We start from the raw sequence: 72,089 nt of genomic DNA, 5'->3' as shown, positions 1-72,089 counted from the left end.
ACTTTATATCAGCAGTTTAAGAAACTTTCAAAAACAATGGTGTCAAGCTCTATTCATAAACCCTTAATAAAATCGACAACAGAAGCTCAAAACTTAGTAAGCCGCCTATCCATACAGGATATATTTGCGTTCTGAATCAGTTCACGCATTTATGATGCCCCAGAAACGCAATCTAGGTAGGCAGCTCATTTGAGACACAGCCCACGAGACTCAATAGCCTACAGTTTCATTAGTTCCCGTTCCTCCTCACGCCTACCGTTTCCAGATACGTGGTTGTCCACCGCCAAATTCGCGCTGATTTGGGCATAAATTCCCACCGAGTGTAAAATCCACAGCATCTCCCCAAACGAGCCCATGTCTGCTCTATGCACTCATCAGATCTTGCAGTGAACCGCGGCAGCTGAGCGCGCGTGTCGGTCGAGTGGGCGTCGGTGTCCCCGAGCGCGGAGGAACACACGCGGAGGGGCGCGTGTATGTGATGAGGTCGGGTGAATTATCAATTAGGCGGAGGGATATAAACTTCTCGCACTATCAGGTATGAGACCGGTGCGTGCATTAAGTCACTTTCTGTGTATGCAAACAAAACATTTCTACAATAATTGCCCAGTATTAAGAAGACTTATCATTTAATAGTGCATGTTGGATTAGGTGTCATTTGCACTTGCATGTCAGACTGGCCTTCTGTTAATCTCATATTAACAAAACAACCTGTGCTTTCCAGTCATAGAGATTGCTAATGTGACGTCATCGTGACGTATTACCAGTGGTGAACGCAAAGCATTTTGGGAATCCGCGGCACAAACAGAAGGCGCCAGACTTGATTGCATGGAGGGAAGAACGCAGTGTTCAAGATGCCCTCTAGCTGCTGTGTTTTAAACTGCAATAGTCCTTCTTGCACAGTTTTGAAAACGAACATTACGGGTTGTTTTAAGGACATGTTTGTGTATGCTCGTAGACACTCACTCTGAAGCGGTCAGAGGCGATTCTAAAAGATTCAAAAAGTCGAGACAGGACCATCGTCAAAATTCTACCCACTACTTTAACTTAGTTCATCCAAAACAAACTAGAAAATAGACTCAAAGTGCTAAATACCTGAATTATCCTTTAAGAACGGATCAATATATTTGTTTTCCTTAATTTTAATGAACCCTAACTTTATTCTCATCTGAATGGTAAATAATTGATTTTCGTATAAAATTATACTACCATTAAAAACACATCTGATTTTTTTTAATCAATGTAGAATATGTAACTGCTCTGAAGAAAAGAAATGAAAACCAATGCGATATGATTAATGTCCAAAAGATGTAACCCACAGACTGTTTTGAAATGGGGTTGGATGTTGCTTTTAAAACTGTGTGTGTTTGGTTGGGTGACAGTTGTATGTTACAGCTTGACAAGAGTTTAGAGTGTGACAAAAGCACAATGTTGTGTTTTATTGCGAGTGTAAGTTACACAAATATAAGTAAACACTTTGCAGTTTGAATGATAACCTCTATGAACAAAATGAGGGAGTATGTTTTATGTTTCCACTGTTCGATCGCGCCTCTCTCTCTCTCTCTCTCTCTCTCTCTCTCTCACACACACACACACACACACACAGTTCGATCGCGCCCGCGCCTCTCTCTCTAGCGGGCGCACAAACACACACGCACACACTCCAGCATTGCAATCTTGACATGAATTGCGATTGCATGCAGATAGATGAGAGAGAGCGAGGAGTGTGGTGCTTAAAACTTTAGCATACTTTTGAACGGACGACAGTTTTCTGGTATGGTCCGACAATGTTTTCTTTAGCCCGTTGCATTTTGTAGGATTATATTCTGTTTTTCACGCTATTTTTATTTATTTTTTCATGCCAGAACACTAGCCTGCTATGCCAGCCCATGTAAACCGATGTAAACGGGCCAAACATAGCCTACCCATAATTCTTTGCGTTCTGATGACGTTGCCGCCCAGTTGGTCACATGTCTTAGCGATCTCTATTTTGGAAAGAGCTGAACGCACACTAATACCACAACAAACTAAGTGGGGAAACTCAAATTTCTTTAGGTACCGTGTTTCTGAGTAGTTGGCATGTCAGTGAGACTATACGGAGGATGCAATAGATGCAGCAAGGCTACTAGTAAATTTGTTGAAATTAATTATATCTTTTTTTCCATTTAGGCTACAATACATGTGTTGCATGTACACAGTAGTTACAATTGCGATACATATAGCGATTCAATTTAAAGCACCATCATACGTTGAATAAACCTTTACAAAAACACACCTGTTGGGCAGTCTTTATTCATCATGTTATAGGAGTAAAAAACCCTTGCTGAAGATATTGACTTAAATAGGAATGGAAAGATCTAATTCACATTAGGTTAAAAACTGTTGAAAATGTTTTTTGAGAACAGTAAGTCATCGTCTCCATGTAAACTACAAAAATGTAAATGTGTGAAAACTGTTTCTTTACAAAGTGACATCGCCATCTACTGGCCTGGCAGCAGAATACAGCGACTAGTCGGCTTCGCAGATCCGTGTGAACAAGATCATTTTGACAACGTTGTCATCTGTATGTGAAAAACGCAAAGGAAAAACTTTTTCGATTTTGTACATTGTTGTCGTGTATATCGTACGGAAACCTCGTATGTCCAAATTTGGTCAATTTCATATTTTTTCACAAATCGATGGTCTCCACGTGGGTCTGTTATTTTTACAAATTATTAACCAATCGAAAGTGTTGAAAATAGCTTGTGAGCAAACCTCTTAACTCCATTGGACACTTCAACTGTCTGAGAAACCGCGTAAAGACACCCCTTCTTTACTTGGCGCCGCCACACAGGGAGCTTCGCAGCATTTTTTCTCCTCAGGATTGGAAGTCGCAGTCTTCGTCGAGCAACACGTCCTCTGAGGTAAATGTCCTTATTCATGATTCAGTTATATAAATTAAATAATAACAGTTTATATATTATATATAACAGTTTTATCTCGATCGAAGTAATGGTAGTGCTAGTATAGTGTAATGTATTGTTTCTGAGGATGGGTGGATTTTTCTTTCTGCTAGGACTTGCATTGGACGGTAAGTTAGCTAAGTTAACTTATCTTGTTGATTGAAATCTTCCATGGTTTTGTCTCTGACGAGGAAATTTAATTTAAACCGCAAAAATTGCCTGTCGTTGACTTAGGTAGCCGCTATGTATTGGTTTTGTCGTCATGTTAGGTGAGATAGCTAATGTGATTTTCGTGGGGCTTATATATTTTATTTTATTGTTAAACTATGATATCAGTTATTGATTTAAATGTCTACTTATTGCTAGGCTTATTATAAATGTGCATTGAAGATTTAAAATGCACATAATATAATACTTGAATTGAATGTTTTGGATACCACCATTCAATTATTGTTTTTATTATTATTTTACTGACTCGAAGTTCCCTCTCTTGGCACTGTGCATGTAAAACACCCCAACTAGTGTTCTTATGGGAGAAAAAAAACGTCTGTCTACTGGCGTCAAGTAAGCCTATCTTTGGATAACTCTGTCTGTTTAGGCAATAACGAGAGAAAATAGTTAGGTTAGATACATTTGAGAAAGCCTGTTTTGTTAAAAATCGAAAGCTGTAATACTTAGGTGCAGAAGGAAGCCTGTGAGCCACAAAGGTAAGTTTGTGTGCAGATTAGGCTAATTTCCGCCTATTAGACAGCCTAGTCAGCTCGTTTTTTTGGTATTGCATCAAGTATAGCTCATAAACTTTTAAAATAGAGCTGAGTAAGATATATGTAACCACAATCATAAGCTTTGATTAGCTCTTAATGCCTTGTCTCGTCAAAAGGCTCAACGCGACCGTGGACTTTAATGAACACTGCTGGCAGCAGCGAAGTCTGCATCCGTTCCATTCTTATCAATGACAGCGTAAACTCGTATCTCCCTGCTCCCCAGTCATAAACCTCGTATCGCCGATTAAACATGATTTTGGGGAAATGTTGTGTTAATGTTGGTACACAACAGTATATAATAGCAATATAAGGTATAATACCAACTTTAACGATACAATGTTTAATAACTCAAAATATATGCAGTTTTTTTTTATTTCCTGAAAAATAATGGTTTTGGAGATACGAGGATTCCGCCCGACAGCGACGATATGTGCCCTAAGAAAGTCTTACTTTTTTTAAAAGATGCATAAAATGTTCACCGTAAGGAATCATTTACAGTTTTTGAGCAGCCTTCACATTGACACATTGGTCTTTGCCTCCATTTCTTTGAGCTAGACTGCAGTGTTTTATAATCTTACAGACTGTCCAACCATATCTAGCAGGTTCATAAATATTGAAGATAGCTGTGAGGTTGGAGGAAATGGAATAACCTGTGCTGAAATAGCTGAATATGCCTCACAAATTATTATCTGCCTGGTTCTCAAACCCACTGACAGACATCAGGATCCGGTGCTGAGCCCAAGGGAGTTTAACCCCGGACAGATCTTGAGTATGTTTGCTTTTGCCAACATGGAGAAGATGTTTAACATGTAAATGAAGAGGGTAAGATCACTACTTGATGGTGTATTGTAACGGCAGATCCCAAACTCTAAACAAAAACCATAGAAATGAAAGGAAGTCCACAGAAAGGCGAAAAGTCTTGTTTTATGCATCAAACCATACGAGAAGGAGCAGAGGGGAGGGGGGACACATTTCAAAATCTAAGTTTTGAAATCCAATCCAATCAATCCAAATGAATCCATTCTGCAACTGTTAAATACATAATTCAATTTTTAAAAACGAAATTATAGGCTTAAGTGCAGGGTCCGACTGGAGCAGGCATGGCCATCAAACTATATGATTTATCCCTGCACAGATGCACTCTCAATAGTAATAATAATTCATAACATCATTCACACAGTAGTTGTCTGTTGAATGTGTTTTTCACAAGTTTTTAGTTGCTTTAAAGGTCACTAGAAAATTGCATGCTGTCTCTCTGAACTTTTCAATCAGCGATGTTTGCTTTTAAAAGCAGAGTTTTATTGCCGATACAGTCTGGTGGATTTAAATGTCTCTCTTGCTGTGAAGGACAAGGCCAACACTTTAGCAGCTGCTAACCGTGAAGGTGTCATTAAATGAGCTTAAGTGTCTGTAGCAATGTTCAGGGAAGAAGGAGGCGGGAACCGGCGAACATTCAAACAAACTTTATTTATTTAAAATAAAACAAACAAACCAAAATACCGCCAGCAGCCCCTCGTGGACGATGCTGGCTAAAATAAAATACAAATACAAAAACCAAAACACAACCTAAAACCAGGCCTGTTCCTCTCTCGATCATCAACGTCGTCGCTCCCCCTTTAGGCTTCCGTGAGAGATCCGAGACCGGTGTGCTTCACTGGTGTTGCTCATTAGCAATCGCACCACCGCTCTCACGTCCCTCGGCCATCCTGTTTGCCACAGTGTCTTTATAGTAAGCTGTGGAAACATGACTTGCAGCTCAAATACAGAATATAGATTTTCTAAAAGCTAATCTTTTGACTGCTTTATTGGCCCTTGGCTTTCAAGCTGAGAACCGTGCATGAGCAGCGGGTTGCAGCGTCGACTCATTTGAGATTTTATTTTGGCTTAATTGATCTTAATTGATAGGTGTAATAGGTGTAACTGCCTCACAGTTTTAGTTAGGTTGTTACTGTTTTTTGGTTCCTACTTGAAAAATAACAGATCGTAGAAGCGGAACTAATTAGTGCCGATTTTGTGTCCGCACGTAACTAATAGGACAAAACACCTGCAAGTGAAGCGCTAAAAGTATAGCATCACAAGAGCTCTCCGGGCTAGGTTAATATTAAGAATATAAAACATATCTACCCACTGAGCAATGTGACGTCGGAGTGACGTCTTTTCTATGTAATTTTTGGACGTCCAATTTCGGTCCACTGAAGGGGTTGTTTTGTAACGCCAGGTGACGTCTTTATTCTACGTCTATTGCACGTCTAATGTTGACATCCGTGGGACCAAATCTGGTTGTTTGTGGACATCTTTTCAACATAAAATTTAGACTAAATTTAGAGATCGTTTCTGTACAACTTCTATAGCTGTAGTCCCATGTTTCAAAAGGGTGGAGGACATGTTTTCTGTAACATGTATTTGCGTTTATGCATTTGGCAGACGCTTTTATCCACAGTGAACCTACATTGCATTACACATTTACATTCCAACCAGTTCTTGCTTTCCCTGGGAATCAAACCCATGATTTTGGCATTGCAAGCACCAACGCTCTACTGTTTGAGCTACAGCATTACACCTCAATATGCGTCTCCAGTTATCACATGCTGCAGAGACGATCAAATGGAGTTTTTGGAAAATTATCTTAAATAATTATAAATAATCTGTAATCATATGTATTAATCATGTTGATAACAACAATGTTGATATTTGTAAATAAAACAAATTGCATATTAATCATTTACATCTCCTGCACCTGTAATAGACGTCCAAATGAGGTCCAAAAAAATGACCCAGTTCAATGGTCAAATGTTGAACGTCAACATGACTTCCAAGTTGGGTCATGGTTGGACGTCCAAATATTGGACCTAGTTTGGACGTCGTATAGATTTCCAGAATTGGTCATGGACCGACGGACCCAATGTAGACATGATATGCACGTCTATCCGACGTCCAGTGTTTATTGGGTAGATGCGTATTATCTGAGGCAAGGAAGACAAGAAGGAAGACGTTAAAGATTTAGCCCCTCTTAATAGAAAGCAGCCTACGAGTTATGTTCTTTTGTATCCGGTTTTCCGTAATGTTTCGTGTGAATGCTTGTGTTATCTAGTGTGTAACAATAACGTCACAATTTGTATTCAAGACATACATACATGCATTGTATTTATTATCCTTTTATTTTTTCTCTCTTTCAACCGAGTTCTCACGGGTTGAGGATTGACATATGTTGGAGAAATAAACCCTGTATTTTAAACAAGACCTCGTGTTTCGTGTTGAATACTGAGGGAGCTACAGTGAGAACTCGACTGCTCCGCATGAGTAGGCGAGGAAGTCGGCATCGGAGAGCGCGGATCGTGGTTGGGCCGAGACATCTCCACATCGCAGCGTGCGCCTTCACAGACGGCATCGGAGAGTGCGAATCGTGGTTGGGCCGAGACATCTCCACATCGCAGCGCGCGCCTTCACAGACAGCAACGGAGGGACATCTCCACATTGCAACATGCGCGCCTTCATTCCAGCGCGAGAAGACGCAGTGCCCACTGAAGAATCAGGTTTCATAACGCAAATTAAGCTGTAATTCAGAGACATTAAGCGTTCTGCACAAGAGAATGAGACATTTCTTTGCATTTCACATAATTCCTAGTTCACACTACATGATTTTAAAACGTGGGGCTGAACTGTGGGGTTCACACTACATGACTTGCTCTCTGTGAAATCAGGAGTGTTCAAGTTGTTGAGCTGTTCACACCATACGACACAACGTGATTGATCCGCAACAGGAGGTAACGCACTACACGAGTTGACAACAACTCTGTCAACCAACGATTCTATCTTGTCTACAAACCACGTTTTGTCACGAAAAATCACGCGAACCGGACATGAGGCGAAAATGCACGCGCGCCGAAGAAGAACACAAACACGGCCGCGAATATGGACAGAAACTAGTGCTGCAAACTGTTTGCGCGATGATTTGCTCTGAGAAAAAAACGCAAAAAAAGAAAAAATAAGAGAGTATGGGCGAGTGGATCCGCATACGCGAACAGCAGGGATTGTCTGTGCTACAGAGAGAGTTGGAGGTGAGTACAGCATGTTAATATCGGAGATGTAGCTGCATGTTTATGTTTGGATGATGGCAAAAATCGTGTATTTACCCGCGTATTTACCCGGTGACCTCAACCCATGCCTTGCTCTGATTGGCTGTTGCTCATGAAAACAGTGAGGTTGAGTCGTGCGACAGCGCTGGATATCTAGCATGCTAGATATTTTTCTAGGCTCGGCGACGCGTCTGCGAGCGTCTTTGATGCGTTGTTGGCTCTTTCATACTAACAGATTGGCGAGCGTTCATCCCCCGCTAATCCCCCGCGATTTGCACGCGATAACAACCTGACCTGTCGGCGAGCTCAACGATTTGCCTATCGGGCTTAAATCGGGCTTAAAATCATGTAGTGTGAACTAGGCTTAAGTTAATGTTGTTTTGCTTACTTACCCTTTCAGAAATTGAAGTTCATAGATATTGCTACTGTGTTGATATTGTGTCTACTGATGAGTATGATGTAAATATTAGTAAGAACTATTAGTACTAAGAATAAAGCAGAATTGGTAATATTTAGACATCGAAAAGTGAATGGTTATTAATAATGTGGTATATGTACAAGTTTAACTAAGAGTTAATCTTTTGTTTTGTTTTAAATTTAATTTAAATTCAATTTAATTAACAAAGGTAATTTAAGTTTTAAATCCGGCCATATATAACTATAACAAGTTATCAGGCAATACCATAGCTCCATAGATTGCAAAGTGTTAGCTAACCGTTATACTAGTCTTTGAATACAGTTAAAGTTTTCATTTTGGATAATCAAGTTAATTTAGCTGCAGAGAGTAATTTTTAAAGTCAGTAGCTGCAAGTAATTAAAGGCTGAGTATTCATATATCAGATTAAAATAACTACTCAATTGAGCTTAAGCTAAATTAAACCTAACTTAGATTATTGTAAACAAGGTAATTACTCAACTAAAAGCAAACTAAAGCAAAATGTCAGAGTTTGAGCTTTTCTTTGAGTGACAAAGAGGGTGCAGGTGAAGACGCGCAGCAGCACTGCACAGACATGCACCCACAAGCTGCTGAAGGCACAGGAGATAACCACACTTCCTCACAAGAGCCACAAAGAAGCCAAAGAGTCAGCAAGTTTACGGAAAAGGGCCAAGAACTGCACGATGAGCAAGTAAGAAGATTTGCACACCGTTTCAGTGTGAGCTACGAGAAGTGGAAAGCTATCGCTAAGGATGCCAAACAAGCGCTGAGTGGACATTGCTCAAACAACCTGCTCCGCAACCACATCACTAAAATAAGCAACGCCTCAGATAATCTGAACGTTGTTTATGAAGATTTAAGGCACATTGACATTCCTGACCAAGACACACGTCGCAGAGCAGACACCTGCGAAACAGTAACAATCATCCAGACTCCAAAGGCTCTTCTAGAGACAAGAGGGGGTGAAGAACAAGTGGTGAAAGTAATAGAGTCTGTAATTGAAGCTGCAGCCTCAGACAAAGTAAGCATCAAGTCTCAACGCACAGAGTCATCTGCTCATTCTCGAGCTCACTCAAGAATAACATCTCGTTCAAGCCAGTCTTCTGCAAGACAAGATGCTGCTGCTGAAGTTGCTGCCAATGAAGCCACTTTAAAGGTACTGCTAGAGCAAGAACGTCACATCGCAGAACTAGAAAGACTCGAAACTGAAGCAGCCAATTTACGAGCCAAACAAGGGGCTGAAAATGCAGAAAGACAAAGGGTGCTGGAAGCCAAGCGCAGACAACTAGAAAGACTGGAGACAATTAAAAAGATAAAGGCTGCAAAGTCGAGACAGCAAGTATATGAACGAAGTGAATGCTCAGATGAAGAAATATTTGGGCTGCTCCATCAATGTAACCCTCTGAAGGAGAATGAGGAAGTCAAGCATGAAAGTAGCCTATTGCAGCATCGCTCCCCACCTCACTCTCTGACACAACCAAAACAAGAAGACAATGCTGCAGCTCTTGTTAAAGCATTCGCAGAGTCCATCAGTGAGAGTCGTCTTCCCGTACCTGAACCAACAACCTTCAACGGCGACTCACTCAGATTCAATGACTGGATAGTCTCCTTTCATACACTTATTGACAGGAAAAACATACCAGCCGAAGAGAAAATATACTATCTATGAAAGTACGTGGGTGGACCAGCCAAAAAGGCCATTGAAAGGTACTTCTTGCTACGCACAGAGTCAGCTTATTGTGCAGCGTGGACCATCCTAGAAGAGAGATACGGCAAACCATTCCTTATCGCCAAGGCCTTCAGAGATAAGCTCGACACATGGCCCAAGATAAGCTCTAAAGGGAGTGTGGAACTTCAAGAACTCGCTGACTTCTTTCGCAGCTGTGAGGCGGCCATGTCTCAGATCAGAGGTCTTGAAGTACTCAACGACTGCAACGAAAATCAGAAAATTCTCTCTAAACTTCCAGACTGGCTGACCTCAAGATGGAATAGGAAGGTAATAGAAGTGGAAGAACAAAGTCACATGTTCCCAAGCTTTAGCCAGTTCGTCAAGTTTCTCACACGTGAAGCCAAAATCGCCTGTAACCCAATGACATCCCTCCATGCTCTGAAACCAAGTGAAAGTGAGAAGATCAAGGTTTCAAAGACAAGATGTCATGGAGCAAAGGTATTGGCAACTAACTCAGATGAGAAAGCGGTTACCACAAGCTGTGTCTTCTGTGAGAAGGCAGGTCACAGTTTACACAAGTGTCGAAAATTTATGGATGAGACTATTTCAGAGCGAGTCAAGTTTGTTCAAGAGAAGAAATTGTGTTTCGGCTGTCTGAAGTTTGGCCATCGCTCAAAGGACTGTGAGAACCGAAATATCTGCGATATGTGTGAAAAGACATCCAGCTTGCCTCCATGATAATCGCACCAAGGAAGAAAGGATGTCAACACGGCCTAGTGGAGCAGGGGACAGCGGCAGGTCAAGGGAAAGGAAAATGGATCGGCCACAAGATAAAGCAGCAAGATCATCACGTGAGGCAACATCCAATAGAGTTATACAGAATGTTAAAGACACTCATACATCTACAGTCATTCCAGTGTGGTTGTCAGTCACAAGTGAGCCAGATCGCGAAGTCCTTGTGTATGCACTCCTCGATACACGAAGCGACACGACATTCATCCTGGAAGAAACGGCAAAGACTCTTCACACAAAGAAGGAACCAGTTCAGCTAAAGCTCTCCACAATGGCTTCAAGAAACACAGTTGTGTCCTGTCGGAAACTGACTGGACTACAAGTGAGAGGATTCTACTCAGACAAGATAATTCCTCTATCAGTGACCTACTCGAGAGATTTCATCCCTGCAAACAGAGATCATATTCCCACACCAGAGACTGCAAAGGCATGGCCTCATCTGGAACACATCGCAGACGAGATTGCTCCTTAACAAAGTTGTGACGTGGGCCTGCTAATTGGCTATAAATGTCCTCAAGATCTTGTCCCGAGGCAAGTAGTGCCTGGTAAAGAAAATCAGCCCTACGCTCAGAGAACAGACCTGGGCTGGAGCGTAGTCGGCTATGGCAACCCATGTCTCGACTATGGAGATGAAATTGGATTAAGTCACCAGGTCATTGTGAGCCAAGTGATGCCTGGTCTTCAGTCCTCTTCAAACCTCACAAGCGAAGTTCACTATGTCTGTAGAACTCAAGTCAAAGAGGTAGTCTCACCTGCAGACGTCATCAAGGTGCTGGAATCTGACTTTGTCGAAAGGTCTTTGGAGGACAGCCACATCTCTCAAGAGGATCTCCGATTCCAGTCAAAGATGGAAAGAGGCATCAGGCTCAAAGACAATGGTCATTATGAGATGTCACTGCCATTCAAGAACGAAAGACCCAACTTACCAGATAACATAGTGTGCGCCATCCACCGTCTCAGATGCCTAGAACGGAAGCTGAAAAGAAACAAACACTTCTACAAAGACTACAAGACCTTCATGGATGAGATCATAACACATGGAGATGCAGAAAGGGTCCCAGAAGAAGACATCAAGAAAACTCCAGCATGGTACATCCCACACCATGGGGTGTATCATCCCCAAAAGCCTGGGAAGATACATGTTGTCTTCGATTGTTCGGCGAGATTTCAAGGGACATCCATAAACGACCATCTCCTGACCGGTCCAGAGCTGACAAACACCTTGGTGGGAGTTCTGTGTCGTTTCCGGAAAGGTCCAGCGGCAATTATGTGTGATATAGAACGCATGTTCCACCAGTTCCACGTTAAAGCAGAAGACCAAGATTACCTAAGATTCCTGTGGTGGGAGAATGGAAATCTTGAAGCCAAACCATCCATCTATCCGGTGAAGGTCCACTTGTTTGGTGCTGTTTCATCACCTGGCTGCGCTAACTATGGACTCAAGAACCTCGCAGCCGAAGGACACGGACACTTCAGTGAAGCCACCATCAAGTTCATTCAGAAGAACTTCTATGTTTATGATAGCTTGTCAAGCTTAGCGTCTGAAAGCCAAGCTATCCAGTTAGTGAAGGAGGCAAGAGAGCTCTGCAGCAAAGGCAAACTCCGGCTGCACAAGTTTGTTTCCAACAGCAAGAAAGTCCTAGCCTCAATCCCCAAAGAAGAATGTGCAAAGGCCGCCCAAGACCTGGACATGGCCCTGGGAGAGCTACACGTGGAAAGAGCACTTGGCATACAGTGGTGCGTGGCTTCTGACGAGTTCCAGTTCAGAGTGATTGTGAAAGAAAATCCACTTACCCGAGGAGGAGTCTTGTCCACTGTCGCTTCAGTATACGATCCACTCGGATTTGTGGCACCGTTCATCCTGGTGGGAAAACAGATCCTGCAGCAGATGTGTCGTGACAAGCTCAGTTGGGATGACATCTTACCTGATGATCTTCGACCCATGTGGGAGTTTTGGCTCCAAGACCTGCGAAACCTGGCTGATGTGAAGATTCAGAGATGCTACATTCCATCAAACTTTAAGGTTCAGAGCTACGAGCTCCATCATTTCTCTGATGCCAGCGTGTCAGGTTATGGCGAGTGTTCGTACCTCAGAGCAGTCAGTGCATCAGGTGAAGTCCACTGCTCTTTGGTAATGGGGAAGTCAAGAGTAACCCCTGCTAAGGTTACCACCATACCAAGACTTGAGCTGTCAGCAGCAGTCGTAGCCGTCCGCACCAGTGACATGCTCAAAAGGGAACTGGAGATAGATTGCCTACAAGAATTCTTCTGGACAGATTCAAAGGTTGTCCTCGGATACATCTGTAACGAAGCCAGGAGATTTCATGTGTTCGTGGCTAACCGTGTGGAATGCATCAAGCAAAGTACGGAGTCTGCGCAATGGAGGTATTTGGCTTCTGAAGAGAATCCAGCAGATCATGCCTCAAAAGGTCTTGCAGCAGAACAACTTGTAGCTTCTAACTGGTTCACGGGTCCAGACTTTCTTTGGCAGAAAGAGCTGCCCAGCGACGTAGTCAAGGTGGGAGAGATTGCAAGTAGTGATCCAGAGATCAAGAAGGCCCAGGCTCACGAAAGGACATAAGGTCACTGTTAGATCGTCTACAAAGGTTCTCTGACAGGTCAAGAATGGTGAAAGCTATAGCCAGACTAAAGCGGCGTGCAAACGAAGCGAAAGGCCTCGAGCCAAGGTCCTGGGAAAGCACCAGTTTAGAGGAAAGGAGAGACGCAGAGCTCAGCATAATCAAGATGGTCCAACAAGCAACCCTCTCTCAAGAAATACAGGGCATCCAGTGTCGTAAGAACACACAAATCAAAGACAAGGCCAACAAATTACACAAGTGAGGTCCATTCCTGGATGACCAAGGTATCCTCAGAGTCGGAGGCCGCTTAGCTCATGCTGCTCTTCATCCACATGTGAAGCATCCAGCTGTTCTCCCTAGAGACAGTCACGTGTCGGCGATACTTGTCAAGCACCATCACGAGAGAGTGAACCATAAATGAGATCCGATCCAATGGTATATGGATCCTGGGATGCAGCAGTGCAGTGTCATCCCATATTTACAAATGCACAACGTGCAGGAAGTTCAGAAGATGCACAGAACAACAAAGGATGGCAAATCTCCCGGAAGATCGAATGGAAACAACACCTCCATTTACTTACTGTGGGATTGACTGCTTCGGGCCATTCTACATCAAGGAAGGAAGAAAAGAGTTAAAGCGTTATGGACTGTTACTTACCTGCATGTGTTCCAGAGCAGTGCATATTGAAATGCTCGATGACTTGACCACAGATGCCTTCATTAACGCTCTGCGTTCATGCATTGCTATTCGTGGAACAGTACGGCAAATAAGGTGTGATCAAGGGACAAACTTTGTCGGCGCCAGACGTGAGTTTATTGAAGCATTAAAGGAGATGGATCAAGACGAACTCAAAGAACTGAGATGTGAGTTCATCATGAACACCCCAGCTTCAAGTCATATGTGTGGCGTCTGGGAAAGACAAATTCGCACTATCAGAAGTGTCTTGACGTCCATTCTAGAACAGTCAGCCAGACAACTTGACTGCTCCTCACTACGAACGTTCTTATATGAAGTCATGGCTGTTGTGAATAGCAGACCTCTGACCACTGATCATCTGAACGATTCATCCTGTCCAGAGCCCTTGACACCAAACCACATCCTGACCATGAAATCCACGATCATCTCTCCACCTCCTGGAAAGTTTATCAGGGAAGATCTGTACCTCCGCAAGAGATGGCGCAGAGTTCAACTCTTAGCCAACAACTTTTGGACGCGGTGGAAGAAGGAATACCTCCTCAATCTCCAACACAGACAGAAGTGGACCAAAGACTGCAGAAACGCTAAGGTCAATGATATTGTCATTTTGCAAGATGATGTTACACCACGAAACCAGTGGAAGTTAGCAAAGGTTACTGAAGGATTAGTTGAAATAAAGTCGTTATTTTTGTTTGTTTTTGCACACAAAAAGTATTCTCGTCACTTGATAAACTTAAGATTGAGCCACTGTAGTCACTTGGACTATTTTAACGATGTCTTTATTAACTTTTCGGGGCCGGCAAGTTTCAATCCCTCAAGAAACCTATGGAGGAGTGATCCAGCTCTCAGATTTCATCAAAAATATCTTTATTTGTGTTCCAAAGATGAACGAAGGTCTTACAGGGTTGAACAACAGGAGGGTGAGTAAATACTGACAGAATTTTCATTTTTGGGTGAACTATCCCTTTAAGAAGGAAACAACAAAAACAAAATAGATTTTTAAAATGCCTGATTGAACAAAGAACTTTTCATAACTTTTGCACAGTTTTTTCGAAGGAGTCATTGCTAATTTTTGCATGTGTCTGAAGCAAACATATAATGTTTTAAAAATGCATAGAACAAAGAAACAACTCCACTATGGGTGTGCAATCCCGAAGGTTACACTAGACTTTTAGCATGTGAAATTACTTTAAAGCTTGCATGAATGTGGACAACAGCATTTGATGTCACTTTTGATGGCATGCTCTTTTCTTTTTAATATTTAAGTATTAAAATATAGTATGTTATATTATTATATTACAGTTTTACATTTACATTTTTCGTAATTTCGTATGTGCTTTTGTCATTTTATTCGATTTTGGGGTTTTCTTTAAATATTGCTATTTAGGTTTAGTTTATTTTTATTTCACTTTTATTTTTAATTTATTTTCAGGCTATTTAAAGGCTATTTTCAGTTAATAATTTTAGCGCCACGGCAACATTTTTTAGTTTCACTTTAGTTTTTGTTTTTCAACTAATATTTAGTTTTTATATTATTTTGGCTTTATTTAAATGAACAGAAATAGTTTTAGATTTAGTTACCAAAGATAACCCTGCTGCACACCATGCAATGTTGAGATTTGTGTTCTTTGTATCCAGACAGTCACAGGAGGTCAATTACAGGCACAAAACTTTGCTTTCTGCTTGAACATTGTCTTGAACACTGATCTTGAGTGCACGAACACACACTAAACACATGCATCATCTCTGGCTGTTTCTGGGCTGCAGTCGATGGGTTTTCAGGTTGAGTGATAGCAGAGCTGGTGTGCTGTTTTACTGGCACACGGTCCTCTTCTCTCTGATCCTGAAAGCATGTCTCTTCATAAGTGCCAGCTGTGAGATGCCAAGGCCTAGAAATGGCCAATAACAACAGATGAAAAAATGACAGAAAGAGAGAGTGAGGAGAAGTGAGGCAAGGAATGAAAAACTGAAACTGTCGTTTCTGTTCTGCAGTTCCATATAAACTCCATCTGATTAAAATGAATGTAATGTGTTGTAGAAATTTTAATAGTCATTGATCCCAAACAGGTATCATAAGAGAAAGAACCTATTCAATGTATAAAAGTATATGTGTGTACGTGCTTGTGTGTGACGTTTCAGGCACATATGGGACAGGACCTCTGACCTTATGGACGGTCAGTTTTGGCCAGTTTATTTCAGGACCAGTTTGTGTCTTTAAGTAGAAACTGAACAGCAGTAAGGACCTTATCTGGGTGGGTGAAAGGTACAGCGGGTGAGGAGGAACCTTGAAAACAGTATAAAGGCTGTCTCATATCTTCCTGTGGTGTTTCACTCTCTTGCACAGAGTAACTTCTGTGTACTAGACTGAACCTATTCTTGCAAGAATAAATACTTCTCTTTTTATTAATTTGACTCTGAGTCTCTCTTATGCAGTGATGAGGTTTAACAGGACTTTTGCCACAACAAATGTAATTTAAGGAAATATTATAAAAACTATATCAGACTTTCAGAAATCTGCTCTGGTCAGTTTCAAACACTTTACTGATGTTTATGAAGAGCTGAGGTTGAGATGTTTGTTTTGCACATTTCAACCATCTTTTGAAAAGTTGGCATTATCATACCAGTTTTTGTATTTTGATGGATGTAAAAGGATGTCATTTTAGAGCAGTACAGTGTTTTTGTAGCTCATGTAATGTTGAGATTCTGCTGTACAATTTATCCTGCAGTGTTAAAAAAAAATCCAACATCGAGATAAATTACCTTTCATTTGTAAAGCATTTAATTCATTGCAATTCAGCATTATTACCTTTTTATGTATTGCATTTTATGTAATGTATATATGTGGGTTGAATTTCCAACAAAAATAACTAGCCTATATCATGAGAGTAATGAGAAAAAAATCTGTTGAAAAAAACAAACGGAAAGAGGTACATTTAAAACACAATGCAATGACTAATTCAAAATACTGGCAAAACGCCTGTTGAAATTAGGCAGAAAACACAAACCATACTATAAACCATACAACATTTTTTTTGCTTTATTAAAATATAAGAATTACTATACAAATTAAGGCTGTAATTAATCTGAGGCTAAAGGGATCTTGCTTTGTGACTCCTGGGCTTTCCAACATTGAGTTTGAGACAAAGCAACTAAAACATCACAGAATTAATCAAATCTATTGCTAATACATGAGTCCTGCATACATGTACATGGCATGGATGCTGTACAATACAGTATGTGTGTGGTATAAGGTCGGTTTTCTAGTTGTCTCCTAATGGTGCAGCTTTTATGCCTCCATAACAGGATTCTGACAGCTGGTATTTCAGTGGCACAGTAATTGCCCTTGAGAGGCTGAGAATGACACATACATCTCGATTTCTCTTTCACATGTTACATAAAAGAGCACTTTAGTGCTGCTATTTGCAGCTCAAGTAAAACTGGATGGAAAATGCTTTCAAGAAGTCTTTGTTTGCTGGCTGTGTCCCTCATTATGACAGTCCATAACAAACCATTACAGTACAGAAATTAGATTGCAAAACATAAAGCATTTGTTAATCAATGAGAAACACACACATGCACATTCAAAACATTCTTGATGGAAAAGAGAGTCAATGGTGAATAAAATAATAAAGAGAAACGGTCTGAGGCAATGAAAGCAAACCGCGGCTTCATTAGCCAGTGTGTTTGGCAGCACTAATGGAGACAAATGTGAAAACGCTGCCAGCAGAGGCGATAGAAATAGAGACATGCTTTATTCTAATGCACATGGAAAACAAGTCCAGTCAGTTACTAAAATAAAGGAAAAAGCCATAATCCATATGCTTGTTTCAAAGCTTGAATAACGGAGATGCACTTCCGTACTGAAAATAAAGTGATTTATAGGTTTCTACAATAGGTATTTCTTTTCATAACTGCCATCAATAATTAAATAGTTGTAAGTGATAGACATTAAGTCTAATACATCTCATACTCAAACTGACCCATTTGGCCCCTCAAGTTTTAATTGTTTATTCTGAAAATCAGCCCACAAATCAGTGTATGACTTTTTTAGTTTTCTGTAAATCTGTTAAATTTATTTATTTTTCTGTATTTGTGACTTGCTTCTAGGCAATTCCCCCACTTGTATTGTATTGTCTTCTATCCGTCCGAAATAAAATGATCATGATGTTTCTGTAAATTCTTAATAAACAATATCCTCTGACATTAATGTACTGAACATGCAGAGACATTTCAAGTATACTTGAATTTTTTGTGAGCATCTCTGCTGTTTTCGAGATTTTCTTTCTTTTTCCTTTTCTTTGCTATGAACCTCTGCAGGTCATAATCCCTTCATGACATTATTGCCTCCAAATTGTGTTTCAGCCTTGGATGTGTCTGTGGGGAAATAAACACTGCTTTAACGCTTAAGAAGATGGAAAACAGAACGATGTCTTATTTGACAACTGTGAGACAAAATGTGGGTCAATAAAGAAGAAGCAGTAAACAATAACCCAGTTCTCAGATTAGCTGGCAACAATAGCATGCTGCCTCCCCAATTTAGAGAGAGAGAGAGTTCAGTTTCTTATGAAAACCCAATGGATGACATGTGTCGCATCATTTCAATCAAACAGGTTTCCTAAACAGACCAAACTCACATTGGTTGTGTGAATGTTTGGCTGGTCATGATCGACAGTGTTGCAGCATAAAGATCCACTTTTTGTAATAACAATCATTTAATAGTAATAACGTTTTTGAAATCAAATGCTTGTTGGGCTAAACGGTGGAAGAAGTGCATGACACTGTACAACACAAAATAGGTGAGAAAGGTTTTCGGTAACACTTTATTTTACAATTTCCTTGTTACATATGTTACATGTACTTAGTAATAACTGTAAATTATGCATATTTTCATGCAACTAACCCTCAACCAAATCCTAATCCTACCCTAACTCTATAGTATGTACATGTACTTGCTTAATATTATAGAAAAGTTTTAAATACGGATATTTTTTTACTGAACGCTTCGCTTCAGAAGGCCTTTAATAACCTCCAAGAGTCGCGTGGAGAACTTTTATGATGGATGGATGGATGGATATACTTTTATGATGGATGGATGCACTTTTATGATGAATGGATATACTTTTATGATGGATGGATGCACTTTTATGATGAATGGATGGACTTTTAGGGACTTTCAAAACAGAAACAACCATTCACCGCCATTATAAAGCTTGGAAGAGCCAGGACTTTTTTTAATATAACTCCAATTGTATTCGTCTGAAAGAAGAACGTCATATACACCTAGGATGTCTTGAGGGTAAGTAAATCATGGGCTTATTAAATTTTTTTTAAAGTGTGCACAGTTGTAAATGATACAAAAACATAGGCTACAAGATGAACTTGAGGATTGGGTTAGGTAAAAGAATTACAAGTGACCAACAACAACTAAAATAACAAGAAACTGCATGACTTGCAGCTGTAGCTAAACAGACTTTAAAACTTGACTTAGATGACTTGTACTGGAACCTGGCGAAGATTGGACTGAAAAAGACACGACACACAAATTACACGTATGACCAAACCTTTCAGCCACATCAGCACACAAAAGTTTTTTTAAAACTTTAAGTTAAAAACATTGTAGTAAAATGGCTAGGCCTAATACTTACAGAAAACACATTCTCAGGCTTCAAATATTAATTGGCCCACTCTGTAGATCTGTAAGAATCAATACATTTTATTCAGTTAACTGTTATGTGCTTGTTGAGGACATACAATTCATACACTCCAACAATAGGCCTACATCTAGTTTAATAAAAAATAAGCTTTTGCTTGACCTCTCTAAATATTCTAACCCTGGTCCTCTTTTGTAAGTAAACATATCTATTTTATAAAAGTTGCTTTCTGAGTAAAATGTCAGCAACATTCTAACTTGTGAATTGTGATCTGTGTGCCGCTGCAAATGTCTGATTTAAATAAAAAATGCAGCACAAAGAGGCAAAGAGGGGAACAAGATCCTGACACCGAATCACACAGAAATGTTCATCGCAGGTTGATTCTGTGCGACCCACTCTATATCCTTCCTGTGAATCATCTATTATTAATGTGCATTTCAAACCCACTCAATTATTCTAATTCACCATGGCAACAGCATCAATGAATGTCCTTCATAGAATCAAAGTGATACAAAGAATGCAAGTTGCTTATAATGGTCAGGTGTCAAAGGTACATAATGAATGCAAACAGCTTCCCTAATTCATATTTTTGCACTAGTTCTCAGCTGGTTTTGCTTATCTAGTTTAATGCATAATGCAAGTTGATAAGCCTATTTATTTTCCTGCAAGATTATATGCTTAGCTGCATTTTTTATATGCATTCAGCAATTCCCCCCTGCTTTTTGCAACCAAATCACACTTGAGAACCAGTTGAGAACCACTGATATATTGTACATTGTCAACACCTATTGAAACAATTCACATTGACAGCTCTTTAAAGTTATGTACTAAAATACCTGTATATACTGTATTTTATTGCTTAGTATCAACAAAACAGAAAATAAAAATGCAAAAAAAATCTGCTTTCAAAAACAAGATGAACCAATGCCAAAAAATGGAAATCTTCCCATCCAAATCGAGACACTAATCAAAATTGCCACATTCTACCAAAACTATTTTTGTTAGAGAAACTCAGGAACACTTTCAAACTATTCCAGTCACGAGCACACGGATATTACAGTATCTAAATCCACTGGGGAACCTGCAACATCGTGTGCTGCATGTGTACTGTCACACCAGAGATGATGATGTGCAGAAATGCTAATTTTATTCAGTGTAGGCGCCAAGAGCCACTTCTCCCTGTCTCTCATCTCAAACAGTCATGGAGCTCTGTTATGCCTCGAATGCCTTGAATATGAAAGCTTTCAAATCATCCAGAGCGAACACGATGTTCTCTGCGAGTTGCAATACAAACAAGAATTGTATACACGTGGGAAATAAGACACAATGCAGTTGTGGCATGATACATTACTCAGGGACAGAATGAGAGTTCCTTATCAGACCAATACGTTTTGGAAAATATCTTTGACTGTGTTTGGGCAGGTTTTATTATCATTTCTGCAAACATTTCCAGAAAAACTCCAAATCCTATCCTCACTGGGAAAAATGTTTAATGTCTGGATAAATATTGTTTTGGATTTTTCAGTGACTGAAAACATTGTTGCACCAGTAGGTGGCGACAAGTGGCCATCTTTATGAGTTATTAGAATGATTCATTGGTTCAAAAATATTGATTTAGGAAAGAATAAAGTGAATGGCTCTATCCGAAACCACATACTTCCCTACTATAGTAGCTGAAAAACAGTACAAAACAAAAGTATGTCCGATTTCACAGCACACATAAAAGTGTAAAGTACCCGAAACACCTACTATTTCCAATGAGAATCTGAAGTGTGTAAATTAACTATCTCAACTGTTGAATAACAGATTGGAGATAAACATTATATTTAAAGGGACATTGTGTAGGAATTTCTCCCATCTAGCGGTGAAATTGTATTTTGCATTCAAACGAATTGTGCTCTCCAGCGCCTCACTTTTTCAAATACATGTTGCATTTGCAGTAGCTGTTATGTACCAAAAAGCTATGACAGGATGTCTTCTAATAGCACTTCATCGAGTTTTACTTCGGGTGAACAGGTTTGTTATTTCAAACAAACTGCAACTTGTCACAACGAACAAATGAATGTATGAATAATAACAGTGCAATGCAGCCTTTTAAACTTGCCTGGGCCGTGAAGCGCCTCTCACTGCTCTGCTCCTCCGTTTCTGCTGCTTTCAGTTACGTGACACTGGCGCTGAACAAAAACACGTTGTGGAAACGCGTTGGTCTAGTACTTTTTGTCCCTCTCTGCTATTATAGTTTTTTGAGATGGCGGAACAACATGGAAGCCTCCATGGACCTACCCGTCACATGTATATAAAGATAATAAATTCTTCGTTTACGAGGATAAGTCAGATAATTGGCGGAGGTATTTGTACACCATTGAAGACATACAGGTCCTTCTCAAAAAATTAGCATATTGTGATAAAGTTCATTATTTTCCATAATGTAATGATAAAAATTAAACTTTCATATATTTTAGATTCATTGCACACCAACTGAAATATTTCAGGTCTTTTATTGTTTTAATACTGATGATTTTGGCACACAGGTCATGAAAACCCAAAATTCCTGTCTCAAAAAATTAGCATATTTCATCCGACCAATAAAAGAAGTGTTTTTAATTAAAAAAAAAAGAGTCAACCTTCAAATAATTATGTTCAGTTATGCACTCAATAGTCAATACTAGGTCGGGAATCCTTTTGCAGAAATGACTGCTTCAATGCGGCGTGGCATGGAGGCAATCAGCCTGTGGCACTGCTGAGGTGTTATGGAGGCCCAGGATGCTTCGATAGCGGCCTTAAGCTCATCCAGAGTGTTGGGTCTTGCGTCTCTCAACTTTCTCTTCACAATATCCCACAGATTCTCTATGGGTCAGGACAGTTGGCAGGCCAATTGAGCACAGTAATACCATGGTCAGTAAACCATTTACCAGTGGTTTTGGCACTGTGAGCAGGTGCCAGGTCGTGCTGAAAAATGAAATCTTCATCTCCATAAAGCTTTTCAGCAGATGGAAGCATGAAGTGCTCCAAAATCTCCTGATAGCTAGCTGCATTGACCCTGCCCTTGATAAAACACAGTGGACCAACACCAGCAGCTGACATGGCACCCCAGACCATCACTGACTGTGGGTACTTGACACTGGACTTCAAGCATTTTGGCATTTCCTTCTCCCCAGTCTTCCTCCAGACTCTGGCACCTTGATTTCCAAATGACATGCAAAACTAAGCAACAGTCCAGTGCTGCTTCTCTGTAGCCCAGGTCAGGCGCTTCTGCCGCTGTTTCTGGTTCAAAAGTGACTTGACCTGGGAAATGTGGCACCTGTAGCCCATTTCCTGCACACGCCTGTGCACGGTGGCTCTGGATGTTTCTACTCCAGACTCAGTCCACTGCTTCCGCAGGTCCCCAAGGTCTGGAATCGGTCCTTCTCCACAATCTTCCTCAGGGTCCGGTCACCTCTTCTCGTTGTGCAGCGTTTTTTGCCACACTTTTTCCTACCCACAGACTTCCCACTGAGGTGCCTTGATACAGCACTCTGGGAACAGCCTATTTGTTCAGAAATTTCTTTCTGTCTTACCCTCTTGCTTGAGGGTATCAATGATGGCCTTCTGGACAGCAGTCAGGTCGGCAGTCTTACCCATGATTGCGGTTTTGAGTAATGAAACAGGCTGGGAGTTTTTAAAAGCCTCAGGAATCTTTTGCAGGTGTTTAGAGTTAATTAGTTGATTCAGATGATTAGGTTAATAGCTCGTTTAGAGACCCTTTTCATGATATGCTAATTTTTTGAGACAGGAATTTTGGGTTTTCATGAGCTTTATGCCAAAATCATCAGTATTAAAACAATAAAAGACCTGAAATATTTCAGTTGGTGTGCAGTGAATTTAAAATATATGAAAGTTTAATTTTTATCCTTACATTATGGAAAATAATGAACTTTATCACAATATGCTAATTTTTTGAGAAGGACCTGTATTTATGAATACAAATATTGATTTTACATAATAAAATACATAAAAAACTACACATAGTCCCTTTAATATCTATATAAAATAATAGTATTTAAATAAACACAAAAAAAACAGAGATGAAAATTCCCATAAGTAAGAAATTGACTTTTGCTATGGTTAAATGTTCAGTGATTTCTTCCAAAGAAGTTCAGTTCTAGCCCAGCGTTCGGTTGTGCCCTGCTCACTTCTACCTCACCATGTGCCAATACTCTGCTAACACAGGGCCAGGCCACATGCATGATAATATCATATGAGCATATGTGAATAGCAATTAAAGAGATCTGTCACCATTTCCCCAGTGTGACAATTCCACGCTGAGTCCAGAACACAACTGTACCGCACAAACGGTTTGCTAACAAATTTTGCAGTATCCATGTTTTTCCAGTGTTGAGAAAAATGAAGACCGACATTTTAACTGCCTCTTCTCTACCTGCTTAACATTTTAAATTCACAATGATTGCACATATAACTCACACTGTGAGTATCACAGTATGAGAATGGATGTCACTGTGATCATCGCATGATCTCTTGTGTTGACTGGTATTGCACTGTGATTAATCAACTGGGGAAGTATGGCAATTTCTATTAGTTAAAATGTTTACCATATTCACCTGAGGTGTCTTGCCTTAAAGAAAATGCAGATATTGTATATGCCACATGCCCTGTACCAGGAATGTATAAAAAAAAAACCTAGAAGAGAAATCAAATAAATCAAAGAAAATATAGAAAAAGATGGAGCAAAGGAAACCAATTAGCCTGTGTGGCACAGCGACCCCACAACCAACTCAATTTCCCAGACCATTTTGTCCCAAGGCCACCAGAATCTTTCATCATTTGATTCGATAGCGGTGGAAATGCCACCCCAAATCATCCATCTCTCAAATGAAATGAAAGCCTTCATTTATCTCCTTCCTCTTGACTTCTTCCCAGTTTTGTTGTTCACTCATTTTGCCGCCATCGATGCAGACTTTAAAATGTCAGAAGAGGCTCTAGAATGAAAATAAGTGAACAAATACACAAAACTCATGTTCACAACTCTGCATGTGGATACGTGCATGTTTGTGAGGTGGGTGAATTGAAGGTCTGAATACTTAGCAGTGTGTCATGCTGAGGGAAATTGACTATATATTTATTCGACATAAGGGGAGTCTCTCCAAACCACATGACCATATGTGACTTGTGGTTCTATCATGACAAATCTCTGAGTGTTTAGCCTGGTAATGGGTCTTGGCACAATAGATCTTCTATGCTGCTGCTTCAGAGCAACTATGGATACTTGCTACTGCTAATACACACACAGACACGCTGCTGTGAGCAAGTAAGACATGCTGCTGCTGCTGTACTATACATTGTACATGAATAACCCGAAGCAGATCTATACAGGTGGAGCTGGGGAAGGTGGAGGGTTTCTGAAAGCGCGCTGCAACTGCTAAAGTAAACACTGACCAGGTGTTTGAATGTTGAGCATCGAGCTCATTGGCTACTGATGCAACAGGAACCAATAAGCTGTGCCCTATAGAGAATGATGTGATTACTTGCAGATTGAGTTAACAGTTTAAACATTTATTTTTCTGCACTTTTTGCCTTTTATCATGATGGGAGAGTGTGTAGACAGGAAGCAAAGTGTGAGAGATTGGGGGACAGGGTCAGAAAAAGTCCACAAGCCAGGACTTGAACTTGGGTCACCCGAAGCACAAGGGGAATTCTGTGTTAGCTCACAGACCACAAGACTATTGGCGCCAACTAGTCAGCATCCGTTTTTATCAGCAAAGATAAATGGGGGAACAGAATCCAAAGGCAAACAATCGGAATTCGTTCCCCCACTAATATGATGACAGATAATGATGTAGTGACTTAAAAGATGCCGATTCTGTGTGTGCAGAGGCGAACCAACACTGAGTGGGGGCCCCAGGCAAAATTAATCAACGAGGGCCTTTATATATATATATATATATATATATATATATATATATATATATATATATATATATACCAACACTGAGTGGGGGCCCCAGGCAAAATTAATCAACGAGGGCCTTTATATATATAATAATTATATATAATTATAATTATATATATAATATATATAATATTTATATTATATATATTTTATGTAGCTATGTTTTATAGCCTATATAATATATACAATTTTTTTTGTTAATATATCTTCATTGCCTAGAGATATTATTATAAAAAAAATCAAAAAGTAGTCAAAACACAGAACATTTAACAGAACACAAGTTGTTTATTTTTTACAACATTATGTGCTTATTTTTTAATTAACAAAATATCAATCTTCATCTTTATAACAGAAGATACAATACAACAATCTTCAAGATACAGCAAATCTTCAAATGTGTAACAGATTTAGTCACTAATCACACGTTTATATTAATTTCTGCTTAAATACTGGGTGCATGGAGAATTCAAGCGCATGCATAAATCTTGCCGCAAAAGCAGGCTAATGATAATAAATATGTCTTTAAAAAATGAAGATTTTAATTGTTTATTAATAAACTAGTTTCCTAAATTAGTGTCAGCTGCAAACATATCTTCATACATCTCCGCTGTAAAGTGGATGCGCCTTTTGAAAGAAATGCACCTTTCATACGGATTACATAATCAGATGATATTTGCTTTCGATTAGAATTTTTTTGTTTAAAAGTGGACATTTCAATCTTTATATAGATATATTGATCATGTATGAGAGGCTAGTAGGCCTATTTCTGTTTATTTTTGAGACACGCTCCAGTTCACGGAGACGATGAAAGTGCGCAAATAGTTTTTTTATTTTATTTTATTTTATTTTACAAAAGCACAACGTTTTCTTGTTATTGTGAGTTTACACACATAGAAGTAAAATTGCGACTGAAGCATTATTATTTTCCTTGTGGCCAGAAATGATAGAGTATTTTAAGTTCTTTCCACTGTTTATAGGAAAATGCAAGTAGCCTAATCGCACCGGCGCCTCCATGTCATACATTGCTCGCTCCACACTCCGCACAAACACTTTGATATGTGCCTAATAATAGCAAACATTTATCTAGGTTAACGTTAGAGCGAGCGACCATACCAGACGGATAAGTCCTTTCATGTTTAACAAATCAAATCATGCATTTTCTACATACCGCGAGTAAGCGCTGCTCCAGTTTGAAAAAGGCTGCTGAGGCGAGACGGTAAAACATAACCAGTTTAACGAGAAAGGGGCCCCACTAAGGGGAATGCAGAGATGTTGCTGCGTCTTTATATCAACATTCCTGATTGTTTGAATGATCAGCCCTCGGGGGCCCCCTTAAAATGCGGGGCCCCAGGCAATTGCCTGGCTTGCCTGTCCTATTGCGGCGCCTCTGTGTGTGTGCATGGAGATTAAACAGTATCAGTTTAAAGATTTATTTTTTGGCTTTTATTATTATAGGACAGTATGTAGACAGGAAGCGAAGTGGGAGAGAGAGAGGGAGGGAGAGAGAGAGAGAGAGAGAGAGAGAGAGAGAGAGAGAGAGAGAGAGAGAGAGAGAGAGAGAGAGAGAGAGAGAGAGAGTTAGGAAAAGTCCACAACCCAGGACTTTGACTCAGGTTACCAGAAGCACATTGGCACCATATGTCACCGCGTTGCCCACAAGGCTATCGGCACCAACTAGCTAGCTTCAGTTTTGTAAATATTAGTTCCTCATTGTGTGAGAAACATCATGTAGTGTTGATGAAGTGGCTGAAAAGATGCTGATACTATTCAGTGTGTCAATGGAGTAAGGACATATCAGCCTGCGCCATCTAGAGTTTCATGACAGAATTTTGTATTTCTGAGATTTACTGAATTATTTAAATTATTTAAAATGTCTAAAACAGAGATTTTTTTGCACATCAACTTGCACCGAGTGCAGAGAGGCTAATGGCTACATTTTTTTTTAGCTAATTGGATGTTTAGGAATATGATTAAGAGCCAGTGCAAAGTAAATGTAATTATTATATTTCAGCATTTCCAACAATCGTGTTTTTGTGGTGTATGCTATTGTGCTTTCATACGCTTGTATCTGGAGAGATGACATGAGCACTTGACATTTAGTCTCCACAGCTTGCTTTGATAATTACCACTTATAAAATGTGAGCACTTTTTAAAGCGGACCTATTATGCAGAATACACTTTTACGTGGTGATTAAACATTTTTTAGGGCAATATGTTTTTATTGATGTTTATATAATACATTTCTGAAATATACTAAAATGAGCTGCTGTAAGGCACAGGAAATTTTAGCAAGTTCTCCTGCTTTTTCTTCTTTATTCCCATATGTACAAGCCTTGTGTTGGGCAGATCACGCACGCACACACACACACACCCGCGTTGTTGGAGAGGGCTAGAGCCTGTAGAGCGATGGCCATTACCAGGCAAACAAAGGTTCATTCTCACCCCGTGTGAAACTGTCAGAGAGAACTTCAGTCAGGACCACCTTAGGGTAAAAACCACCTTGGCTTCAGGCTGTTAGCCTGCCATACTGATTACACGTGGCTAACATCTCAAATATAATGGGTAAATGGGAAGATTTTACTCTTCTGTCATCAAGAAGGTTTTGTGTTCAAAACCTGGAATTAATGTGCCACAGCTTATTGTTAAATGAGTCATACCATGAATAATTTAGTTTCTAAGGCTGGTCGCACAACCTGTTCATGTTTACATCTAAGCTTCTACCAAGTGACAGATTCATTTCTGTTGTATTGTTTGTATATCAGAGTAGTAGATAAGAGTAATGATATAAGAAAGTTAGCAGGATAAATAAAACTGTGTTATGAAGGTAATGCACTCCAGGTGCTCTCTAAATGGCCGAACTGTGCTCTACTTCCAGCAGCGTGAGAGATGGTGACTGGTGGTTTTAGTTCATGGTGTTTAAAATTAGCTGTGACATCCATCACTTGCACCTCGTCCTTCAGCCGTGTGTGTCTGTATCCTAGGCTACGTACACACTGCAGGCTGAAACGACCCAATTCCAATTTTTTTGCACCTATGTGACCTCTATCTGATCTTTTCATGACAGTCTGAACGACACAGATCCGATCTTTTCAAATGCGACCTAGGCCACTTGGGTATGTGGTCCAAATCCGATATGTATCCGATTTTTTGAAATGCGACTTCAATCTGAACGGCCAGGTCACATGTATCCGGCCCGCACGTCATTGATATGCGACAAACGTCATAATTCTGCGTTGAAGTAGGCGGGAATGAGAAGATAAACAACAACTATGGCGGACGATGCAGAGACCAGTCAATGGAAGGGAAGCAAGGTTTCTGATTTAATTAATATATGGGGGGACAGCTCTATTCAGGCCATGTTTAGCTACTTCCGCACAAAGCAAGTGTCATTGTTGACCGTTGAGTACTCTTCTGCGCATGCGGGTCACTTCTGGGTCATTTCACTTTTAACACAGGAGATCACAAAAGGTCGCATTTAATTTGAAATGTTAACAGCCTTGCAAAAAAATCGGATTTTTTCAAAAAATCGTAATTGAGCATTAAGCCCCTGCAGTGTGAACGAGGCCCTAGTGCACTACTAAAGAGCAGCCACAGAGCGGAGCAACACCTGGAGAGCTAAGAGGTCTGTGTAATACCTGGAGAGAGATACCTGTTAGCAGGCTCTTTTGTCTCAAAGTTAGTTGTCAAATTTATTGTTAAGACGAAAACCCCTTGAGATGTGACATCTCGTTTTCGAGGGGACCTCAGGAAAAACATATACAAACTAACCGAACAAAGACAAAAGCTCTCCATCAAACCAAAACCACCCATATCTTCCCAAATCCAAACATTAGATATTAGACAAACAGTTAAGGTCATTTATATATACAATAAAAAAAAATACATCAACCATGATGAAAACAGTTGCAGCTTGTATGCAAATAATTACAGTACGAAGAGACATCTTAAACTAGTGAAAAGAGGAGATAGATCTGAAAGACCTAGGTAAACCATTCCAGTCAGAAGGGGCTTTAAATTTAAAGGCTCTCCTCACAATTTCTTTGGATATATTTGGTACAGAAAAGAAAAGATGGTCAGTGTCTCTTAGGCTATAGGATGATTGATATGAAATCAAGTGTTGTTTCAAATAGGAAGGGTAGTTTGAAAAAATACATTTATGAACAAACTGCAACCAGTTAAACTGTTAAATTGCATTTAGTGAAAGAAGATTCAGTGACTGATACATTTGAAAGTGATTTGAGTTTTAAATGGGCACCTCAGAGCAAATCTACAGATACTATTATAGATCACATTCAAAGCTTTAAGATCGGTATCGGCTGTTCTGATAAACAACGTCCGCATAATCAATTATAGGCAATAATAGTTGAGTAATAATTTTTAATCTAATCTGTTTTGTAAAACAATTAATTGAGCGGTATAACATTATTAAGCTACAGTTTATGTTTTGTACAATAAAATCAATATGAGGTCTAAATGTAATTTGGGAGTCGAGCCAAAGGCTCAGATATTTAAACTCCTCAACTTTCTCCAGAGGTGTACAATCCAGGAATTTAACCTCAAGATAATTATTTTGCTTTTGAAGTGTAGATCTGGTTGCAAAAAGCATGCTATAAGACTTGTATTTATTCAATAAAAGCAGATTAGAAGAGAACCATGTTTGAATAATACTGAAATCAAATTAAAGGTAAATTTGAATCTTCAAAATATCGTGTTTAGATGTGTACATAACTGTGTCATCTGCGTATAGGTGAATCTGACAGTCTAAGCATATTTGTGGGAGATGATTTATACCCTGAGGGACACCCGTTTCCATTATTCTAGGCTGGGAGAGAGCAGCATTATAAAACACATTTTGACGTTTGTAATGAAGATATGAATTAAAGCAGAGAACAGCTGATTTGGAAAGACCAATAGCATATAATTTGTCAAGAAGAATATAATGATTGACCATGTCAAACACCTTAGTAAGGTCAGTATAAATTACACCAATAGACCTGTTATTATCTTGTGCAGAAAAAATATCATTGGTAAATGTTTTAAGGGCTGTTGTTGTAGAGTGATTAGGTCTGAATCCAGATTGATTTGGAGTCAAAAGGGAAAAGTCATTCATATATATAGACAGTTGCCTATAAATAAGTTTTTTAATTATCTTTTTGTATCACCGCCTTTGTGTAGTGGTGTTACTTTCGCAAATTTCCACATTAATAGAATTACACAGGTGGAAAGTTAAATTAAATAAATCACATAGTGGAAAAGCTAGGACTTGAGAAGAGAGTTTAATAAACTTAATGTCCAAACCATCAAGACCAGCGCCATTAGAATTCTGAAATTGCCTAATGGACATCAGAAAGAGGAATTGTTGAAATTGAGAATGAGATGTTGTTCACAGTATTTGTTATGCTAGAATAGGAGAGCTCAGATGATTGAGAACAACAAATAGTATTGGGTTGAGGGCATGGCCATTGAGATAGGATCAGTGATAATAGTATTGTTAACTCTAAGTTTGGAAGGAAGACTTTTATTGGTTTTGTTAATTTTGGAGTTAAGTCTCTTCTAGAATTGCTTAAGGTTTTTGATGTCACTGATAAGAAGGGCTTACAGTAATTTTATTTTGCATTCCTTGTTTTAGTTGTACAGGCATTTCTTAATTTCTTATATTCAGACCAATCAACAGCGTCCTTTGTTGTGTGGTATCTAACCCAGGCTTTATCTCGTTGTTTAAATAAATGTATTAAATCACCATCAATCCAAGGTAGATGACTACCCTTGACCTTAACAGATGTCCAAGGTGCATGTTTATCTATGACTTTAAGAACCTCTGAAAGAAAGATGTTCCAGGCGTCTTCAACATAAGGGGTTATTTGATATCTGGACCAGTTAATGCTTATTAAATCTGGATGAAAGCCTCTGTGTTCAGTTTAGGGTTAGGGTTAGTTTTTACACTGCCTTATCCTAATTACTTTAGGTGGATGAAAGATCCAGCCAATTACGATTGGAATAACCCAGTAAAATCAACTCGTTTGGATGGTCTAGAGAAATAATAGTAGCAAGGATACAATTTGTAGATTCAAAAGGGGAATTTGGATGTTACCTATAGCTACCTGCTTGTTTTCATGAAAATCAATATTAACAAATAAGCATTCAAAATGTACAGCTCTCTCCTTTGGCATAATACGTTAGAAGATAAATGAGAAGAGATATAAGTGGCTACTCCCCCACCACAAGTTCCCCTGTCTGCTCTAAACGGAGTGTAACCATCAAGTTTAACATCTGCATCGGATATATCACTATTCAGACATGTTTTTTGTAAGAGAGCCAAGGGGGGAGGTTGAAAGGGAGGGGAGAGCATATCACAAACATATTTACAAACATTTATTCACAAACACAAACATATAAACATGCATACCTCCATGCACACACAGACACACACAAACTGGCCAAACAAAGGCAAAGCCTAGAATTAATAAAAAAAGAAAAGGAAAAGAATGATAATGTAGTACTGCAGAGCAAGTATGGACTAGCTACTGCTTATAGTTACACAGGCACGCTGCTTTGAGCATGTAAGATATGCTGCTGCTGCATAAATAGACATACATAAATCCCGTAGCAGATCTAGGCAGGTGGAGCTGGGGGAGGTGGAGGGGCAGTTCTAGGCCTTACGTTACGCCTGTCTGTCTGTCCTCCAGAAAGTTGATTATTTTCACGTTTTAAGTCTCGTCAGTTTAAACATTCAAGTGATTTTAAGCCTTTCAAGCACAAAAGCTGCGAAAGAGAACTAATGTGGTACTCGCACGCTGTGATAGATCGTTTCTATGCCCGAACACACCTGGGGCGCGCACACAGAAAGCCAACTTATGGCAGCATGCGAGTAATGAACTGAGTTTTCTTTCTTGAGCAAATACACACAATATTATGTCAAAATTCCCGTCTTGACAGTCGGTTATGTCTTAAGGGAATGTAAACAAAAATTTAAGAATGTGTCATAATTATGAAAAAAATAAAAAAAAGTTTAAATTAAGACCAGACAAGTCAAAATTATGCCAAAAAGTCAAAATTATGTGATACGAGATACGTAGGTCAAAATTATAACACAAAATGTTTAAATTGACAAAGTCAAAACATAAAAAAGTCTTATTTATGACATAAAATTCAAAATTGCAGCACAAAGTTGAATTTACGAGATACTAAGTAATAAGTATAGAAATTATGACATTAGTTGAAAGTATGAGATAAAATGGTAAAAGATGACTGCAACACCCGTCATGAAATGATCAGAGAAGTATTGCTAAGAAATGAATGATCACAATGTCTTAGATCACAATCTTAGATGGATATTTTACCTCTAATGCATTCTGGGATTGCCGGAAATCATGCATGTGATGCTGCTTAAAGAAAGCATGTTATTACTTCTTGTTAGCGGCTGTTTTGTAACTGATCCACTGCCAACGTCAAGGTCATGAGTTGAATTTCCAGGTGACGCACTGTTAGCTGCTTTGGATAAAAGTGTCTGCCAAACATGTATATGTAAAAAAAGAAAAAGCTATTTATGATATTCTGAATGTGTTGAAGCACGTATGACAACTGTAAGACCACAGCCAAAGGCGGCCTACTGAATTCTCAAGAATTTACATATCAGCAAAGCAAGAGTTTCAGTAAAGGCAAGGGGAAAAATTAGTTCTGATCCAATGTTTTGTTGGGTAGACTGCAGTGAGTTCTGTTAGTATATCCTGTGTATTACAAGGATGGTAAATATAGCACAAAATCATGACAGCACCATTACACAGAGACAGCAGATGCATTGTTTGTGCGTGTGTGGATATGTACTCATATATTTGCATATAACTTTTCATGTCACAATGAAATCCCGCCAGCATTGGCAATGCATCATACACACAGCCACAGGAGTTTTGAGGGTGTGAAGATTAGACAGAATTATAAGTTTTTTGCAAATGATGTACTGAGGGTGCGACTCGTTTGGACTGACCAAGATAAGACATGTGAAGACGCAATTTAATCCCACACAAAAATACAACCATCAAATATACATTTTTCACCTCATTTAGTTTGAATGGGCTCGTGATTAATGCTTAACATTTGAAATCATGTTTTAACTGCAACAATGTGTCATTTAGTACTGCTTCATCTCCTATACATACACATGTTTTGGAGGGAAGAAACTGTGCAATTGTGCATGAGACTTCGTTGACTACATCCAATATTTTTGTACAACCAGCTTATATCTTCTTTTAAAAGTGACTCATATCCGATATCTGCATTTACACTATAGACTTAGTGTAACATCCCATGGTAGACGTACTGAGCCGGAAAAGCTTAGGCCGAAAAGGAAGTAAAAATGTCATGTTTTGCAATTGACGCAGATGAAATGATAAAACAAGCCTTTGCTTTCCCAGACCATCTTCAAAGGTCAGGAAAACATAGGGCTCTTAAGGTGGAGAAAAAAGATGAGAACCTTTGTTGTCATGTGATCGCGGTTGGTGTCCACCTGAGTTCACGTCATTGGTCATTGTTTTTTCAATGACGTGCGATTCGCATTGACAGGAATATCTGATCTACCTCCTTACATGGCACTCTCAAATGCACTTATACGACTTATATCAGATCTATTTACACATATGAATGTGGCCTGAAACTAATCTGAGAATATCTGAATCCATATGCTTTTTACTTGCTTATACGTTCATGGGTTATTTCTGATATGTGCAACATAAGGAAAAAATTGTAATTGAGTCACTTGAACTATGGAATGCAAATGTGGCCTTAGACTTACTACAAGAAGTAGTAAGTCTTCTTGTTGTAAGGCAAATGGATAATGGAGATATATCTGTACAATAGTTATCATGGCTGTAGTAACATTTCTCAACAAAATGCTCAAATCTGCTTCAATATATCTCTGTGTATTTGGAAACATTCATAACACCCATGCATTTCTTATGCTCCCATCATACTTGATTCATAACAGCATTTCTTCATCCGTCCTTGTATAAAATGCCACGCATTTTGTGCCAGATCATTATGGTGATATACTGGGAGTTTGTTACTGTTCTTCTCTGTTAGTGACTACTGCTTTCGGCATGAGGAGTGTTTGTCAGGCTTTCAGGGACACACAATAGAGGAGCAGCACTGAGCAGTTTTCTGTTCCTCCTTCATTAGATGGATCAATAAATGCTGCATCTGCTGTCAGAGGAGATCACAGCAACACCAACCCCCAGAGAAACACACACACACACAGCGAGAATACAACAAGAGAATCTCGCTACAGAGGAAAAATCAGTGTTTGCATCACTAACTGTTTCTCAGAACACAATCTCAAAAGGATTTGAGGGTATTTAAGATTTAGGCCAGGTTTCACAGACAGGCCTTAGATTATGGCACAGTGATGAACTCGGAAACTTAAAAATGGCACTTTATGACAAATAGGTTGCCGACCCCTGCCGTAGACGTTCCCTTTCGTTGTCACTCCGACTTACGTCGGATGACGACGAATGGGGTTACCAGTCTAATCACCCCACCTTCTCAGCTGTCTTCCAGTGCCCTGCGTAAATCGAGATCCCTGTCGAGACTGGACGAAGGACTCCATTTAACACAGGAATACCAAGGTACACCGGGAAGCATATCCCAAGCTAGGGGAAGTATGCAATTAATGCCAACCCGGAGGGGGGGGGGCTTAGAGAATACACATATGACCCGAAGGAACATATGGAGAACACTGGGGTATCCAGCCGCAGGTGGAATATTTCAACCCCAGGGGTGGCAAGGTGGCTTGCCAAGGGAAAGACACATGCTCAGAGAGGCTTACAGTGGAAATACACATGTGGGGGTCGCTCAGGGGAGGGAACTCAGGGCTTTCGGGGAAGCTCACCTGAGGAGAATATCGCACGTATCCAGTCCGTGGAGTGGAATGGCGAGCAAGCGAAGACACCTGAGCGGGTCCAGTACTAGCTGGCGAATGTGTTAGGTGTCGCCCAGCCTGCAGCTCTGCAGATGTCTGTTAGCGAGGCGCCATGCGCTAGAGCCCAAGAGGACGCCACACTCCGGGTGGAGTGGGCAGTCACACCAAGGGGGCACGGTCGACCTTGCTGCTGGTATGCCAAAGCAATTGCGTCCACTATCCAGTGAGACAACCTTTGCTTGGAGAGAGCCTTTCCCTTCAGCTTCCCACCATAACAGACAAAGAGCTGGTCTGAGGTCCTGAAACACTGCGTCCTGTCTACATAGGCGCGGAGAGCGCGTACTGGACAGAGCAGTGCCAAGGCTGGGTCTGCCTCCTCAGGGGGCAGCGCTTGCAGGTTCACCACCTGGTCCCGGAAGGGAGTGGTAGGAACCTTGGGCACATATCCAGGCCGGGGTCTCAGGATCACGTGAGAGTAAGCCGGCCCGAATTCCAGGCACGCTTCGTCAACGGAGAATGCGTGCAGGTCCCCTACCCTCTTGATGGAGGCCAGTGCAACCAGGAGCGCGGTCTTCATAGACAGGAATTTAAGCTCGACTGATTGCAGGGGCTCAAACGGAGCACTCTTCAGGGCAGTTAGAACCACTGAGAGGTCCCAAGAGGGAACGAGAGGAGGGCGAGGCGGATTTAGTTTCCTCGCTCCTCTCAGGAACCTGATGACCAGGTCGTGCTTCCCCACCGACTTACCTTCGATGAGGTCATGGTGTGCGGCAATAGCGGCAACATAGACCTTCAGGGTGGAGGGAGACAGCCTTCGCTCCAGCCCCTGTTGAAGGAAGGAAAGCACAACGCTGATCGAGCATCTCCGGGGGTCTTCTCGGTGAGAAGAGCACCAGCTGACGAAGAGGTTCCACTTCAACGCATAGACGCCCTAGCGGAAGTTATGGTAGCCACCACCGCTGGTGGTAGGGTACTCAAACCTGCCTCGTCCTGTCGAGGAGCCACACGTGGAGGTTCCAGAGATCGGGAAGAGGGTGCCATAGGGTGCCCCGTCCCTGAGAAAGAAGGTTCTACCTCAGAGGGATCGGCCAGGGAGGTGCTGTCGCGAGGAGTACTAGTTCGGGGAACCAGGTCCGGTTGGGCCAGTAAGGGGCAACCAGGATGACCTGCTCCTCGTCCTCCCTGACCTTGCGCAAGGTCTGCGCAAGAAGGCTCACTGGGGGAAACGCATACTTGCGGCCCTGCGGCCAGCTGTGCGCCAGAGCATCCGTGCCGAGCGTGCCCTTGGTCAGGGAATAAAACTGGGCGCAATGGGTCGAGTCATGGGAGGCAAACAGATCTATCTGTGCATCCCTGAACTGGTCCCAAATCAGCTGGACCGACTGGGGATGGAGTCGCCATTCTCAAGGGAGTGGCTGAAGCCGTGAGAGCTCGTCGGCTGCACAGTTCAGCGCTCCGGGAATGAAAATGGCTCGAAGCGACCTCAGATACTTCTGACTCCATAGGAGGAGGTGGCGGGCGAGTTGTGACATACGGCGGGAGCTTAGACCACCTTGATGGTTGATGTACGCTACAGTGGCGGTATTGTCTGAACGGACTAGTACGTGTTTACCCCTGAGCAACGCCCGGAAGCGGTGCAGGGCAAGGCGTACTGCCAACAACTCGAGGCAATTGACATGCCAAAGCCGCTGGGGTCCTGTCCAGGAGCCCGCAGCAGCATGTCCATTGCACATGGCGCCCCAGCCCGTGGTGGAGGCATCTGTTGAGATAACGACATGCCGGGAAGCTCGTACCAGGGGGACACATGCCCTGAGAAAACTGAGGTTCGACCATGGGGTGAAGAACTGATGGCAGGTCGGAGTAACTGGTACTCGGAGCGTGCCGTGTTGCCATGCCCACCTCGGGACTCGGTCGCGAAGCCAAAGCTGAAGCGGTCTCATATGAAGCAATCCGAGCGGTGTGACCACGGCTGCAGATGCCATATGCTCCAGGAGCCTCTGAAGGAGTTTCAGTGGAACCGCACTCCTGCCCTCGAATTGTCTCAGGCAAGTCAGCAGTGACTGCACACGCTCGCTCGTAAGCTGCGCGGACATGGCGACCGAGTCGATGTCCATACCGAGAAAAGAGATCCTCTGCACGGGGCAAAGTTTGCTCTTCTCCCAGTTGACCCGAAGGCCCAGACGAGCTAGGTGCCGAAGAACTAGGTCCCTGTGTTCGCAAACCTGATCTCGAGAGTGAGCTAGGATCAGCCAGTCGTTGATATAACTCAGGATGCGAACCCCGTGTTCCCGAAGGGGAACAAGGGCAGCCTCGACGACCTTCGTGCAGATGCGAGGAGACAGGGCTAGCCCGAAAGGGAGAACTGCGTACTGGTATGCCTGCCCCTCGAAAGCAAACCGAAGGAACGGTCTGTGTCGAGGAAGAATGGAGACATGAAAGTAGGCGTCCTTCAGTCCCGCCGCTCTGTAAGACTTCGCCACCAGGGTCGACGAAAATCTACAGGCTTTGGATGGGTGCTTAGGCTCGCCCCGAGAAGAAGCACTCTGAGGACATAGTTGCATGGCAACAGAGCGTTCAACCGGGGGAAGCCCAGTGTACCCACGGGCAGCTGCCCAATCGAGGGGAGGAAAGGCGGATGAGACCAACGAACGGTCCCGAGAAGACAGGGGGGTCTTCCAGGACTTCGAGATCTCATCATGCACATCCGGGAAGAAAGGTATTGGGGTTTGACGAGGACGAGGGTCGGCGGCCTTACCCAAAAACCAATCGTCCAGCCGCGAGCGCTCGGGACAGGGTGGAGGCCTCCACTCAAGTCCGATGCTCACGGCTGCCCGGGAAAGCATGGCCGTCATCTCCGGATCAGACTCGAGCACAGCCGTATGCACACCGGAAGGTGGCAGCTGTGACGAGCCCTCACTTCCAGAAGACTCAAAGTCTTAGCCTAGTGATGCTGCAACAGACATGGCATCTTCCTCTGGAGCTTCAACTGAAACACGCGGGCCACCAGAGGGTAGACCCGCGGGAATCAGCAGTTCGCTAGCGGGCACCGTCATTGAAGAGGGGGGCTGGGGTCGCGGACACATAGTCGGCGCCTTGTTCCAGACCGTAACCCTCAGGTCACCCTGGCCACCAGCCGCAGAGCGGGGGGTGGATGAGGGGACTCTCACTCTTGCGAGGTCACGGAGTCTCGACCGTAATGACGCGATGGTCATGTTCGGACAGAGAGAACATGAGTCATCCACGAGCGCTGCTCTAGCATGATCAATGCCCAAACATACTATGCAACGCTCGTGCCCATCAGAGTCCGATACCAATCTGCCGCAACCAGAAGTACACGGGCGAGACATCTTTAAAAAGACGTGCCACGTGTAAGCTCTTTTTGTGAGAGAAAACTCAAGTGTTGAAGCACCCGGGGAGAAACGCACCGACTGGCAGACCACTGCAACAGATCAGCAGGAAGCACGCTCTAGCCGTAGATCGCCGTCACACCAACACTCGAGGTACTCGTTTGTGAAGCTGACAATTCAGAGATGGCTTGTGGAGAGAAGAATACACTTGGCTCCGAAGCGAAAACATATCTGCTTGCTGCCGGCTTCCTCCTTTTATACCACCGAGGTGGGGCGGAGTTACGCCATGCAAATTCCGCAGACCCATGGCATTTCTTTCCATTGGCTCGTTTTGTAATACTCGAAGTTGATAAGCTTTCTAAGCGAAACCCCATTCGTCGTCATCCGATGTAACTCGGAGTGACAACGAAAGGGAACAATGGCCTGCTATATTGTAAGATGTGTTTTCAGTGCAAGTTTCTTACAGTTAAAACAGCTCAAACATGCATGTTAGTCTGGGAAACCGGGGGTGTGAGTTTTAAGGCTTTTAGTTCTGTTAGATATTTTAACATCGTCTAGGACAATGGTGGGAAAATGTAAAAGTAGTAAGAAAAAGAAGAAAAAAAAGAAAGAAAGATGAATGCACTGTCGAACATTTACAGGACATGCAACAAAAATAAGTCAAAATATGTTACTAAAAATCCAACCATGATGGGACACAAAACTACATCAAGTTTAGGACTAGTGTAGTCTGTGGTCTTTTTTATTTTTATTTAATCCACATAATCTTCGGTGATACATTGTCAGGTTTTTGTTAAAATAACTGTAATGTGTTTCATCATGCCAGTGTTTGAAATGTTTTCACTGCAGTAAGTGTGCACTCACTGAACCTGAGAGTCTCCGGTGTGAGTGCCTTCACTATTCTGCCCTCTGGTGGCAAATGCATGTGGACAGATTGCATGGCATAATGAAGAAGCATAATGCCTGGACATACACTCACCTAAAGGATTATTAGGAACACCATACTAATACTGTGTTTGACCCCTTTCGCCTTCAGAACTGCCTTAATTCAACGTGGCATTGATTCAACAAGGCACTAAAAGCATTCTTTAGAAATGTTGGCCCATATTGATAGGATAGAATCTTGCAGTTGATGGGGATTTGTGGGATGCACATCCAGGGCATGAAGCTCCCGTTCCACCACATCCCAAAGATGCTCAATTGGGTTGAGATCTGGTGACTGTGGGGGCCATTTTAGTACAGTGAACTCATTGTCATGTTCAAGAAACCAATTTGAAATGATTCGAGCTTTGTGACATGGTGCATTATCCTGCTGGAAGTAGCCATGAGAGGATGGGTACATGGTGGCCATAAAGGGATGGACATGGTCAGAAACAATGCTCAGTTAGGCCGTGGCATTGAAACGATGCCCAATTGGCACTAAGGGGCCTAAAGTGTGCCAAGAAAACATCCCCCACACCATTACACCATCACCACCAGCCTGCACAGTGGTAACACAGTGGTAATGATGAATCCATGTTCGCATTCTGTTTACGCCAAATTCTGACTCTACCATCTGAATGTCTCAACAGAAATCGAGACTCATCAGACCAGGCAACATTTTTCCAGTCTTCAACTGTCCAATTTTGGTGAGCGCTTGCAAATTGTAGCCTCTTTTTCCTATTTGTAGTGGAGATGTGTGGTACCCGGTGGGGTCTTCTGCTGTTGTAGCCCATCCGCCTCAAGGTTGTGCGTGTTGTGGCTTCACAAATGTTTTTCTGCATACCTCGGTTGTAACGAGTGGTTAATTTAGTCAAAGTTGCTCTTCTATCAGTTTGAATCAGTCGGCCCATTCTCCTCTGACCTCTAGCATCAACAAGGCATTTTCGCCCACAGGACTGCCGCATACTGGATGGTTTTCCTTTTTCACACCATTCTTTGTAAACCCTAGAAATGGTTGTGCGTGAAAATCCCAGTAACTGAGCAGATTGTGAAATACTCAGACCGGCCCGTCTGGCACCAACAACCATGCCACGCTGAAAATTGCTTAAATATCCTTTCCTTCCCATTCTGACATTCAGTTTGGAGTTCAGGAGATTGTCTTGACCAGGACCACACCCCTAAATGCATTGAAGCAACTGCCATATGATTGGTTGATTAGATAATTGCATTAATGAGAAATTGAACAGGTGTTCCTATTAATCCTTTATGTGAGTGTATAATGAAAAAAACTTTATTTTCAGGCTTCTTCCAATATAAACTCAGCACACACAATTCAGATTGATTCAATTACATTGAAAGAAATGTAAATTGAAAGCAATCATTTCTAAAGGTGCTTCAAGCCACTAGCTAAGTATTTCATTTTGAGTGTTGTGGTAGATTTTTCCCTAAACCTAACTACGTCCTGTAATATTTATACTCTAGTGCGTCTACTCATCGACGTCGGCTGGGTGCTCTGATCCTATACTCTCTAATGACTGAAACAAATCAAATACAATTATTTGTTATAGTTAGCAAATAATATTTAAAACTCACTCTGGGATCTGTGGTCCCATCCCCCCCGACAAGGGCAAGAAGGGTCTTTGGTTACCATGACTACGATCAGATAAGTTGGTTTTACTGCTGTTAAAAATGTGATCACGTGGTCCAGAGAAGACAGAAACAGACTTTAAAACAAACTTTGCTGCATTAATCATAGACGAACTGATCTATAAATGAACATGCACCCCAGAAAATTGTGTGAATGATTTACTGTTTTGTGTAGTGTATTTTAATTCGATGAATTTTTATTTTTGATACTGTGTATTTTATGATAGAACCAACGGTCAATGTAACCTCACCTATACCATGTTTGGTCTCTATAAATTGGTACTTGGAAGATCGAAATGATTGTGTACATGATATGTCGATAGCTTGCGCAACATATTAGTATTACAAGAATCTTTCATAGTTTCTTCATCAGCAACCAATCCAGCTGCGCATGCAAATGAGCACGCTTAAAACAAAGACTCATAAATCCTCCCAACTGAGGAATCTCTCGCTTAGAAATTCCCCCTTTCTTCAGGCTTTAAATGGCCAATACACACGCCTTTCCGGCTCTTGGCCTTCTCTCCTATGTTTGGGTTGCTGTCCTGCGGGGCCGCACCAGGCCCCAAACCCCAGGGCAGCAGGCCTTGACTCACAACCAGCCATGTGCTCATTGAGGAGAGAGAGGACTCTCTCAACCATACCAGAATCAAGGACATCCTCAGGAGTTTGGCATAAACTCTTCATTCAACACAGAAGAAGTCCATCACAACTCCCACCATTTGCTCTGCCTGTCCTCTCCGGCCCAGTGGCAGGCCACAATCTGCACTCCAGCCATGAGAATAGAGTCGAACTAACCATGCAAGTTCATCATAACTTCTTCATCCAACACAGAAGAATACTAATTGCAGCTTCAACGTCTGACACTCACGGAACCATTAACAACATCCTTTTCCCAGATCTTCAAGAATTGTTTCCACTGCAAAGGCCATGCCAGTATACAGTTAATGAGGTGCCCTGGAAATGATAAGCTGATGGTTCTTTTCATAGTTAAATGGATCTTTTCAATAGTTTAATTTCCTGCTTCCGGTTCCATTCTGTCATCTACCCATGTCTGTGTAATAGGTTGTTTGCATATGACATCATGGCACTGCGTTGCCATGGCGCGAAATGCAGATGGAGGGCAGGAAGTGATTTGGTACATGTAGAAAGCAATATAACAAACTCAAAATGCCGATGTTTTGCGTCGTTTATGGTTGCTCAAATCGATCGAAACGAGAAATCACAAATCATTTTTATCGTGTCCCAAATGTAGTTGTTCATAAGGGGGAAAAATGCAAGAAGTTGACTGAAAAACGCCGGAAAAAATGGCTTGCAAACCTACGACTGCGGTTGGGAGGAGCCGAATCGAAAAATGCCCATGTGTGCAGTGATCACTTCGTTTTACCTGGAGATATTGTTCTAGCAGACCGTGGGTTTAACATTGGGGATAGTGTAGGATTCTACTGTGCTTCACTACAGATACCTGCATTCACAAAGGGGAAAAGACAGCTGTCAGCATTCAAGGTGAAAGAAACTAGAAAAATAGCTAATGTATATATCCATGTGGAAAGGGTTATTGGATTGGTTAGAAGGAAATATCAGATTTTGCAAAGTAGGGCCACGCCCATCGAACACATGACAAAAAAAAAAGTCACTGACATTGATTGATAAGATTGGAGTTATTTGCTGTGCCTTGTCAAATTTGTCTGAGTCCGTGGTCCCACTGAAGTAAAAAATGACAAAAACTACCAGAACATGGCATATAAACGAGTCATGGTTGGTAAACGTAATAACTGTGGTTAATTTGTAATTTCAGTGTAAAAAGAGAAAAAGCCAGTAGTAGTAGTGCACACTAATGCAATAATCGACAAACTATGAAGTAAACTTCTGATCATTAGCAATGATATGACTTTTCTGTCTAAATAAACATGCTCAGCAGAGCGTTTGACATTATTTCCTATGATATAAATAAATTGACAACTGTTTAAATAAAAACTTTGGACGTTAATGATAAATTATATATTAAATGTTGGTATCCTTACAGAATTGCATCATAACAATACGTTGTGTTTTGTGTAACCTAGGAGTTCAATCAAATCTAAAAGTACTGTGGAGTCCTGCAAAGATTCTCATCTACAAGATTAGTTGCAGTAGCTTTGTTTAAATTTGAACTTCAAAGTTCAGATTTTAATTAAATCTAATCCATTTTACAAAGTGTACACTGTTTTAGGTCTTGTAAATAATACACCAGTAATACATTTCATTGTATTATTTAATCTTTTCATTGTTAATAATAATTGTCAATATACACCTGATTGTCAAAAAATATACATTCATGCTAATCAGTGTTTTTCATTGCCAAAAAGACTGAATGAATGACCTGAGCTGTGTGAGCTACTGTCCTTTAGTCAAATATCATGCCAAAATATTATTTTGTAACTTGCTGTCCCAACACTTCTGGAAGGATACAGTTTCTGAAAAAATTCCCAGCTTTGTGAATCACATTATCCCAAAAGTCCATATCAGGTACAATTCTTTCAATAAAAATGTCATTAGAGTTCCACACCACAAAGTCACAATATTCAGCATCCACAATGTGAAGCTGTGCCTGAACTTGGAAGTAGTAAGCATGGCTCCTGTCCAGTGTAACATCATCCCCATTTTTAATGAGGCAGAATCCCTTGTCTCCAGCACAAAGGCGGCGATTTCCTTCATCTTTCTTGCGGTGTGGGCACTAAAATTCACAGTGAAAGCAACATGCAAAATTTTTTATATTTTTGCTTATTTCACTAATTAAAACATTTAATATTATTAATTTTACATGTCAAACATCTTTTTAGCACGTTTTTAATGAATATTAAATATTACGCCATATTACCTTATCTCAAAATACCCGGTTGCATGACAGTCGCATGTGACAGTCCCATCAGGCGAGGCTCCCATGTATGGCCACTTGGAATTCAGCCAGAGACCACTTACCATACAAGAGAAGCCCTCGTGCTCCAGACCCATCAGCCTCTCATACTCTCCTCTGGCTTGTGCCTCATGTTTACATCCGTACCTGTAAACAGTACAAAAAAACAATCAGCCAAAAATGAAGTGTTAATTTAATATTTAGTGTTGATTGTTGAATCAGGAAACTTCTGAGTGGGTCAGTATTTTAGGCAACATTATTACAAGTGGTTTATATATGTACCATTATCCTAACCCCTATACTTAACCCTACCCCTGCCTAACCCTTGCCTAACAAGCCTATGCCTTATGTTTAGCCTTGTGGTAGTCTTAACCAAAATCTCACCTCCGTCTTATCCTAATTCAATCCCTAAATACCTTGTCGCAACTGTGGTGAACTTGTGTGCCTCTGGGTAGCATATGGCCTTAATCAAGCTCTTGGATGGATTCAGAGGGTTAGTTTTAAGCACTAGTTTCAGTTTAGAGGCAGTTATGCGTCCAGCTCTTTGTCAAAACCAGATCCTAGATGCACCCTGGCTTTGAGTTGCCTTCTCTACAGCCTGGACCAGTTAGCTCTTCTAGCTGGAAATCCTGGCATAGCTCTTCAAGCTCTTTGGGGGGTAGCTGCAGAGTCTCTGGTGTTCTGTGTTCAAGAAAAGTTTTAGGCAGCAAACAAGATTTGGGGACACATTCTTTGTGGTAATTCTCCCTAGCCATCAGTGCAGCACTCCTTGGACAATTTCTGCTTAAGGACTCAAAAAACCTAGCACACGTTTCTGACCCTTTCTTCACTCTTGGACATTGAACTGGGTTCAGAAACTTAGGTTGTTCTGTTGAATTCCCAGCGATGGGATCATCCAATTTTTGTTTTTTGGATTTTGTCTATAAGAGCTACAGGAGCAGCAGGAATCTGGAAAATTGAAAAGCATGAATAACATAAGTACTGCCCCATTACTGGAAATGACAAAAAATAACTGACAATTTTTAACACAGACTCCATAATATGGAAGATTGAGATTTAAGATATGACATTGCAACTACAATTTGTGTTGTTTGTATTAGTCTAAGACAAACCATATGAATTGTGGTTGCAGTGTTAAATCATACTTTCCCTGTGTTACCTGCACAAGCGTTTTTTAGGAATTGACAGTCACTGTCATTTCCCTTAGTAAAGTAGGGTACAAAACAAAAGAAATGTTATGTACAGTACATTTGAATACCTTTTTTACATGTGATGGCATCAGCCATTTGTACTTTTCCGTTGTGCAGGAGGCTGTATCTCGCATCTTAACACCTGCCTCAATGGAGAAAAGAACTGCCCCTACATGAGAACAGGACTCTGACAATCTGATAAAAGAATAGAAAAGATATTTGTGCACTGGCGATATTTTTATACAATAAATACAACAAGCAACACTAACAGCTAAAAGTTGTACAAAATAAATGCGAAAATAACTTACCCTGCCATGCAATTGCAATGCGCTGTAATTACTTCTCCGCCTTCTTTCGCAATGATCCAGGTCTTTAGTGGTGTTTCGGCGGACCTTTGAGAGTGGTTAACCTTATAATGTAAAGTGAACTACCGTAAAAGTAATGTCGAGAAGCGCCGCAGCATTATAAGGTTGTTAGGATTAACGTTACGGTTTAATCCACAGGACAAAAAAGAAATGTCACTCACCCGGGCGAAAACCAAACTATAGTCATTGTGGAGCATCTTGGTACCAAGATCGTGATTTGAGAAAAGTCTGGTTAACAAAGGTGAATGGTAAAAGTTTTTTGTAATGAATTTAATATTACATACTGTCTAAATTACAGTCTTAGGAGACTGTTGAAAATATTATTTGTTTATAGTGAGAGAGACTGCTTGAGTGGAGGAAGGGATGGTAACTGTGTCTTTCTTTCTGTTATCGGCCTGCTAAAGCAAGCTGAAGCAAAATAGTGATAATGAACCAAAACAACCCAGCTGACTTTTCTAAAATCAAATGAATAATGGACAGACATGCTTTGAAACTGGTTAAGAGACCATGTAAAATTAGGTAAAAGCTACAGGAAAACGTGAAGTTTAAAATCTTACTTAAAATTGAAATCTTTTTAGAGATGATTATAATGAAAAGCAGAACATTGAAAATGAACAGTTAAAATATGTGTCTAATATGAGTATGTGTGATGGTGACTGCACTCTATGTCGTGTATGTGTTAGTTTGGGGTACTAATATTCCACCTGAATAGTGTGTATATTGTGTCATTAACCTCTGGAATGAGGGTTTAATCATTACAGATGGGTTAAGACAAATGACAAATGTTAAAAGAAGCTGTTAATTCTGAGTCAATCGGATGAAAGGATGATGTAGAACATGGGACGAGCTTTAAATGGATTAGTTATCCAGCTCTGACTGCTACTGGTAATTATGAATCAATCTATGGATTAAAAGCATTTATGTAAATTGGATTTGTGAAGTTGTAGATCGTCGTCCATCATGGGTTGAGATAAACTAAAATGTTATAGATTTGAAGGCAACAACAAATTGACATATTGGCTAAATCAATATCAAAATATCCAGACAGTCCTTCACGTTTATGATTATTGTGAACAAAGGGGGAAAATGTTGTTTGACTGACATTGACCAAGTCTGTACAGCACGACCTGACCTGACAGAAACAATTGATGACTTTGAAAATGTTTGTATGACTGGCTTAAGAGACCAAACAACAGGACTGAAAAGCAGGATACACTGTAAGACTGAGGGCCGTTGCCCTCCAAATACTCTGATAAGAAAATGTGATTGTGGCTTTGAGTAATATTTTTGTTTCAAGAGGCAGAGAAAGATGTTTGAAGGAAATTTGGCTTTAGGACAACGTTTGGGTTAGTGTTGATGGCAAACTTTATCCAAACACCATTATGTTAGATTGATGCACAAGATGATTCATGCATCAAAAGGGGGGATGGTAACAATTGGTAACAATTTTGATAACAATTGACAAAGTATGGTTTATTAAGGGACAATATATGTTGGGAGGACACTGGGCTTAATTGGGTAAAAGCCTGGCAAGAAGCCATTCTTCTCCCTAACAAATTTGCTGCCTGTAAGTGTATTTGCAGGACTGTTTCAACAGGAAACGCCAGGGCAGATGTGACAGCGAAGGCCGCGGCAGCACAGTAGACAAAAGAAACGGTGTATTTTACAATCTGAAAGTAACCTCGACATTTGTTTTTCTTTACAGAGCATGCAGACTTTTGATACAGGGCAGAATGTGCCCAATAAAATAATGGCTATGGATGAATTTGACTAACTATCCTGGCCTGAGTTATTATTTTGGCAGAGAGAAACAGGGCCACACCTGCACAGCGCATAACTTAAAATTTTCCTTTTGCAGGATGTCAGGATGCATTTAATCAAACAGAACTGATTCTGTTCCAAATGTATAAATGTTGTCTTGTTTACATAAGAAAGTGGGTTGAATGTTATTCAGAGGAAAAGGACTCTGAGTGCTATTAAGTGAGCAAGAAATTATTTAGTGATAAGATGATTTGTAAAATGAGAAGAAACAGAGTTGAATTGGACAAGTGTTGAGAATAAACTTGAAATTCTTTATGCATATCATCAGCAAGGTGAACAAATGGTGAAAATTTCACAGGTCATACCAAAAGGGACGACCGACCAGACAAGCGGTCACTAACAAAACCTTAAGGTCTCCATTCACAGCTCAAAGCAGGAGATGGTTCCCTACAGTGGGGGTGTGTCGTGATCTAAGGAGCAAATCTGGTAATGATCAGAAAATGGTTGGAGAATGGGACACCTGGGTCCAAGCCTCTCACCTTAGACACCGACGGGCCTCAACCATCATATAGAGCACAAAGTGAGGGGTCAAAGGCTCGTGCTAGTAACAGCCTCCCTCACCGACGAAGGAAAGACCACGGCAATGACTCGCAAAGAGTCACCCTGGTGAAGACAGGATGTCCATGGAGAGATGACCAACACACCTGGAGGAAGATGCACCAACTAATGGTTTGAGTTTAGCAAAATAATCTGTTGTTGTGATGATTTTGATGATTATATTTGATTGAATCAAAATAGGGCTTAGATCAAATGATTTGATCGGTTAAGGATGCATAAGAAAATATTTCAAGTAAATTATAGGGATTATTATTGAAGAAACTTGATGATTTGGCTTTCCATTTAGGGTAAGAAAGGCCGATCATGGGAAAATCTGTATGGTAATAAGCTAAAAGATGGTCCGTAATGGAAATATTTGAGTTCATTTATGAACAACTACATTGGTTAAAAGGATGGATAAAAAATGTAAAACCTTTTTTTGGATAGATTTTATTAAATATGGTGTTAAATATAGTTTACTAAGTAAAACCATTGGCTGAATCGAATTAAAAGTTAGGAAATTATGGTTAGGAAAATGGAGGCGATATATGGAAATGGGCGTGGATTGATGGTAAATGGAGTAGATTGGTTAATCTTTGGGGGGTACTGGTTGCAATTATCAATAGGATTATCAAATATTGTTATGTTTACCATGCATTATAATGTGTGTTTCCAGCTCAGTACAGAGACTGGTTAAAGCATGGAGTCTGTTCAATTGGATGAACAAAATATGATGATACAAGTAGTGGGAGCTACTGTGACATGTGTTAAAGTGTATGTTTCCTTTTCTTTTTCTTTCTTTCTATGAATGTTTTTGATATGAAGAGAAGGTTAAAAGCTGTGGTTATCCGCTATGTGATGACGTACAAGGAGAGGGGTTCAAAATGAGGGATTTTATTCTACTTTTATTTCTTTGTATTTCTTAGCCTGTTGAAATGCCATGTGGGTTTCAAGATATGTAATGATAACCAGGGTGTTAAACTGATCTGTTTCCTACTTAAACTACTCACTATTTCTTGTTTATACTGAGGTGACTGAGGGTTCGATTTAGGTCGAGAGTGCAATAACAGTGCTTATTCATTCAGCCCAGCTTCAGATAAAGTCTTTACTTGCTTGCTAATACTTAAGGAACTATCCCCACAAAAACAGCCTAAGCTTTTTACTTTTCCAAATGTTATTTCACAAATGTTTAAGAAGAGTGATCTTTTATGCAGAAATCAGAGATGATGAGTGTAAGTGCGATGATTTGACTTAAAATTTGTCTTATTGTTTATTATTATGATTGAGTAATCTGAATGATAAAAAGCGGGGAATTGTTGTAGAAATTTTAATAGTCATTTATCCCTAACAGATATCATAAGAGAGAGAACCTATTCAATGTATAAAAATATATGTGTGTATGTGCTTTTGTGTGACGTTTCAGGAACATATGGGACAGGACCTCTGACCTTAGGGACGGTCAGTTTTGGCCAGTTTATTTCAGGACCAGTTTGTGTCTTTAAGTAGAAACTGAACAGCAGTAAGGACCTTATCTGGGTGGGTGAAAGGTACAGCAGGTGAGGAGGAACCTTGAAAAGAGTATAAAGGCTGTCTCATATCTTCCTGTGGTGTGTCACTCTCTTGCACAGCGTAACTTCTGTGTACTAGACTGAACCTATTCTTGCAAGAATAAATATTTTTCTTTTATTAATTTGACTCTGAGTGTCTCTTACGCAGTGATGATGTTTAACAGAATGTTTGCCACAACAGATACTAATGCATTCATTGCTAAAATCCTGAGTTTGAAATCTGAGGTAAAAGTCATTAAGATCATTAGCTTTCATCTGGTCATTTGTAGTGATTATATGTACCTTGCTTGGTGCCATGTTAATGATGGCATTCATTGAGTCCCAGAGTTTTTTCAAATTCATGGGTGTGAAATGGCTCTCAATTACTCAATTACTCTCATTTTTGACGTTGCCATTTTGTCAAGAGTTTTGTTTTCACGTGTGCTGCACTTGATATATTGTTCGAACCCAGGGAGTGCTAATTCAAGTTTACAGTGGTTAAAGTCGCCCATTACAAACACGGGGGCGCCCGGAGCGTGCTGCAGTTCTTGGTGTTGTTGTGGAAATTTTTATATTCTCATTGATTTTAGTTCCTTATCTGTGTTCTGTGTACGAGAACAGAGGACCCTGTTTTCTGTTGTTATGTTTATACAGCTGGAGGTGTGTGTGAGACACTCAGCAGGTGGTTGAGCAAGTGACCTCTGACTTCAGAGGTGAGAAGACCCCCCTGCTTTTGGGGTAGTCATAAAGTTCCTTTGTTCCTCTTGCCTAAACAAGAGATAGAACAGTATAAGACTGCTGGCAGCCCCCTGCTCGATGTCTCATTCCTCCTGCAGCTGGACGGTGGTTGGACTGGGAACTATTCTTGCAAGAATAAATCTTTTAAAACTAATTTGGAATCCTGATGTCTCTTACGCTGTGATGCTGTTTGTTTAATTATTTGTTTTTGCCACAACAGTGTACACAGTCAGTAATGCGAGCTGCAGCCCTAGCTGCATTCCCGCTTAGGGGAATGTACACAACGCACACGGCCACACTTCCAAACTCCCTTGGGAGGTAAAACGGTCTCATAGTCAAATGCAAAATCTCAACATCCGGACAGCAAGGTGTTTCCCTAACTGTGTACTGTTTGCACCAGTTGTTACTTACATACACAGCCATGCCGCCACCTCTTGTTTTTCCGGATTGTTCAGACCTGTCTGCCCTGAGAAGTGAAAATCCATCGATGTCAACCAGGGAGTTGAGTCAACCAGGGATATCCCGGTGTAACCACGTTTCCGTGATCACCATTAAACTTGAGGTGCGATACTCAGAGCATGTCCTGGTATTAATCCGAAGTTCGTCTATTTTAGCTCAAAATGATCTTGCGTTGCATAGTATCATTGAAGGTAGAGGAGGCCTGCTGCCTCTCCGTCGTAGACGCGCTCCTCCGCGCTCCACCGCGCAGACCCCTTTTCCTCGACCACGCTGGCCGAGCGCTCACGCAGGCTGGTATATCCACAGGTGGAAGATTGGACGATCGGATTGCCAGCAGCGCATCTCGGTTGTAGGTAGTAAGACGCTGGGCCTGGATGCCCGCTGAATGAGTTTGGCATGGTGCACATAGTCCAACAATGATAAACACAAGATATGTGTAATGGATAAATCTTGACATGTTGGCTTCACTTTCCCACAGCGCAGCAACACATTCACAAACATACAAACCAACGCAAACAACAAACAAAACGATGATCGCAGTAGACAGCGTGCCCGGGTCGCAAGCAGACCACCGGAAGTTTAACACTTCTCCATTTCTGTTACACTATACTCTAACCTGTTCCTAACTAACCTGGAACCTATCTAACTTGCTGTGCAGCAATAATATACAGACAGACTTCAGCAAATGTCCTCTAAATGCTTTAATCACGGCCGGGAGAGTACTCAAGCAGTTCTCAGAGCATCTCTCCCAAGAAGAAGCAAGGCCGGAGGATCTCAGACAAATTCCATTGAGAATCCCACCAGTAAACACGAATACAACAGTTTATATAGAATAGAGACAACAAAAAAGATCATTGTGACTAACATGTCACCTTCTATCAATATGATTTGGTTCAATTGGTAAAACAAGCCACTCCCTTCTTTACCCTCTGTTACTGGCATAAGTAAAATCATCAACAAAAAAAAAACATTGTAAAGGGTTAACAGTTCAGTTGATTACTCAGTGTATCATGACATAATAAAGACAAAGAACAACGTTTTGTACATTGTCCAAAGTTTATCACAGATCAGGCCTAGAAGATTTATTTTGTTATATTGTTAGACCTAGAAGGGGAAATCTGGGAAATGTTTATCACAAGGTTAAAGTCAGATTTTTATAATGGTTAGTTCTAAAAACTTGTTGACTATCTTATTTATTAAAAATCCACCACAGTGTTCCCAATCATCTGTAAAGGTGTTTCCCTCTAAGCTGCTTGAACAGTGACGGTCTTGAATCCACGGAGAATGGTGGACTGATCCGTCAACTTGAAACTAGCGTGAAGCATCTTGTCTCCCGTCATCCAGGGAAAGAAACGGATGGGCCTCCTCATAGTTTCTCGAGGCTGGATCGTAAGCCTGAGATATAAAGAACAGGACATTTCAAAACAGGGAAATCACTATTACTCCTGCTCATGTTTAGGGTGATTTACACAAAAAAAACAAAAAGGATTCACCTTAAATCCAGATTAAATCAAGGCTTATATAATAATTCTGTTGCAGCAAACTTAAACAAACTTGCATTTAAAGCATCATTTTGATCCTGGCTTTAATTTACATTTAAGATAGATTAACTTTAATTCTGCTGCTCCACTACTTTAAGTCTCAGAGTTTATATTGTATAATGGGACAAATCTGCAAGTTTAACACACAGATTAATGTACATTAAAGTTTCTGTGTTATGCATATGATTACACAATACACACAGAGAAACTTGTAGTGCTTCAGAAATGCAGGCCGACAAGTGTGTACTGACACTTTTAACAGACACAGCTGCAGTGAATCTGATGTCAAAGAGATAAACAAGATAAAGATGTAAAAAATGTCAGGAACAACCCCACCCACTTAACAGATATTACTGTACGTACTAGACTGTTAGACGCCCTTCAGCGTCAGGTATGTGAGCTAAATTTACCATGGGAATCATGTCTGTGCTAAAATACCAAAGTTACTATACAGTGGCTTACTACTGTTAAATCAAATTAAATAAATATGGGATCTGTTTTTTAACAGTGTAAGAATATTTCTGTTGTTTTAATTACTTTTTAAATGATTATTAGTGTAGTATTTATCTAAGTAAAGTCACTATGGTATTATGGTCACCATGGTAAATTTTTACAATTTAGTTTGAGCATCCCGATCAGCCCAACACACTGTATCAACCAATGGTGTGTGTTAGGGGTGGATCTATCTGTTTGTCTGACCAATGGCAGACGGGGGCGTGTTTAGGAAACCTATTCGAAAACAGTAATCTAACTTAATTGCATGGTTATTTTTGTGCATTCATTTGGTGATCGATCACTTTAAAAACTGAAATGAAAAACTTCACGTGTCATGATTCCTGCCTTGTGTTTCCATTGTCTTGTGTGGAATTTTGTTATTTCCAGTTCTGTGCCATGTTTTGTAGTCCTTTTCAGTTTTTCTTGTTTATTAATTTCCCCAGGTGTTTCTGATTAGCCACAACCCATTGTTATCTTGTTTAGCTTGTTTGCATTTGTTTTTAAGCCCTATGTCTAGTTCAGTCTTTGTGAGTTCTTGATGTTGTATGTTGGTTGTTCTGTTCCCGAGTCCTGTTCCCTAGTCTGAGTCTGTCTTTGTCAAGTTTTGAGTTTATTTCAATAAATACTACTACTGCACGTAGATCCTGCTTCCTCCAAATGTTTCAACCGCATCGTTACATCACGTACCTCATCTGAACCTTCTCCTCCAAGAGTCCTGAACCCACTACGATGAGGTCACCGCTCACTGCAAAGTTGAACGGGTTGGTAAAGGTTACCGTGGCAACTTGCTGTGTGTTAATGATGACCGAGTTCTCGTTTTGAATCTGGAAGAAAACAAAAATTATATAAAAATGTAATTTCCCAGCCAATATACCGGTTATCTTCTTTCAAATATAAACAATTATCGGTTTCCGCCAAAATGTTCATATCGGTGCATCCCATATATATATATATATATATATATATATATGAAGATTTCAGATGCAAAAGCCTCTAAGTCCGTCTAAAGTTTTTGTCATGCTCCTAGGTTTCGGCCTACGTACTGAGGCTGTGATTTAGTGAGTTTGAAGTGAAAGTATTTGATGAGTGTATACTATTTACTCCATATTATTACCTCAGAGGTGGCTTTTAGAGGCATCGGAGGTTTTTGCATCAGACATATATATGCGTCATATATATATGTGTGACCCTGGATGACAAAACCAGTCATATGGGTCATTTTTTTGAAATTGAGATTTATACATCACATGAAATCTGAATAAATTCTTTCCATTGATGTATGGTGTGTTAGGATAGGACAATATTTGGCCGAGATACAACTATTTGAAAATCTGGAATCTGAGGGTGCAAAAAATCGAAACATTGAGAAAATCGCCTTTCAGTTCAATTCAGTTCATCTTTATTCATTTCCTGAAGGCAATTTGGTTGCAGCAAACAGGCATACACATTAAACAATGTCACACACACATACACGAAAAAAATTAGAAAAAAAGGTACCCAATAAATACATTTACCTAGAATTTAAAAACTTTACAAAACATTACAGCTGAGGGAACAAATGAATTTTTAAACCGATTCGTTTTACTGAGCGGAGTTCTAAACTGAGCGGAGCCTTTAAAGTTGTCCATTTATGTTCGCGATTGTGCTGCATTCAATCACAAAAATAAATGTTTTATACATTTACGGTAGGAAATTTACAAAATCTCTTCACGGAACATGATCTTTACTTAATATCCTAATGATTTTTGGCATACAAGAAAAATTGATAATTTTGACCCATACAATGTATTGTTGGCTGTTCCCATAAATATACCCGTGCTACTTGAGACTGGTTTTGTGATCCAGGGTCACATATACATACATATATATATATATATATATATATATATATATATATATATATATATATATATATATATATATATATATACATATATGTATATGTAATGTCTATGATGGGCCACCAATACCTGTATATTGAGGGCAGGGCTGGTGATGTTAAACTCTTTTGTAGCCAACACTCTCTCCTGAGACTTCACATCCTCAATAACCACAGCCAGGCTGACCAGGCAATCCTCCATAGTCTCCTTCAGCATGTACTCGTTGAAGGAGATCTCGTGTTTTACAGTTACAGCTGGTGGAGAACAACAGACAGGAATCATGGAGTTAATTGCGCAATTCCTAATGAATAATTTCAACACATTTTTGTGGTAATCAAAATCATGTAGTCCAGTACTATCCAGATGGGTGTTATTAGATTCTAAGAAATGTGCTGGCTGTATTCAGAAAGGAATCCTAGTTTACTGCAGTGTTTACTGTCTACTATTTTTTTTAAAGGCCATGTTTTATTCCCTTTTACAAAGTTTTGATTTTGGTTTTGGGCTCTACTAGAAAAGGTTTTATATTTCTGCCAAATCGCCGATGCCTTCAGCAGTGTAACTGTGAAAAACAACTGATATCGTTTGCAGTATTCTTACTTTCATTCGGGCCGATCTTCAGATCATCATGAGCCTCCCAGAAGGCTCCAGTGGGATTGCGGTTGTACTCTTTGTTCTGAGCGTTCACGTGTTTTCTCAGCAGTTTCGGAATTGCCATGTTGTTAGTGATTATGACGATGAAAGAAATGTTTTCTCCAACTACAGGGGGTTTCAGAAGCTGGAGAGAAACTCCAACACCCTGAGGAACTGCATGAAAAATCACTGTTATATCACTCAAACAATCAAAGAGCATTATTAGTGTGGGAAGAAAAAACAAATGATAAAACGTACCGCCTCTTCCATTATCACCTTCACCACTTCGAGCTGGAAGAGAGTATTTTTTAAAATGAAGATGGATAACAACAAATATTTAAATATAAAAAATCATAATAAATATCTACATAAAATTGCATGCGTAGATAACAACCCACTTGATTAAAACATCAAAATATGAGAAAAATATTTCATACATTTTAAATATGAGGGAAGAACAAGTCTTGGTTAAGGTATTTATCTGACAAAATTATTTGGCAAAAAAGTCAAACTACAGCTACAGGTTTTATTTTACTATTCAAAAAATGCATAGAAAAACAAAAAGCTGAGACAGGGAAAAGCATGCATTGACTACAATATAACCAGTTATTAATATTTCGTTGGTTCTCTCTTGTTTGTGCATGCCTTTATAGTAATTTCTTTCTTTGACAGCCAGGCCAAAAATGATGGCTGCAGAATTTATCATGCTTTATTGAGTTATTATCCCAAATAAAACTATTAACTCCAAGCACAAAAAAAATGTGTACAAAATCTTTAACATATTTTTTTCCAAAATTGAATAAAGGATGAAGATGTCAATTTAGACTCAACATCACTTATCACTTTGCATATATTTCTTTTGTATTATTATTTCTGTTTATCTTGGAGTGAGCGTACACAATTGTATTCAGAGAGTAAGAATTTTTTAGAGTTTTCTCATCTTGATATCTATTAACGCCTTGAGGACCGTCATGAAAAGACATGAAAAATCACTGTTATATTAAATAATCAAATGGCATTATTATTGTGGGAAAAAAGGCCAAATGCTAAAACGTACCGATTCTTGCAGTATTACCTCCTTGAGCTGAAAGACAATATTACAAAAAGTATTTAAATATAAAAAAAGATAATAAAAATGTATTTTTTTGCATACATTTTTTTTATTCTTATTTCTGTTTATCTTGGTGTGAGCATATACAATTGTATTCAGAGTGTAAGAAATACTTTTATCTGATCTCATCTTGATATCTGCTAATGTGTAAAACATTTGATTTATTGTCTTTTTTCTTTATCTCTCTTGTTGAGAAGCATCAATAAAAATAGTTAAACTAAAAACATAATTAAAATAGATTTTACCATTCTTTTTGATATTTTGCTGATACTGCTGATGAATTACACACTTCCTCTTAAAAAAATGGAAAGATAAAATGACTTACCATCACTTCTGAACATAAATGGCATTCCATCTAAATGTGAAAGAAATCAGTTGTTGTTGTTTTTTGTATAAACATCTATTGAACGGTAAGTATTTTTCTTATTGTGTCTCAGGGTTTCTCTTACCCATCTCAGTTTTGTATTCTGAGGTGATGTCCTGCATGGCCATGGCTGGACCGGGACGTTTGGTGCAGATCAGGGCTCCGACTGAGACTTTGTCAACGCTGGTTGATAATATCTTCCCATCTCTGATGATCATTCTACGCACATCTGCATTGACTTCTGCGTAAACGAAGGGTACGTCGTACAGCGCGTTCACTTTCTGCTCATGAACGGCTTTCACAGCAGCAGGACCACAGCGGTACATTCCTGTGACAGATTCAGTTTATGTTTTAGCATCAACAGCATGCTTTGAAGCAATTGGTCTTTTCTGCATGCAGGGATAAAAAGCATATGAGTTTTCTATATATATTAGCATTGACCGACCGGCGCTTATCTCTTGTGGCGTCGGGTCAAGAACCTGCCAGCCGTCATAACCTCCATCCAGATCAGGCCTCTTCATCCAACTCTCCACCCACACATGGAAGTTCCTGAAAAAGCCCAAACACTTTTAACTCACATTTTGTCAGATTAAAAACACTGAAACAATTCATGTCAACCGCAATCAATTCAGGTTTATTTGTAAAGGTACTGTATCCTAACAAGGAGCACAGATTAAAAACTTCTAAAGAAACACAATAAAAGACTTCACACACAAAAAATAAGCACATTACCGTTCTAAAGTTTTGTTTTATTTTATTTATTTTTTGCAAGAAATTAATAATTTTACTCAGCAAGGATGCATTAAATTGATGAAAAGTGACACTTATAATATTACAAACGTTTTCTATTCCAAATAAATGTTGTACTTTTGAAAGTTTTTTGCAAAAAAAATATATGTTTCACAAAAATACAAAGCTGCATATCCTCATATTAGAATGATTTCTGAAGGATCATGTGACCCCGAAGACTGGAGTAATGCTGAAAATTCAGATTTGATCACAGGAATACATTACAGTTTAAAACAAAATCAAATAGAAAACCGTTATTTTTAACTGTAATAATATTTCACTGTTTTTACTGTATTTTTTATCAAATAAATGCAGCCTTGAGCAGAAGAAACTTCTTTCAAAAACATTTAAAAATCTTTCTGGCCCCAAACTTTTGAACAGTAGTGAATGTTTTAGCAACATAACTATGACAAGAGGACTTTTCAGCTTTCAAAGCGTAACTCACCAGATGCTATCCCGACCGATGGACAGCTTTTCACCATTCTCTGAGAAATATTCCTCAATCACCATGTTCGCATTTGTGTCGTGAGCGGAGTTAAAGTTGGTGATCACTCGAGTTGGAATGCCGAGGGCTCTCATTACTGTTACACAAACACATGCATTTGATATATCGATCATCAACAGCACTAATTCTATTACCAGTGACCCATTAAAGGAATAACAAAAACATAGCCATTCACACAAAAACATAACCATTACACACCCCCAAACACAGATTATTTTACTCCACACAATCCGAGAAACACAAAGCCATTGGCTCTTTCGGAGCTTGGCTGCATAAATCACCATCCATTTTCATTATATGAAAAAGAGCAGCTTGAACTTTCTTCCTAACATCTATTTTTGTGTTTCACAGAAAATAACAGCATACAGGTTTTTTTTTGGGTAAATTAAAAATTTAAAGGACATACACTACCTGTCACTGTTATGTTAATCTGTCGTGTTGTGTATCTTGTTTTCATCATTCACATGTCATCCTTTGTTCTGTTTTCCCGCCACTTGTCTGTCTCTATGGTTACTGTCATTAAGTTCATCTGTTCCACCTGTGTTTAGTTAATTATCATCTGTGTCACCTGGGTTCTGTTAATCTGTGCGCATCAGTGTCTGTATTTAGTTCCTTTCAGTTCAGCCAGTCTTGGTCTGTTGTTAGTCTTATTTATTTTTGTTAGTCTTATTTTTATCATGTGTGTGTTATCCTGCCCTTCTGTACCCATTTGAAGTTTATTGTAAGTAAAAGCAGTAGCGTACCGTGGGGTTTCAGTCAGGGCCTTCAGTAACAACCCCCCCCCCCCCCCCCCCCAGCATATTTTGTGAAACGATGTTGTCATCACCCCACGTGTCGACTAGTCAGACACGCTAAATCAGTAGCCTAACATCAACAACAACTGCAACTACATGCTTGTGTTCCTGCTTCAGAAGCTACTGAGCCTCTTTTATTTCTTTATTTATTATTTAGGCCTACTTTAATGTATTTTTATTTAACTTCTTTATTTACATTTCTTTTTTAATGTTTTGATGCTTGTATTTTGTCTGATTAAGACATTTTGTATTTTGTAGGGATGGGCATTTCAAGCAATAATAATATTCGACGATCGCTGGGAATAATTTGATTATTATTCAAAAAACGTGTTGTAGCCATTAAAGTTAGTTTCATATTTATGTTTAAATAATATGTTATTTTTTCCATTTCATCGATTTTGATTACATGAAAAGTGATCAGCCTATCAGCCAGTATGAGTAGCCTAATCATAAGATGCTAATATCGAGAGACATCATTTTGACCGCTTTATTAAGTTTTGTTTTGTATAAAGCCTTACTTTAAAGTGAATTTCGTTTTGTATAAATTGTATCTTAATTTTAATCAATGTTTTAACCAATTGCCTGGATTTAATAAATAAGAAGCAAATATAGCAGCCTATAATCAGGACATGGAGGCGCCGACGCGATATAACTTGCATCCCACGTGAACTGGAGCTTGTCTCATAAATTAACAGAAACTCAGAAATATATCTATTCTAAGCTTGAAATGTCTACTTTTAAAGAAAACAATTCAAAACGAAAAGAAACAGACAACTCTCTTATAATCCGTATGAAGTGTGCATTTCACAATACTGCGAAGGTGGCGAGTCAGCATTGTCACAGAAAACACTATTTATTAATAAACAAATAAAATGTCTCCTTGTTATATTTAACACATTCATAATGATTAGGCTACATTTTTCGGTTCTTTGTGGTAAGCTTAATGCGTCTTCTAACTGATCGAATATCGTGACTCTCCCTATTTTGTACTGGGCCATTTATGGTTTTTCACATTGTTCAACAAGGTTCTTGGTAAAAAAGAAAAGAAAAGAAGCTACTGTGCCTAATATTATTGTATACAGCTTGTATTTATAATAAGTCTTCTCTGTTTAACAAACGACTCTTAGCCACCAATTAGATTAAACTAATAGTTTCTATAGCTAAGGACTTATAGTTTAAAAGTGTATATAACATGGATTTAAAAATAATGAACCACACAACGCTGGTTTCACGTCATGCCGGTTCATCCTGATCTTCTCGTCATTCCTGGCCTGCCTGAGCTTCACGTCAGCCCGGCTGAGCCTGAGCTTCGTCACGTCGGTCCAGCCGAGCCTGAGCTTTTTCACGTCAGTCCTGCCGAGCCAAGGACTGTTCACGTCATGCTTCCCGAGCCTGAGCTTTCTGTCCCTGAGCCTGTCCCGGTCCCAGAGCCTGTCCCTGAGTCTGTCACTCCCCCCAAGAAATTTGTTTTGGGGGGGCTATACATCCTCGCTGTGGCCGCCCAAGGGCCATTTCCGCCACGGCCGCCCAAAGGGTCCTATCCGCCATGGCCACCCAAGGGGTCCTCTCTGCCATGGCCGCTCGAAGGGTCCTCTCCGCCATGGCCGCCCGAAGGGTCGTCTCCACCACGACCTCCTGAAGGGCCTTCTACGCTATGGGCACCTGCACAGCCAGCTCCACCCTGGTCCCCTGAACTGCCAGCTCCGCCCTGGAGGCTTCCTGCTCCGCCCTGGAGGCTTCCTGCTCTGGGTAGGCGTGTTGTGTATCTTGTTTTCATCATTCACGTCTTTCTTTGTTCTGTTTTCCCGGCACTTGTCTGTCTCTATGGTTACTGTCATTAAGTTCATCTGTTAATTATCTTCTGTGTCACCTGGGTTCTGTTAATCTGTGTTCATCAGTGTCTGTACTCAGTTCCTTTCAGTTCAGCAGTCTTGATCCATTGTTAGTCTTATTTAGTCTTGTTAGTCTTATTTATCGTGTGTGTGTGTTATCCTGCCTGTCTGTACCCGTTTGAAGTTTATTGTAAGTAAAAGTATTTGTATTGGAGCCTTTTGCCTCATCGTCTTCTGCCAACACCACACTGTGACACTACCATTCAAATGTTTGGGGTCTGTACAATTTATGTTTTTAAAAGAAGCCTCTAATTTTCATCAAGACAGCATTTGTTTGATCAAAAATACAGTAAAAACAGTGATATATTATTGCAATTTAAAATAGCTGTTTTATATTGTGTAATGTAATTTATTCCTGTGATCAAAGCTGAATTTTTAGCATCATTACTCCAGTCTTCAATGTCACATGATCCTTCAGAAATCATTCTAATATGATGATTTGCTGCTCAAGAAAAATTTCTGATTATTATCAATGTTTAAACAGTTGTGCTGCTTCATATTTTTGTGGAAACTGTGATGCATTTTATGAATAGAAAGTTCAAAAGAACATTATTTATTTTAAATCTTTTGTAACATTATAAATGTCTTTACTGCCACTTTAAATGAATTTAATGCATCCTTGCTACATAAAATATTTATTTATTTATTTTTTAATAATAATCTGACCCCAAACGTTGTAACAATAGTGTAAGAACTCATATTGGTCTCACCTGTACACATGACAGCTGCGAACACCCAGCACTGTCCGTATTTCACAGGGCTGAATTGTGTTTCTGCCCACTTCCTGAGAATATCTGCGCTGCCGGTCCATGTGGAGGGGTTTACACCATCATTGTACTTTCCTGACCAGTTCCCCATTAACACCCCTTTATCATCCTGACTGTTCACCTGATGAGAGCGACAGAGAGACTACATTAGCACAGAAAGAGTGAGTGGAGAGCAGAGAATGAGAAGAGATCCGCCTCACCATAGCTGAGATCACACGACCGATGTACACCGGACTGCTGCGGTTCAGAAGATCTTTCCTCACGTCGGCTTGAGATTGAGGACTCAACTCCAGCAACTTCATACAGATGTCCAGTATTCCTTTTTCATACTGAAAATACATGTGTGTCAGGTATTAATGAGAAGCTTTTTCAGTGCTGTGCCTTCAGAGTCAACAGTCAAACGTCTCACCTGATCGAAAGACCAGGGTCTGGAGACGACGTTCCCAGCGCTGCCTTTAAACAGCAGACCGAAGTCATTCCTGATGTATTCATTCCTCAGACCCTCCGACTGCATGAACACGGAATCAGCTATGGAAAAACACAGAAGAGGGTGAGCTTGGTAATGACAACAAATGAAAGCAATACGCCGTGCATTACAGTGATTTTACCACAGCTAAGGGGTTTGTATGTATGTAGGTGAAGTTCTATGGCAATGAAAGACATCAATATTCAACATATCACACTATACCGGTCAAAAAGTTTGGGGTCAGATTACATTTTTTAAAATAAATAAATACTTGTATTCAGTGAAGACACATTCAATTGATCAGAAGTGACATTAAACATTAATAATGTTGCAAAATATATCTATTTCAAATAAATGCTGTTCTATTGAACTTTCTATTCATCAAAGAATACTGAAAATGCAAGTTTCCACAAAAATATAAAGCAGCACAGCTGTTTCAAAAATGATGATAATCAGAAATGTTTATTGAGCAGGTAATCATCATATCACAATGATTTCTGAAGGATCATGTGACACTGACGACTGGAGTAATGATGCTAAAAATTCAGCTTTGATCACAGGAATAAATTATATTTTATATTAAATTCACATTGAAAACAGCTATTTTAGATTGTAATATTACTTGACTATTTTTACTGTATTTTTTATCTAATAAATGCATAAGAGTTAGCATAAGATAAAAAATCTTACAGACACCAAACTTATAAACATCAAGTAATATCAAGTAATATTCTTAAAAATAATATTTTCACTATGTAATATAGTTCATTAGCTGACAGTGTGTATATGAACTTTGACCAAGGCTCAACCAATCAGATTTTAAAGCAGAAATTTTAATTTGTATTCAAATATACAATAATTCCAATGTAAATCTTAGCTGCGTTTTTAGTCCTACAAACATGAATGATTTCTCAAATTATGTGTTTTGTTGATGAGATACATTTCTAATTTTTCAGACGTATGATAGCCTATCTAGAGACCAGAATATCATAGTGACTTGAATGTGTACGTTTTTTCGTTATGTTGAACACAAAATAAGTCATTTTTGAAGAATGTTAGTAACGTCCTGGTTGCGTATGCAACCCACCGTTCCCTGAAGGACGGAAGGGAGGACACTGTCGACGCCAACTGAAATGGGATCACGCCAGGGAGCCTATTGTCTTCGAGTATTATTGAACGAGCCAATACACATTGGCGTGCGAGATTTTGGTATCTACGACTGACTGCGATAGATTACCTAGAACCTCCGCGTCCCGTCCAGGGACCATACATGAAGTCTCCAATAGTCTGGACGCGGGTGCCATAAGGTGCCCTGTCCCTGAGAGAGGAGGTCCTCCCTCAGAGGAATGGGCCAGGGAGGAGCTGTCGAGAGGAGAAAAAGTTCGGGGAACACGGTTCGGTTGGGCCAATAAGGGGCAACTAGCAAAACCTGCTCCTCTTCCTCCCTGACTTTGCACAGTAGTTGTGCAATAAGGCTCACTGGGGGAAATGCATACTTGCGGAGGCCCCGTGGCCAGCTGTGGACCAGTGCATCCGTGCCAAGGGTCCCCTCGGTGAGGGCATAAAACAACTGGCAATGGGTCGAGTCCGGGGAGGCAAACAGATCTATCTGTGCGGCCCCGAAGTGGTCCCATATCAGCTGGACCGCCTGGGGATGGAGTCACCATTGCCTGAGGCTACAATCTGTCGTGAGAGCGCGTCGGCGGCAGGATTGAGCAGGCCAGGGATGTGAACGGCACGAAGCGACCTCAGATGCTTCTGACTCCATAGGAGGAGGTGACGGGCGAGTTGCGACATGCGACGGGAACGTAGACAACCCTGGTGGTTGATGTACGCAACGGTCGCAGTGTTATCTGTACGGACCAGTACATGCCTGCCGAGCAGCGTCGTCTTGAGGCGTCTCAAAGCAAGGAGTACTGCTAACAACTCGAGGCAATTGATGTGCCAATGCAGGTGGGACCCCGTCCAGGAGCCAGCTACTGCATGTCAGTTGTACGTGGCCCCCCAGCCAGTGTTGGAGGCATCTGTGGATACCACAGCGTGCCTGGACACTTGTTCTAGGGACACTCCGGCCCGGAGAAACAAAGGGTCTGACCACGGGCTGAGGGTTTGGCGGCAGGCCGGGGTGATTCTTACACGGAGCGTGCCACTCTGCCACGCCCACCTCGGGAGTCGGTCGTGAAGCCAGTGCTGAAGTGGTCTCATATGAAGCAAACCGAGCGGCGTAACTGCGGCTGCCATATGCCCCAGGAGCCTCTGAAAGTGTTTCAGTGGAACCACTGTTCTGCTCTTGACTAAATTCAGGCAGTTGAGCACCGACCGGACGCGATCCTCTGTGAGGCGCCGTGTGTTGGACCGAGTCCAGCTCCAAACTGAGAAAAGAGATCCTCTACACAGGGGCGAGTTTGCTCTTCTCCCAGTTGACCTGAAGACCCAACTGGCTGATGTGCTGGAGCAGCAAATCCCTGTGCTCGCACAACTGCTCCCAAGACTGAGCTAGTAGCAACCAGTCGTCAATATAGTTGAGAATGCGAATGCCACACTCTCTCATGGGAGCGATTGCTGCCTCCGCGACCTTCGTAAAGACACGGGTTGACAGGGCCAGCCCGAAGGGTAGGACCTTGTACTGATACGCCTGACCCTTGAACGCGAAACGCAGGAATGGCCTGTGTCGCGGCAGGATGGAGACATGAAAGTACGCGTCCTTCAGGTCGATCGCTACAAACCAATCTTGGGGACGGACACATTGAAACATGCGTTTCTGCATAAGCATTCTGAACGGGAGCTTGTGAAGGGCCCGGTTCAGGACTCCCAGGTCCAAGATCGGTCGCAACCCACCACCTTTCTTGGGTACAATGAAGTACGGACTGTAGAGGCCTGTCTTCATATCGGCTAGGGGCACCGGCTCTATCGCGTCCTTCGCCAACAGTACAGCGATCTCCGAGCGCATGACAGAAGCAGATTCGCTCGACACCGAAGTGTGGCGAACGCCGCTGTACTTGGGCGACTTCAGGTGGAACTGAATCGTGTAGCCGATCCTGATGGTACGGAGGAGCCAGCTGGACCGGTTGGGAAGCACTTTCCATGGCTTCGATGAACCGGCCTGGGGGACCCGGGGCACCACCGGCATACCCGGGGTGCATAGGGTCGCAAACCGCCAGCCTCGCCCTCTTAAAGCCCAGGGATGGAGAAATTCGCTTTTCTGACAATTTGGGCACCACTGGACTCCGGAGAGCCAGTGGAGGAACGATAACCATCTGAAGAGCTAGTCCCCCCTTCCCTGGGTGGCCTGTCTCAGGAATGTTTCTGGCACTCACCTCCTGGCTGGGCAGTGACTGAGACAGACCGGGCGGCCTGTCTGCTGCTAGTTCTACGCTGGGGCCTGGGTGAAGGCTGTTGCGGAGGCCCTGCGGAACAGGAGGCCGCGGCAGGGGGACGCCTTCGGCGACGAACAGGTGGTGGGACTATCACCGGCGGCAGGGTGGAGGCAACAGCGAGCCGCCGGGATAGGGTGTGTCGGAGCACCTCCGTCTGTACCTGAGCAGCAGAGAACTGTTGGGAGCAGCTCTCCGCCGCGTCGCCGAACAACCCAGCCTGGGAAACTGGGGAGTCCAGGAACCGAACCTTGTCAGCATCCGCCATCTCAACCAGGCTGAGCCAACGATGGCGTTCCTGGACCACTAGGGTGGACATCGCACATGCTGCTACAACTGTACCCCGGAGGGCGAGGTCCACAGCAGTGTGGAGCTCACTCATGAGTGCCCGGTCTAGACTACCCTTGTGCATGTCCATGAGTGTCTTGGCCTGGTAGACCTGCAACAACGCCAAGGCAAGCAAAGAGGAAGCAGCTTGCCCGCAAGCTCTGTAAGCTCCGACCGCCAATCCTGACGCGAACTCACAGGCCTGCGAGGGAAAACGAGGATCCCCACTCCAGGATGCAGCGGCCGCTGGACATAAAGCTGTCGCAACGGACCGCTCCACCGGAGGGATAGCCTCATAACCCTTCACAGCTCCCTCAACAAGGGTAGCGAGGGAGGAAGAACCACTCAAGTCATTTCCAGCAGTAAAAGGAGCCTTCCACGACTGAGTAAGCTCAACATGCACTTCGGGAAAGAAAGGCACTGGGGCGGCGGGCTGAGAACCAGCACGGCCCACCCCGAGATACCAATCATCCAACCGAGACTGAGCAGGACACGGTGGAGGGTTCCACTCGAGCCCGACAGCATCGGCGGCCCGTTTCAGCATAGCTGATAATTCTGGATCTGGGTCGGGCAACATTGTACTCCCGGAAGGGAGACAACGCAGCCGAGTCATCATCTCCATAATTCAGCTCACCCTCCGATGCTGTCCTGCTGTCCACCCACCCTCAACGTCCTGCCCTCTAGGGGAGCCCCGAGGGAAACCTCCGATCCACCCATTACAGATGGATCAGCATTTAAAACCAGGGGCTCCAATGGTTGCAGTGGAAGGGAGGAGTGAGGAGCCCACAGGGAATGGTTACCGGGCGGGACATCCAACACTATCCTCTGGTCACCCATCCCACATGGCACCCGAGGGTGGGGCATGGTAATGGGGACTCGCTCTCCGCGAACGAAGGCGAGTCTCGCCCTCAAAACTGCGACAGTCATGTTCCCACAGTGAAAACATGAACCGTCCACAAAAGCTGCCTCAGCGTGCTGTAAGCCCAAACAGGTGATACAACAATTGTGACCATCAGAGGGAGACAGGGAACGACCGCATCCAGAAACGCACAGGCGGAATGACATCTTGAAAAAGACGCAAACGCACCCGTGTTGCTCTTTTAGGAAGTGAAAAAACTCTCACCAGTGCCGGAGCACACAGGGGAATGACCGCGGCAACACTGACACAGGAATGGTGCAGCCTGTGTCAGTGAAGCACTCACCTTCTCGTCCTCAACCGACCGTCAGAAAAACAAACACAAACAGAAAATTTGGTTGCTGTGAAAACAGCAGTTTGAGAGCTTGAAAGCTTGCGATCACCGCTGCACTCGCGCTGTAACACCGACACCAGGAGAGACTTCCTAAAGAAGCGCCGACACACTCGCTCGTTGAATATCAACACTCTTCAGACCCAGACATGAAGCTCGGCTCCGAAGCGAAATGCAAATGGGGCGTGCATCTACTTCCATATTTATACCCGCGCCGCGGGGCGGAGTGTGAGATGCAAAATCTCGCACGCCAATGTGTATTGGCTCGTTCAATAATACTCAAAGACAATAGGCTCCCTGGCATGATCCACTTTCAGTCGGCGTTGACTACGTCCGACGTTATCGACTGAAGAGGAACCAAACATTTCAGGACCCCATTTTTTTTTTTTTTTTTTCTATAGAAGTCAATGATGACCAGCAACTGTTTAGCAAAGTGTCTTTTGTGTTTAACAGAACACATAAACTCATACAGGTACTATTGTTGATGTACAGTTGTTGGTCCTTCTCACCTTGGCACCAGGGGTTGCAGAGGAGCGTGAACTGTCCCAGCACATGTGTTCTGATGCTCCCGCGGGTCTCGACTCTCAGGTGAAGTGTATAGACTCCTACAGAGGCAGACGCAGGACTGAACAGTGATACGGTCTGCGTACGGCCTGGGTTCGGGTCCGGTCCGCTCCTCTCCAGAATGGCACTCCATTGAGACGGAGAAGGGTTTCCAGACACGGAGACGGGGATCTCCACCGACAGCGGCCCTGCGGTGAACATAGTGGAGTCGGGTTCAGACTTAAACACAAATACAGGGCTCTGGAAGTCAAACTCTACTCATGTTCTCCATAAAGGAATTCGTTTTTATCAATAAACCTTTCAAGACTGACTTACTAGCTCTGAGCTGTTAAGAAATAGTATATACTCATGTAGAAACCATTCAACAATCTGTCTTATACTCAAAATACTTTGGTTGCACTTTATTTTACAGTGTGTGCACTTTCGTGTACTTATCTAAAAAAAAGTACAGGGCAATTAATATAAGGTAACTACATGGGTTAAAGTTAGATTTAGGGGTAGGTTCAGGGTTAGTACCTAGTTATTGCACTTACAATAATAAGTATACATGGGGAACAAGACTGTAAATAAAGTGCTACCAATACCTTTTTTTATTTGCATGTATAAGAATAAGCCATATATATATATATATATATATATATATATTATATTATTTCTATAATTTTTATCTAAAACATTGCCATGTAATTGAACACTTTTTTTTTGCTTTCAGTTCATGAGCACAATCGAGCAGGATTCACTCAAAAAACATTTAAGCCTACATTTAAGATGTATGCATTTGGTTTTCATATAAAATTTCCATCTATTTGAATTGCACAATCTTAAAATTAACAAACTAATAAATCTAATGATGCACTTGAAAGTCATACTGAAACAGGTAAGATTTCTTTAATGGTACTAATAAACTGAATGTGTTTTAAATACACAAAATCCAGGTTTATATGTGTGTGTATATATATATATATATATATATATATATATATATATATATATATATATATTCAATATTTATAAATGAATAAATTAAATTTCTTTCCTAATGCACAGATTCATGCTGATTCTAAGCTATTTGAATAACTGCATTTGGAAAATATGATTATTTACTGATAAATCATAATGGAAAGTGAGTGAGATGAGACTGCACGTTTATTTCACACACGCAAAAACACACCTAGAATGATCCGGAAGACCAGTTTTTCCTTCAGTGGATCGAATGGCCGTCCATCATAGTTGATGAGGATGGTGAAGGGCTGTCCTCTGCGCAGCACCAGAGTGCTGGAACTCAGGCCATCGGTCTTGTGTCGGAGCTGGTTCTGGACCTGCTGAAGGTGGACATTTCGAAGCTTCAACTCTGTATAAAAATGAGCAAATGTCAAATTATTTGTGAGAAAGCTGAAGAATTTTAATATAAAAATATAAATAATTTAAAATAGCTAATTACTGAACAAAAATGTTCATGTAAACAACAGAATTCATGTTTAATTAAAAATAAAATTAAATAGCAGCATTAATCTGATAAAATTAAATGACATGCAAAGAAAATATTAAAGCAGTAAATTCTTTAACCCCAGTGCTCAAGTAGGGTTTACGTTTAACCCAGATAGAGTGTGTGTGTGTGTGTGTGTGTGTGTGTGTGTGTGTGTGTGTGTGTGTGTGTGTGTGTGTGTGTGTGTGTGTGTGTGTGTTTGTGTGTGTGTTTGTGTGTGTGTGTGTGTGTGTGTGTGTGTGTGTGTGTGTGTGTGTGTGTGTGTGTGTGTGTGTGTGTGTGTGTGTGTGTGTGTGTGTGTGTGTGTGTGTGTGTGTGTGTGTGTGTGCGTGCGTGCGTGCGTGTGTGTGTGATAGAAAGTTCGTTCCACTTTGTGTTAATGCTCTAGGACCAGACCTTGATTTAAATGGAGAAATTTTCAGATTTATTTTTATTTTTTTACAAACAAAATGAAAAAAAGTTTAATTTTCCTATTCATTTTCAATGTGGGGTCAATCTGACCCCAAACACCTTAAACGCTAAAACATTTTTACCCCAAACACTGATTTTAAAAACACAACCATGATAGTAAAATAACTGTTTAAGGTTTAAGAAAATGCTTTGCTAGTAAAACAGTAAAAATTTAATAAATCAAAATTTAAGCTTACCGTCCATGAGATACCGCTGTGTTGTGGTTTGCTGTTAGATTCAGGTTCTACGTTTATTGTGATTTATATATGACATTCTTCCACCCCTCCCTGAGACGTCAGACCACATTCAAGTGAAGTCAACATGCAAAATGTTACAATCAGAACCAACACCTACTGTACAACAGTTACGCAATAACTCATACCGGAGTGCTGAGCGGGTGGATGCATGTGTGCAGTCACACAATGAGCAATGCACACGCATTTAATCAGAAATCTGAATTCATTGGAACAAAGGTGAGATCACAATCTAAAAAAATGTTTCATCTAATAGATGATAAAAAATAATCATGCGTTGCACTTTATATTTGATTTTGCATTTGATTCTGTAGATCATGGTCTTCTTTTGCAAAAGCTCAAATGTATATATTTTTGTAATAAACTGCTTAAAGGGACACTTCACCCGTTTCCATTAATCTTTGTATTGATAGAAACCCATTCATATATGATCGTGGATTTTTCCTTTATTTTTCCCTGAGATGGGAGAAATAAGGATCGTAAAAATCGTCATTTTGCGTCATAAAAAGCAGAAAGTCACATTTCATTGAAAAGTGTAGAGACTACAAACGCTAGCTCATCATTTATTCAGGGGGAGGGGCCCACTTACGCTACAGACCTATTACAGATCAGTCGGTGGGACTTCACTTGCCGAAACTAATAGCAATATCCACCATCTTGTTTGGAAGCTAAGCTAACAAGCGCTGTAGAGCCAGATGGGAGCCAGATGGGAAGTTATGACAATGATGGAAGGAAATAAACATGATATGCAAGAAAAGATGATTTTGAAAGTCTTCTGCTCAAATTCGATGTTCCTGGCTATCTTTACGAGCCGCAATACAGCGAAGTGTCGGATTGCCGTCACGAGCGGGTAGAACGACAGGACCAGTCCGCCTCAACTCGAGCAAGTACGGGCTCCTCGTCCGCGCGGGCTCCTCGCCCGAGACAGGCAGGTCTTCTGCATCGGCTGCAGAAGCCGCAGCAGCCGCGCTCTGTTCCTCCATCAGCCAGATCAGAAGACCTCGCGTTATACCCGCTCGTGTCGGCAATCCGACTGAAATATCCAGCTCCAGATTACCAGTACTGCGGGCACCAGTAAGTTGAGGAAGCTCAGGAGGAACTATTTTGTTACTATTGTATTGTTGAACTTTTATTGTTAACATTATTATTTTTGTTGATATCATTTTTTAAATAAATGGTTCACATTTAAGTTGTTTTCCTTATTAGTTTTTTTTCCCATGTGTATGTTAGATAGATTCCATCAGTGGAACTAATGTTACTAACCTACTGTTACCTTACATGATAATAGATAACAAAAATGGTCATGCCATCATATTTTTATTCTTATTTTGCAAATCCAAATTGCATTACAATGTTCTGACTGAACAATCAACATAAATAGAAACGAGGAGTAATTCAATAATGATTTCGGCAACAAACTAGATTTTTTTTCTGTGAAATGAATTTCAAACTCTGGCGGCACCCAGCCTTGTAGACGGTAGAGTGCTTTCTCTGAATCTGATAGGCGGATACCTCCTCAGCGTTGTTCTCGATTAGTGGGAGTGGCTTGCAATGTGCTTGCAATGCGACAGCTATGCAATGTGGTGCATTGTGGGAGTTCTGGTTTTCAGTACAAATGCGCCCTAAAGCTACTTTACTCAGTCAAGAAGGCACCAAATTCGAAAATTTTATTATATTTCGACTACATATATGACCCACTTTCAATAAAGATGAATGTTCCCACATGTGAAATGCTCCTTTAAGTTTTTAACTATTTGACTGGAAGAACTCAGTGTGTGTAAATAATTATAATTCTAATCCTCTAATAGTAAAGGCATGTGTTCCTCAAGGATCTATTTTGGGACCAATTTTATTTTCTATTTATAGAAATTAACTTTTATGTATATACTATGCCAGTGTCTGTACATATCATTGTAATTTATATAAAATGACACACTTCACTGTGCTTAAGGAGGGAAAAAGGATATAATTTTAATTTTAAAAGCTTTAGTGGGTAAGTTTGTCGGCATATTGTACTAGCATATACAATACCAGATCTACTGTAAAAAAAGTTGACTTAAGATGCCAATATTCCACACAGACCTAGCTATATATATATATATATATATATATATATATATATATATATATACGTGTGTGTGTGTGTGTGTGTGTGTGTGTGTGTGTGTGTGTGTGTGTGTGTGTGTGTGTGTGTCCCGTTAAGATACAGTAGCCTATACTGTGAAATG

The 72,089-nt window shown here is 40.8% G+C and overlaps 2 protein-coding genes and 1 long non-coding RNA gene across 3 annotated transcripts in view; all 3 read right to left on the bottom strand.

Moving 5' to 3' along the window:
• Positions 1–419, bottom strand: part of vstm2lb (V-set and transmembrane domain containing 2 like b) — a 9,513-nt gene extending 9,094 nt beyond the window's left edge. Inside the window, exon 1 of the mRNA XM_077200004.1 lies at positions 257–419. Coding sequence (XP_077056119.1) covers positions 257–356 — 100 coding nt within the window. The 5' untranslated portion in view covers positions 357–419. The remainder of the gene's footprint in view (positions 1–256) is intronic.
• Positions 420–44,252: 43,833 nt separating this feature from the next.
• LOC143707131 (uncharacterized) lies at positions 44,253–46,038 on the bottom strand. Its single transcript, XR_013193085.1, has 3 exons — positions 45,985–46,038; positions 45,767–45,867; positions 44,253–44,415 (listed from the first exon to the last, which is right to left on the bottom strand). It is a non-coding gene; the product is annotated as an uncharacterized LOC143707131 (long non-coding RNA).
• A 5,573-nt stretch (positions 46,039–51,611) lies between these two features.
• tgm5l (transglutaminase 5, like) lies at positions 51,612–69,946 on the bottom strand. The gene is made up of 16 exons (XM_077199886.1): positions 69,805–69,946; positions 68,843–69,022; positions 67,617–67,859; positions 62,103–62,221; positions 61,894–62,022; positions 61,637–61,814; positions 58,181–58,316; positions 57,392–57,495; positions 57,032–57,274; positions 56,908–56,937; positions 56,529–56,555; positions 55,730–55,762; positions 55,439–55,645; positions 54,932–55,095; positions 53,649–53,785; positions 51,612–52,320 (listed from the first exon to the last, which is right to left on the bottom strand). The coding sequence occupies exons 1-16, from the start codon at positions 69,809–69,811 to the stop codon at positions 52,170–52,172; spliced, it is 2,088 nt and encodes a 695-aa protein (XP_077056001.1). The 5' UTR covers positions 69,812–69,946; the 3' UTR covers positions 51,612–52,169.
• Positions 69,947–72,089: the final 2,143 nt, after the last annotated feature.

This window comes from Siphateles boraxobius, unplaced genomic scaffold, assembly GCF_051911475.1.
Source record: "Siphateles boraxobius isolate OS27281-9 unplaced genomic scaffold, OSU_SipBor_1 41, whole genome shotgun sequence".
Lineage (NCBI taxonomy): Eukaryota > Metazoa > Chordata > Actinopteri > Cypriniformes > Leuciscidae > Siphateles > Siphateles boraxobius.
The sequence above is the reverse complement of the archived record's forward strand: the minus strand, read 5'-3'. Positions and strand labels throughout refer to the sequence as shown.

What these genes read in the sequence shown, in the direction of transcription:
- tgm5l (XM_077199886.1), bottom strand. An exon ending in CTGCAACCCCTGGTGCCAAG is followed by an intron (nt 62,222 to 67,616) that starts GTGAGAAGGACC and finishes GTTTTTCCATAG; the next exon opens with CTGATTCCGTGTTCATGCAG. An exon ending in AGGTGATAATGGAAGAGGCG is followed by an intron (nt 55,646 to 55,729) that starts GTACGTTTTATC and finishes TTTTTCATGCAG; the next exon opens with TTCCTCAGGGTGTTGGAGTT.